Source organism: Lates calcarifer, linkage group LG10 (genome assembly GCF_001640805.2).
Source record: "Lates calcarifer isolate ASB-BC8 linkage group LG10, TLL_Latcal_v3, whole genome shotgun sequence".
Taxonomy (NCBI): domain Eukaryota; kingdom Metazoa; phylum Chordata; class Actinopteri; family Centropomidae; genus Lates; species Lates calcarifer.
Genome location: NC_066842.1, coordinates 1,418,134 through 1,488,925, shown reverse-complemented (window position 1 = coordinate 1,488,925; position 70,792 = coordinate 1,418,134). Strand labels below are relative to the sequence as shown.

Here is a 70,792-nt window from a genome sequence, read left to right as displayed (position 1 = left end):
TGTGTTCAGTTTGTTCCTGTGGTGCTGGTCCGGCCTCCAAACTCCCAGATCAGAGATTAAACGCTTATTTTGGATTATTTTTAAACTGAATGACAGAGGGAGGTTGATGGATTCAAACCCACAACATCAGAGTTTTACAATAAAACCACAAAGACATCAACACACAGTCTGAACCTCCTGTCGGATAATCACAGTTTGTTCAATCTGAACTCCATAAACACAACAAACCACACAACTGTCTGCACAGCAATAAATCTGCTTCTCCCAGAGCTAATCCTCAGTGTGTGTGTGTGTGTGTGTAAAGTAATCTGCCACCAGTGCAGGACAATGTAGTGGTTGTAGTGTTGGTGGTTTACAGCAGGCAGCAGGTGTGAAGGCCGACACCTCTCCTGTCAGTCGGCACATTTTGGGTTTATTAAGTGCTTTGTGTGTGTGTTTGTGTCTCCAGTCTCATATACAAGTATTTACAACTCCTGTCTTGCTATCATCTTGTTTTTATGTTTATTTACCTTTGAATAAACATTAAAACGAATGACTTCAAATATGTTTTTATGATGTCTTTTCTGTGGACAGCAGCAAAAGTGATAAAGTGACAAATAATCCAAATTAAAAATGAAGACATAAAGAAACAAACATTATCTAGACATAAAACTGATCAATGACGCAGTGATCTGTTTTTCCGTCATGTCTTCAGAGCATGTAGCAGCAGAAAAGAATTATTTTATCAACAAAAAGTTGCGTTTAATCTTTACTTCTAATAACTGTATCCTTTGTCAACTGTCTCATCTAAACTGTGACATTATGAGGTTGTGTAGTCCAGATGGACAACAACAACAACAAGAGTGTCTGAGTGGAGCTTCGAGTGTCTGTTGACAGCTGCAATGTCCAACACACAGAGACACACAGACAGTGTGAGTCTATGTGTGTGTTTGTGTATTGTGGGGGTTGTGACGGTGGCAGACCTCCCCGGGGCTTTGAATCAGTATCCCGTCATCTGTGTTAAAACCACAGACCTTTTATTTCAGACATTTAACCTAAAACTCAGTGACTTCTGGACGAGGGAACTCGCTTGCTAACTTTCTTATTCTTTCCCTGAGCCTGACTAAAACATTATGATACAGTAGCATCATCACATCATAAAACTGATTTATTCTCAGTGATTTTGAAGGAACAGGTGAATGTTGTCGTCCTGATGGTAGCAGCGTCAGATCAGGAAACATTTTTGTTTGTTGTTGTAGAGGACGGTATAATATAAAGGAGGTGTAGGAGTAGGATGGATAATCAGTGACAGCAGCAGTGTACGGTCCTCTGCTGGGCCTCCTGTGGTCCAGCATCACCTGGTGGAAGTTGACCGACCCCCTGCAGCGTCACTGTAATCTGTTACACCGAGGTCCAGCCCAGGTGATTACTGAGGTGTCTGAGGGTCGGTTCAAAGGCCAGAGCCAGGCCTTTCTTCCCCCCTGGACTAGCTGACCCCCTGGGGAGCAGCCAGCCCCTCCCGTCACTCATCCTGCCTCGAAGACCTGGACCTGAAACAGGAGAGGAGGAAGAACCAGGAGGGGGGTCAACTCTGAACCAGAGTCCACTGAAGAGAACAACTGATGATGGCTGATTAGTGAAGGTTTATGATTAGGTTTGGACGACCCAACATCAATATCACGATAAAGTATCACATTTACAAAAATAATAATAATTTTTAAAAAATCTTTTATTACTGTAGATCAGTGTCTGTTATCTTCTGTTACCTACTATCTTTTAGTTAGTTGGATGAACATTTGTTTAGATTCTGTTGGGAGCTGTAATTTAAGCTGATAACTTGATTTTAGGTAAGGTATTGCTCTCTTTAAATTTGACCCTCTGGAGTTACTGTAGCAGGTTGCTAAACTTTATTCATCACAAGTCGGTCCAGTTTTGTGTTCCTTCTAACTAAAGCCTTGTTAACATGACATCTGTTTTTGAATAAAATGGTACAAAACTGCATTTAGGACCTGAAAATGCAAACTTTAGAAAACAGGTTCCACAACACCATCTTTACCATCGCTGTGTAAACTGGCAATACAGTTCTTGCGAAAACTGTGACGACGATGCACGAATAGAAGAACAACGATGGTGGACTGTCAAACGGTGTTTGTGCAGCAGACTCATCAAGTCACATCGCCATCTACTGGCCTGGCTGCATACTGCTGCAATTTCAATTCGTTTTCGTAGATCTGTGTGAATGAATATCGTTTGTTCGAACATTGCTGTGTGATCTTTTTTAAAATGGAAAAACTTTTTTTCGTGTAAACAAGACCTAACTGTTAGGAGGAAATGGAAATGTAACCTTTTGATTTCATGTACATGGACGTGAACACAACTTGCAGTTCGTCAAATTGTCACGTGATTTAGGAATTTACTTTTTCGTGACAGTAAAATATCAACCGCTTCTGTTAATGAACATAGCGTTTAAGTCAAACAATAAGTTTCCAATTGAAACACATGGGTTTGTCGTGCTAACGGTCATGAAGAAAATGGCACATTTGTGACTGTGATTTAGTTTGCGTTACATTTCGTGACTATTTTGCAAATTACCGTGAGAGTTAAAAGACTTAATAGCCAATCAAGAAACTCTCAGGAACACACAGGCAACAAATCCAAAGGCTGTAAGGACGGTTGATAGACAGGTTAAAGGACCTGAACACAGGTAACTCAACCAAAGAACAGGAATAAAACTGGGAGATGGTTCAGGCAGGACAGCTAGGGACTAATGACAGACAAAGAACCAGAACCACAGTGGTCATCTGGGATAAATACTGACAGGACTAATGTGGAAGTGAGAACAGGTGTGTAGGTGAGTGGGGAGAAGGTCAGGTGATCAGTGATGGAGGGAAAGTCTGAGGGCCTCTGGTGGTCGGGTGGTGAACAGCAGGGACAGAAGCTGTCCTGATGGTTGAAGGTTAAAAGATCGACATTGATACAATTCATCCTCTGGGAAACATGAATATCTGTGAAAATGGTAATCCATGGTAATCCATCCAGTAGTTGTAGAGCTACTTCAAACCAACAGAACACACGTACAGTGACACTAACATGACAAAAAAATACATTAAAACATAATAAAATCTTTTATGATGTTTGTCCAGCAGCAAGTGTAAATGTGTTTATTACAATCCAGAGGAATAATTTTATTCAAAATATTTAATATTACAGCATAAAAACCAAACATCAGGTGATAATTACCTGAATTTGTTTGACTGATGTTGTATCAGCCACAAAACTCCAGTAAAAATTTGATTTTAATCTCATTAACACAACATGCAACTAGCTATCTCTAAAATTCTCATTTTAATACCAAGACAGTATTATAGGTGAATATCACAGGTGTTCTTGAGCTTTACAAAGGAACGTTCACAGTGAACCTGTCCCTCATGAAGCTCTAATTATAGACTCATTATAATCCACTTTAACATGCTTTATAGATCCTGTAGGATCTGCTACACTGAGCTCTTTAGCTCTTTACTGAAGTCAGAAATCATGTTGATGTGGAAAAAACCGAGCTGTTCTCTCTGTTTTATAAAATCTCTGAAAGACTTTAAAGTAACTCTGAGCTTTTAAAGAGAAACATCAGATTTCTGATGTTTAACATTAGATATTAAATCATAATAAAGGATTTTAATCCAGACTGACTCCATCTCTGCACCTCAGTCGTGTTTAATCTCTTATATAACTTTTATTGTTTTCAGGCTGCAGCTCTGAGCTCAGTGGCACCGGATGAACTCGAGCAGCTGACCGGGAAACAGTTGATGCGTGCGGGCTAAATTTATCCCGTGTTAAGGCTCAGGTCCGCCGGAGAAAAGACGCGTTTTCCTATCAGCAGCCCCGCGGTGTTTATCACCTGTAATCTACCTTCCGAGATCCGCGGTGTCCGGGGCGGTAACACATGGCTGAGCCCGCAGGGAAGAAGGATGAAGAGCAGCCTGCCGCTGTGCAGAGCGCACCGGAGCTCCGCGGGCAGCAGCCGGGCCAGACACAACCTGCCGGCCGCCGTGGAGGAGGCTCTGTGCGGGGTGAGCAGCCTGCTGTGGGACGGAACGTACAGACTGCAGGCTCTGGTAGGAGACAGAACAGAAACTAAACTAGGAAATACCACCAGTTTTAACTCATGTTGTAGTTTTACAGTGTCAAGAGGAATGTAGCTGAGTTAAATAAATAATGTTAAAAATGAAAATAATAATCATCTTTGGACTCTCAGGTTTCCCTCATGTATCTTAAAATATCTGTATTCACATCTGAAAACAATATCATTGTGGAAAACTTGTAACCCACACTTATTTTAACAGTTGTCGTAATAATGACAGAATTGTATATTTGTTGTTTGTTTTCATCTGTTAATAAATATGTGATCAGAAAGAGTTAAAATATTCTCCCATGATGCTCCCATGTGTAAAACACACAGTAACCGTCCTGACCTTTCTGACCTTCCCTCTTCCTGTATTTTCAGACTGAATATGTTTTTGTTTCCCTCAGGCCAGTGTGTTTGAGCGGGACGACATCGCTCTGCCTCGCGTCGCCTCTTTCTTCCACCAGGAGGCGCTGAAGCAGCAGGACGAGACCGAGGCCATGCTGAGCTACCTAGCTGAGAGGGGCGGCAACTACTGCGGCAAAGACGTACAGGTCATTTAGATTTTTTCTTTGTGTTTTTGTACTGTTGTTGTTGTTAGTTTATTTTTTAATTTGTTATTTTGAGGTATTTTTAATTTTACGATACTTAAAACTGCTCCCAGCGGAAACACAGCAGAGGAGCAGCTGCTGTATCTGATACAGTGCAGCCAAACAAACTATAATAAGTCTATAGTAATAATACAGCTGTGTGTGCAAACAATACAAATGCTGTTCTGTAAAGTCATATATTTTACATTTTTATCTTTTAAATTCTAGATGCAACAAAATTTCATCAAATTATGCACTGTCCTATTGAATGACAATAAAGATGTTTTGAGTTTTACAGCTCATCCACTCACAATGACCAGAGTGAGTGTTGTCCGGTTTTATCGATGCATTTCTGATGAAAAATCCTGGTTAGCAACAACAAATACTTTTAGTTCTCTGTAACTACTTTTGTTTTTCAGTTGAAAATCTTTTAGCGTGATGCAGCAGCAGAGGGAAGTGTTGTGTTAGCATTAGCGGTAACTTAATCCAGCTCTGATACAGAAGTAGGACAGTGAGCAGTCAACAGTGAAGCTGATATCAGACTCGACCTCTACCCATGAAAAACACTGCACTGGAAGTGACCACAAAATATAAATACTGTGAATAACTACCACAGAATCCAGTCCACATCCTGTATCAAGAATGGGATCTGATTTCACTAAAATGTGGAGTATTTTCACTTAAATGCAATTTGAAGAGAAAGTATTCAGACCCTTTACTTGAGTCAAAGTAATGACACAGTGTCACTATACAAAATAAAAGTCTTTATTGTGTCATTGTGTAGCAAAAGTACAAGTATATGGAGAACACGTTGTATTGCTGGACTGTTTTAGTTGGCTAATATGGAGCCAAGTTCTACAGCTTTCTTTAGGTTTGTGTGTTTTATGTGTAAAATCTTATAGCAAAGTCACCAGTAATTCCATCTGTCAGTTACATGTAGTACAGTAGTTAAGTGCAGTATTTGAGTACTCGTACACTCAGAGGTCAGTCAGAGGTCAGGGTCAAGAGCATCTGTTGCACAGAGACACTTCAGCAGCTTGGGGGGTTGGGAGTGTTGACCTCTGCCCCCACTGGTTGGATCCTCATGGCTCCTGTGGGGTGTTAGTGGTATGAGGAGGTGATTTGTGGATCCATTTTGAAACTAAATTTACGACTTTATCTGTGAGACGGAGAAGCTTCGGTCTGAAACAGCGTTCTCGTTTTACTTCCAACAGCAAACTCACGTTTCGTCCCAAAACGTCCCATCAGGAGGATTTATTCCTCCTCCTGCACGTCGCTATCCGTCATTTTGTCAGAGCAGGTGTCTCTATCTCTCGGTTTCTTTTTTTCCAATCTCATTTTGGAGTGAAGCTCTTCATTTGAGGGGGGCTGGGTTAAGATACCGAGAGGCCAGTGGAGGAGGGATGGAGGGCGGTTAAACCCCTGGAGACCTGCCTGTGGCTCTGGCCGTAAGCCGGTCAGGGTGTACATTTCCCCCCCTGAATTCCGGAAAATTGGCGAGATTAATGCTGTGGCAGAGGGACGGTGGTGCTGATGACGTTTCCAGATGGCCATCAGCTTCGGGCGGCAGTGGTACTGGCGCGTCATGGCCTGGCCTTCCGACCACCGGCCCCCGGGTTTATGACTCGTGTAAAATCGTTTCAGGGGCTGAGGCCCGGGGCCCAGTCATCAGCATTTTGGGACACCTTGTTATCCATCTCTCAAGAGCAGCGTACCTTTACGAGACAACACCTCAGCTTGATTCAATTTAGTCGAGGAAACGGAAATAAGGCCAATTCTGTACGTGTAAGTGGATCAAATTAGGTTGAATGTGAGCTATAAATGACGTTTGGCAACCTGCAATTTGACTTTTAAGTTGTAAATACAGCAGGTAACAGTTCATGAAGGCCTCAGAGTGGTTCAGAGGGACAAGGCCATACAAAACAAGAAGAGTCTTGTTGGTGTGTTGGTGTTTTGACGCTGGGGGCATTTTTTTTTGTGCAATTAATTCACAACTGTGGATGTAGCCTCAAACCCCACATGCTTCCACACCTTTACACACCTGGTCAGTCATTGTTTAAAGTGGACGTGATCCTGGTCAGATTATGTGATTCAGAGAGCGTCACTCCCATTTCTGCCACTAGAGGGTATCAGACAAGATCCCGCCCCTCATGCTGTTTATGTCTTTGGTTTCCAGAAGCCGGGCTGCGAGGCGGTCTGCGCTGTGTTACCGGCTCTGGAGCTGCTGCTGCTCCAGCTGAAGGAGGAGACCGGCGTCCTGGTGGAGCTGAGCCAGCTGGCCCGTGAGCAGGGAGACCCGCACACCGCCAGCGTTGTGAAGAGCCACTTCCTGGCGCCACGGGTGGACCGCCTCAAACTGCTCGGAGACCTGCTCACCAGCGCCCGCCGGGTGGGCTGCACCAACGACCAGACGGGGGGGTTTGGGGAGTACATCCTGAATGAGCTGCAGGAGGAACTCACCAGATGATCGATCTGCTTCAGGGAAAGGGAAGTCGCTGCTGGTGAATGATGCTCGTTTGGTTTTTCTCTGCAGGGATTAAAAATGTAATTTTCCTCTGTGAAAGATAAAAATCTGATGTTTGGGAAATCTGCTTGTTAGCTAACTTCCCCTGAGTCAAGATGGATATCAGTTTCATCTGTTTGTGTCCAGGACAGAATGTGTTTAGCTTAGCTTAGCATAAAGACTGATGGCAGGTGGAAACTGCTAGCCTAGCTCCATCAAAAGAGGAAAACTACACCTATCAACTCCAAAGCTGTCTTTTACATTCTGGACTGCTTCAACATCTTGTTAAAAATACATTTTAATACACTCCATGAATTACCATTAAAACACTGTCAAAACTAAAGCGATGCAGGAAAAGATAAACATTGCCTACGATGTGTTTAGCCTAGCGTAGCACAGAGGCTGAAAGCAGTGTGTATCGCATGTTAGCATTTGGTCTAGAAGAAACACTGTGCGCTTAGCATTAGCTTCATTCCCTTACTCAACAGCTGTCTCCAGAGGAGGAAAACAACAGCAATGTTTGGCCTCTAGTTCTATCACTTCTTTTCTTCTACTGAAGTTAGCATGCTAACCAGCTAGCCCCAGCTTGTCTCGTCACTTTCCGATAGCGACTCACTGTAGTATCCAGACTGCCCAGAAGTAGCGCTGCTCAGAGGATGTATTCTAGCGAACATCAGAGAGTAGCTTAGCACTTATTAACCAAAAGCAGGAAAAAATGCACCTTCAAGAAACTCCGGAGCTTTCTGTTTTACATGTACATGTCTTCGTTAGCTAACAAGCTAGGCACCAGTCTGTCTTATAGTCAGCTGTGTGACAGTAAATATCTGACAACAACTAAAGAGGACCTAACAAATAGCCCCAGCACTGCTGCTAATGTCTCACCTTTACATTTCTGCATCTGTTCAATGAGCAAGACACAACATAAAAACCAAAACTTTTTTAAAAAGTCTCCTGTAATGTGAATTTGTGTACATTTTTTTTCGTATGAAAATTAAATATTTTTCAGACTTTCCTTTGAGGAATTTTAATGTGTTTTTCTACAAAAACTTTTTAACCAACAAACATGTAAAAAGGGATTCAGTAGCAGCTTTAAGTAGCTTTCCTGGTTGTTTTTGATTCTCAGATTTATATAGACGCATTTAGGAAAAAACCTGTTAATGTTCAATAACCAGCCCTCAAACAAAAACACAGAAGTTTTTGTTTTACTAAGTTCTCAATAACTATGAACGTGTCCTAAACCTACATGAAGCCTGTAACAGAACTTTTGTTCACGAACTTGTGCGCTCCAACATATTAACATCATTTTATTATTTATTCACTGTGTATTCAGTATTTAATCATATATTCATGTTTTGTGATGTCGTCAATTTTTGGTTTGCTGGTGTTTGGTTTTTGTGATTCTCTAAAACATGTTTGGACATGTTGTGCACTATGTAATAAAGTTTGTAAATAAAGTTTTACAATAATCAGCATGTTTTTGTGTTTAAAAAATAACAAAATAAAGATTATTTGGTATTTTACAACATAATTTTTTAATGATTTTTTAAAGCATGAATGAATTAACAGCAAAAAAAAAACCCATTAACAACTTGTCTTTAGTTGTTGTCGGGGGTTTGGCCTCTTATTAAAAGAGCTGTCAATCATTTTTGGAGCGATAGTGATAATCCTTGGAGTAGAGGGTTTGAATATTTTTCTCAGACACTTAAAGCATCCAAAGTCTAACCATCTGTCACTCATGACTGGCAGAGGATGATGGGTAGTTAGTCCACAGCCTGCAAGACTCAGCTCAGGGCGAAGAGAAGACACAGGTTCAGGGTCCTGGTCCTGCAGGTTGTGAGAGGATCTGCTCTGCAGCGCCCTCCAGCTGCAGGAGCAGTGTGCTGCAGCTGGGCCTGAGACTGAGCTGCATGTTTAGTGAAAATCACTAATCTGCATTTAAATGTTTCTGGATGGAGTCGATGCAGCGATGACAGCTGAGAGGAGGAGGAGGAGGAGGAGGAGGTGAATCTCCTCTGACACAGAGAAAAACACTCTGTCTAAAAATAAACCCAATGACATTTAACTTGATTACTGAGTTCACACTTTCATGCAGTATTAACACTCTTTAAAAATGGTGTTTGGCTCTGGAAAGATGTGAAATGTGAGCAGTGAACGCAGCATCTCTGCTGAGTTTGGATGTGACGCGTCTCAGTGATAAAAATGAGCAGCTCCAGCACCGACACTAAAAACAGCCAGTGTTTTTAGTGTAGTCTGAGTTATTACTGATGTTGGCACCTAAATCACTCTAATCTCTAATTCTCTCTTTAACAGGATGAAAACTTTCTGTTCTCACTGTTTTCTACTTTTAATCAGATTTCTTTCCACACTATTTTCATTTTTACCATTAATGTAAATAAATGATGTCAGAGTGGCTTTTATTTCATCTGTCAATCAATCAGTCAATAAATACACATTTAATAAGTGCAGACTGCTGTAGAAACAGAATAAATGATCATTTAGTGAAACACAGCAGGACTAACATTAAATATGTCTTAAATATCTGAACATTAAACTTGGAAATGTTCTTATTTCTGCTCACAGCTACATCAGTGTTTAAACATAAATATGTTCATATACTGTTTATACACGCTAAAGAGGAAGATTAATTTATTTATTATTTATTCTATAGTTTTCTTTCATTTTATTAAGCTCTTTATTTTTTATGGAATCAGTTTTTTATGTTTATCAAAAGTAAACCCTTTAAATTAAAATTGATTTATTGTTTATTATTATTAAACAGATGCAACAGAAGTTTCACGTTAAAAAAAGACAAAATGTCATAAAAATATTATGAATTAATGAAAGTTTTAATAAATAGAAAATTCAACAACAAAAGAAACTAAAGTTGAATCAAAACAAACTGTTGTGTGTTGAACATGTGTCCTCCCCCTCTCTTTATTACCCCGCTGTTACTGCTCTGTTAGGGGGTAATTGTACACTAATTACCGTGAAGCTGTAAACCCCTCCCCCTGCCCGCTGATTGGTCAGACCTCAGTGGACAGCATGACCCTGACCCCGCCCCTCCAGTGGTGTCCCAGGTATAAGACGATCCAGGTCGACAGCTGAGGGGTCAGAACAGTTTGTGACAGGACTCTACATTCCCCCAGAAAACCCTGACCCTGATCCACAGTCCTCCTCCTCCTCCTCCTCCTCTTCTTCTTCTTGTTTTTGGCTGCTCTGTCTCCTCCACTGGATTTCTCTTCTTCTTTGGTTGTTTGGGGACTGAACCATGGAGTTGTCGGATATCTCTTTCCCCATCCCCGCGGCTGATGATTTCTACGATGACCCCTGCTTCAACACCAGCGACATGCACTTCTTCGAGGACCTGGACCCGCGGCTGGTCCATGTGGGCCTGCTGAAGCCGGACGACTCCTCCTCTTCGTCCTCGTCCTCCCCTTCCTCCTCCTCCTCCTCCCCGTCCTCCCTCCTGCACCTCCACCACCACCACGCCGAGGTGGAGGACGACGAGCACGTCCGCGCCCCCAGCGGGCACCACCAGGCGGGCCGCTGCCTGCTCTGGGCCTGCAAGGCCTGCAAGAGGAAGACCACCAACGCGGACCGGCGGAAGGCGGCCACGCTGCGGGAGCGGAGGCGGCTCAGCAAGGTCAACGACGCCTTCGAGACCCTGAAGCGGTGCACGACGGCCAACCCCAACCAGCGGCTGCCCAAGGTGGAGATCCTGCGCAACGCCATCAGCTACATCGAGTCCCTGCAGGCGCTGCTGCGCGGCGGGCAGGAGGACGGCTTCTACCCGGTGCTGGAGCACTACAGCGGGGACTCGGACGCCTCCAGCCCCCGCTCCAACTGCTCCGACGGCATGGTGAGTTCAGGGACCGACAGGTGTCACGGAGGGGGGAGAGGGGAGTCAGCGGGGAGGGGTGTGTTTGAGTGTCTCCAGGAGTTTCTCCAGCGAGAATCCTGGTTTGGTTTCTTTTGGTTTTTCATTTACTCTGTCAGGAGTCTTAAATTTCGATTTCACTATTTTCTCTTTTTCTCGTGGTGTAACTGGTTTTTATGTCCAAATGACTGCGAACATCATCTTTACGCACAGGAGCTGAAGGCCACTTTTCTAGAACTCTAGTTATCTGTGAAACGGAGGGAAAGATCATTTCGTTTCAGCGCATTTATTTAGAACAAATAACATTTTCTTTTAACTCCAGTTCAGTAAATTCTTGGCTGCAGTTTAAATAGTTTTTCACTGTTTAAATAAAAAATGAAGTTTAATTTAAACACACTGGCTTTGCTGCAGCTTTTCTTTAGGCCTGTTTCTTAGTTAAAGTTAAACATGTCCTCGCTTAAAATATGTTTAAAAACTTGATTTGTGGATTGAAACGGGACAAAGAAAGAAAACATTTGAGTTTAACAAAAAGTGTTGAAGGTTTAAAAAAAGGAAACTTCGTACAGTTTGTTTTATATTTTGTTTTATTGTTATTTGATTTGATAGTAATTTGTTAGTTACAACTAATTCAATAAAAAACGAAAACATTTTATTTTGAAAAAGATAAAATAATTATCATTCCTGTAAATGATGGTCAGCTGTGTTTCACCTTTATTTTAGAGATGATTTCAGTCTTTTCTGCACTTGTCATTTAATATCTTCTTTTTAAATTATTTCATTAGATAATGAAGTTATTTTCATCTCTAAACTAAATCATAAGATTATAAGTGTTTGGGTTCAAAAGTAACAAAATGTTTTTCTGCCTCGTTTTTAAAATCAAATTTTTAAATCAAAGTTTTTGTTTTTTTCTTCCCTCAGACGGATTTTAACGGGCCGACCTGTCAGTCAACCAGAAGAGGAAGTTACGACAGCAGCTCTTATTTCTCTCAGACTTCAAACGGTAAGAAAACTCTTCAATATTTAATAAGAACACTGAGCTAACAGGACGAGTAGAGGCCACTAATTAAACCAATAAAACACTTTATTCACAGGGAAAGACAAATAAAACCATCAGACTAATGAGACCAATAAAACAATAAAACTGACTTCTGTCTTTAAGTCAAAGGCTGCTATTATCATAAAGATTTCATTCAAAATATCATTTGTTTAATACAAGATGAACTCTTGAAAAACTTGTGTAAAAATATTAAAAAATAAATTTTTTATTAGAATTTGTTGAAAAAAAAAAAATTTTGTACCATTTTAATGCTTTTAATAGAAACATGAAGGTACCAGTAGAAACATGCATGTTTTTAAAAGCATCCATGTTGTTGATGAATTATTGTTCAAGAAAAGATTCAAATTAGGAAAAAAGTAGAACAAAATTTTAAAAAGTGAAGCAGATCTTTAATAAATATTAATTCATTTCTAAACTCAGGTGGTCTGAAGAGCGACCGGAGCTCGGTGGTCTCCAGTCTGGACTGTCTCTCCAGCATCGTGGAGCGGATCTCAACTGACAACAGCAGCCTGCTGCCGGCCGCTGATGGCCCCGGGTCCCCACCCACGGACCCTGCTGGTGAGACGGCAGCCCCCGGACCCGCCCAGGTCCCGTCTCCAACCGCCAGCCAGGACCCGAACCTGATCTACCAAGTCCTATAGACACCTCCCTCACACCTGGGGACTCTCACGTCAGACCCACATCACACACCGTCTGATCCTGATCCACACACTCGCGTTATTTAGGCTGAACTGAGTCTTCACAACCTGTTTGCATCAGCTGTAAAGTTTTTCTAACTTAGAGTTTTAAACATCCTTCCACACCTGCTTTTATTCCCTTTAGCTGGAAACATACGGAAGTTCACTCCTGCCAAAAAGAAAAAAAACAATTGAGTACAAAAAATTTACTGATGAACTTGTAAAATAGAGTTTGATATTTTTATAAATCACATTTCCATAGATTTTATAGTTACTGAGCATGCTCCATGTGCTGAAGAAGAGCATGGAGACATGGTCAAAAAAAAAGGGCCTCAAATTAACAAACAAGTTTATTTCTAAATCTTAATTCAGTTTTAAGAAAACAATAAGAACAAATGACATAAATTAAATCGCCTCAAGTTTCCGTGTGAATAAATAATGATTGTATTTAAAATAATAATTACTACAGAAAGAAACTGATTTATTTTTTGTGTATTTTTTCAAAATACGATAAACCAGAAACAGTCAGGAATTAGCCAAAGTCGTAATTTTAACCCTTTATATAAAGTGATTATTTTTCTGGCATGAATGATCTTCCATATTTCAGCATATCCAACCCCCTTTCCTGCTGTTAATAAACGTGGACTAGACTTTAGATCAAACCACTTGAAAATGCTGGAAAATGTAGTTTTTATAAACAGGTTTTTACTGACAAGTAGAAAAATCAGTTCAGTTCTTGCTGTATTTTTATTATGTTTGTTGTAAGTTATGAAAACTATTTTTAAAGAAGGCTCAGCTGAGTCTGTGTTTAGTCTATTTGATGAAGGACGGAGGCCAAAAAAATCCATCCATTTACATTCCTCCACGTCCAAGTCCTAAAAGCCCCAGCTGCTCAAGTCCCTCAGGACAAAAAACAACTGCAATAATCCTGATATATTGTAAGAAAAAAAATTACCATACAAAACATCTTTACTCAGGAGTATTGTGGTGTTTTTTTGTCCCACCAGGGTTGAAGTAGGTTCAGACCTTCCTTCCTGTCCAAGTCAAATTAAAATTTATTTCATTTGTCGTTTTCATTTCACTGCAGCGGAGGACCATTTTTCTGTTTCTGTACATATTATGTAAATAAGAGCTGATTTGTTCCAACTGAAAAGTATTAATTATGTATTTAATGTTTCTGTCAGTACGTGCTTTTGTTTGTTGTGAAAAAAATGTTAAACTTTATATTTATACATCTGAAAACTGAGTGAGTCTAATGACAAATAAATGAACCTGCTTATTTATACAAAAAATATGACTGATTCTTATTTATTTTTACAATTATTTCATTTATGATTAATTATGTGTTATGGATAAGTCAGCGTTTTTATTTTATATTCAAGATAATTTCAGGACATTTCTGCTGGGAAAATCTACAAAGATAATATTTAATAATATTTTACATGTTTACAAGTTTTGTTTTTCTGACTTGATCTTTTTTGCTTTTAGCTTCACAAATGAAGTCTGTGATTTGAGTTTTACATCATGAAAACATTTTAATTTATACTGAGTAGATTGAAGAGGTACATTTACATTTTAATAATGATAATAATAATAATAATTCAACCCATTCATTAAACTTTATTTGTGTAGAATTTATCATTGAGAATAATGTGATGCAGAAAATTCAGAATAGCAAAATAAGACAATAACAGAAAAGTTAGTAGTGAAAAAAGTTAATGTGTTGAAATGAGTAAAACCAGGAGAGGTACTGGGGTATTAAAAGGGGGAAACAATCCAAAAAATAAAAATAGAATAAATAGATATGCCAAGTATTAAAAACAGACTACAATGTATAAATAGACAAATCAAAGTCAGTCAAAAAACCAGACTGAGAAAAAGGTAGGTGTTGAGTTTGCTTTTAAAAATATACAAATAATTAGAATACAAATAATTTGCCTGAAACATTGTCAGTAAAACTTTGGACTTTATTAACATGGAGCTGAATTAACTCAACACCTGCTCAGACAATTTGACTCTTCAGACACAACACGACAGTGCTCGGCCTCATCACAAATAATGATGAGATGCATACAGGAGAGAGGTGCAACAGCCAGCAGCATGGTGTGATGACCACAATCTAACTCTGAACATCAGTAAAACTAAGGAAGTGATTGTGGACTTCCACAGGTCAGGGTTATCATCACACAGCACTCTATATCAACGGCGAGGCAGTGCAGAGAGCCAGTGTTAAATTTCTAGGCCTGAGAGTGACAGAGGACCTGAGCTGGGGCCACCAACACCGAGGCTCTGCTCAGGAACGCCCTACAACGCCTTTACTTCCTGAGGAAACTCAGGAGAGCCAACCTGCCCCAGAAACTCCTGGTTAGCTTCTACCACTGCGCCATAGAGAGTGTGCTGACCAACAGCCAGTCAGTGTGGTTCAGCAGCTGCTCCAAAGCAGAGCAGCACTCTCTGCAGAAAGTCATCAAGACAGCCGGGAAAATCATAGGGACACAGCCCCCCCTCCCTCCACAGTAAAACATTTACAATACATACGATTTCCCATAATTATCTTCCATATTGTGTATGCCATTTGTCTACCTCACCTCCACCCCAAGCTGCTGCTCCTGCACATATGTTATATTAATTATTGTGTACATTACTTATTGTGTTTATTATTTTTAATTACATTTAAGTATATTTCTACTTTTATTTCTCTTATTCATTCTTATTTTTTTTAAAAAAAGAAGAAGGAAAAAAGTGGACTTTACTGCACTGCGCTGCCTTGCTGTCTCGTTGTCAGGCACAATGTCCCATTGTTCTTTGCACAATGACAATGAAATTCTTGACCTGACTTTGTCTCACTCAGAGATCTACATCGCCATCGTGTGGTCGCTCTGAGGACCTGCAGGTATTTCTGCACTACATTTTTTACTTTTTACTCGTCTTTTTATTTTGCTTTAATCTCATTTTACATTACTGTAAAATTACCGTAACTTGAATTTTGAAAAGTTCAATAAATAAATATTGCCCTAAAATAAATTACTTATATAAATACATGATTGTAGCTGCATTTTAATTGTGCAAGTAAACTAAAGATTCTTTGAACCAGACAGTGTTGACTACACACTGAGTTGAGGTTGGAAACCACTGGTTTAACCTTTAACAGTGTGTTGTGTTGGAGCTTGTTATATTATTCAATGTTAAAATCTTCACCTTAAAAGTGACTAGTAACCAAAACTGTCAAACATGGAGGGTATAAAGTGCAACATATTGCCCCTGAAATGTAGTGGAGTGAAAGTACCATAAAATGGAAAGAGTCATTTGTACTTAAAGTAATAAGTACTTATGTAATTCCACCACTGGAAACTGAGACCTAACATAGTCTGAGGTCAAATAGTCTTTTTTACTCAGGAAGGTTCCAAACTGAATGAAAGGACCTTGAAGTATTTAAGTGGCAGCCATGATAAGAGCTGGTCCAACTCTCTAAATGTTAAGAAAGGAGCTTCAGGGTTTCAGTGCTGAAAACATTCTTTCTTTAGGAGCTGTGATTCTGTGTTGGACAGGAAACCTTATTGAATTGTAGCCTCTAGCACTGAGTTTGTCACTGTACATATCCTCCATGTTATGAATTTGGTTTTAAAAGCGTAGTTTAAATTCTCCTTCACATCTTTCCTTGACTTTGTGACGTCTTCCATCAAGGTCGAGGAAAAGTGGTTAGGAAAGGAGATTTTTTTGATTATTCCACTGCAGCTTTTCTAAAATGGAGTTTATTCATTTATTTTATTATTTACACCTGTGCTTTCTGTCGCACGCCAAAATGTCTGCTGGGAGAAAAGGTCCCACCACGATCCACTGAAGCTGTTGTGGAGATTCATGGTGGAGAAACTCCTCAGTCAGACACTTAATGTTGGTTTTTACTCCCAGTAGTCTTCCATGTTGCTAACTTAGTAAAGATCAACCAAAAAACATTTATTCTTGAGATAAAAACAGGTTGTACAAGGTGAAAGAGCCCCACACTGATTAGAACCTTCTTTCTAAAGTTCAAATGGTCTAAAATTAAAAAAATCTGACCCCCAGCTTCAATCATTATGACTACCAAACAGAGCAGCCAGCAACTCTGCTGGGTTTTATACACCTGCTTTCAGGTGCTCCTAATCAACAGCTACACCTGTCTCCTGTTTTCTCAATTGGGTGGTGAATCATCAGAGTGGGTAGACTTCGAAAGATTGTTTGATTCAAGTCTCTAAAAACACTTTGAATAAAGAATAATGAATATATCTCACACTCATTAACCAGTTCATGAGGCAGGTAGTTTTCCGACGCCTGTAACATGTTTTTGTATTAAACCTTTTAAGTGATGTTACTTGTCTTCTGGATGTAATTTTCAAAAACATTCGTGTTTTGCAACTAAAACGTTATTGCCAATATTTGTCCTTATTCAATCACTGCACCAAATCATTCAAAGGTTCAGTACATATAATAAAATGTACCTCACTCTTTAGAGTATTTGGATAAAATCAAGAGATTTTGAGACTTCGTGCTGATGAATCAGCCAATGGTTAAAATACCTACAACTGCTTATAACTACATCCTTAAACACCAAATTCAACGCTGCAGTTTGAAAACAGTGCTGAACAAAGAACTTTAAAATTACACGACTAAAAACACGTAACTTTATTGATTTCTGAATAACAACAGATCTACAGACATGGCTTGAAGAGTCACACTTTATTTACAAAAATACTGAGAACCAAACAGTCGAGGGTGAGGAAGCGTGATGGCGAATCAAGTTTTCAGTAGTTTTTTATTCCTATAGAACAGCAGCTAAAAGCTCCTGGTTGCATGTTTGAGGACGTGGGTTGTTAACTGCAGGGTAAACCTCAGCTTTGCTTGTTTCTTCTGAGCTACGACCTTCGCCACAGTGTGCGTTGCTTCATCAGGCGTGTGTCCGAGACGATCGCAGTTTGGTTTCTGAGCAGCGGCAGGGCAGGCCAGTCTACTTTCTGCGGCGGGCGGCGGCTCCCTTCTTGCTGCTGTAATACGAAAAACCAAAAAATGGGACACGTCTCAGAACTTTGGGTTGTTATCAAATGATTTGAGGGGCAACTGACAGCCATGCAGGTGGAAACTTTGCGTTAGCATGTCTGTTAGCATGTCGTCCAAAATCTTCTCAGAAAATATACTTCTTTAAAAAATGTGAAAAACAAACTAAGCTAAACAAATCTACGAGAGATAAACAAAGGTTTAGTTTGAAACTTGAGAATGTTTTACTTGGTGTAGTTTTATCGCAGACTTTGCTAACGAAATGCTAATTCACATGGAAACCAACCCAGACTATCGCTGATTCTGCCTCTTATCTCATCGGATGCTATCAGATGTTGGACAACTTGCAAAATGTCAGACAAGATACATTTCCAGCCTGCAACATCATGTCAGCTGTCGCTGTTGGCATGTTTAAGTCCTCATTCAGACAGATGGGAATCAGTGACAAACTCATGCAGCACTTACCTGTACAGGCTGAATCATTACGGAGTCCAACATATGTTAGTTTAATATGAATATCTTTACAGCTACTGTTGTAATGGCTCACGGTGAAGTAACCTGGTCAGTACAAAGAGGAGGACTCTGATCTCCACAATGAAAAAGGATGCCAGTTTAAATGTTGAACAGGATCCATCCTTTTTCAGAGAACACCAGGGAACGTTCCTCACATACTGACACTGAATGATATCAGTATGTTTACAGTTAAAATGAAAAGTATTGTGCAAAGGCAACAGTAAAACAGAAACACACAGAATGTATGAGATCTTAGAGAGACAAGACAGACAATGAAGTACGGAGCCAAACAGGAAGCAGAGAAAAATATTGGTTTGGAAATCTGTGGGCAAAGATTGCTAAAATCATTTGGTTACCATAAATAGACAAATCATCAGCTTACTTTTTTGAATAAATCAGCTGAACAATCTTTCAGGCTGAATAAAATAAAAACTGTCACCCTACTATTAGCTGTTAAAAAAGAGTTTGCTAAATAGCTAACATTATTATCTTCGTTAGCTAACAATTTTTTCTGCATTGGCTAGTTAGCATGACTTAGCTTACATGATTACCCTGCGGTTCTATTAGCTGTAGAAAAAAGTAGCTAACAAAGTTTTCCACGTTAGCTAAAAGTTTTCTCTGTTAGCTACAGTATTAGCCTGCAGCTTCATTAGGTGGCTACCAAGCCTGATAACCATTCTAAATGACACTAGCTTTTCTTCAAATTAAACAAAAAGTAAAATATTGAAGTTGCAACCTATTAGCATTTGACAATGTTTTAATGCCTAAAACTCTAACCTGCTGATATTCACAAATGGCTGGTGGTGTCACTTTCCTGATGACAAACTGCTGCTGTCGTGAATTTTCAGACAAATTTTCGGCTGGTCTTCTGCGGCGGTGTTGATTTCCAGACAGTTTGGCGGGGTTTTGAGACCAAACACTCAATGAACAATTAGTGTTAGTGAGGAGTTGGTTTGTTTATGGCTTGTTTGAATCAGCATAAATGAAAACTATTGTGAGATAAAGAGATGAAGGTCTCAGCTCAGCCTTAGAAACTCTTAAATATGGATTTCAAAATGTCAGATTTCTGCTGCTGGTTTGAAAGTAGACTACAACTGAAGAATGAAGCAGTTTTAACAACGGACTCTCTCTATAATGGAAAACACTGGTCAGTATCTGATTGATTTTAACAGATGATACATGGGCCTGATGTGTCTAACCCTATAAACCAACGGTTTCCTGCCATAAACTGACATCAACTGTCTTGAATGTTACAACAGTTATGTCTTACTGAAGGAAGAGGATTGTGACATTCACCCAGACAAGTTTGGAGTTAAACGGAGTCACGTTTTTGGGATTACTGGGTGTCAGTGAACGCAGCAGCGACAGTACTTACTGCTTCTGCAACTCATCAATGCGATTCCTGTACGTGAGCACCTGAAAAATGACACAGCAGCAGCTTTAACTTACACCAGGACACGTTTACCACCGAGGAAACCGAACTCCCTTTCTCTTCTTCAACGGGCTCCACGGGCTGAAAAGCTGCAAGCTGAGGCATCATGGGAAACCAGGACAGGGAGGCGTGCGTATGATCAGTGTATTATCTTTCACTTGATTTGAGTTAGAACTTCTTGTCCTGAATTTTTGCACCTGATTGTGATTTTCTGATCATTTTTACATTAAAACACCCGCCATAGTTTCCCACAAAGAAGTGTAGATACAGCAGTTCAGAGACATTCAGCTTTAGCTTGGCTCTGAAACCTCAACACAGTCTGTTACTTACCTGTCTGACACCTGACTGAGCTTCCCAGTCACCAAACACCACCTTTACATCCACTTTAAATCATTTATCTGCTTAAAAGTGAAGAGTTTGATCTTTACTTTTGGAAACAAACCCTTCGCTTCTCCCTCCGTTTTCTCTGTGGTGTGTCATCTCCTCTCTCGACCAGAGGAGGCGCTCTGGGACTCTCTGACCTTCCTTCATGCTAACATGCAGCGAGCCTGAAGCCAGTGAGCAGACGCCCTGCTCAGCTCTACTTACAATTTACTGAGCTCCTCCACTCTCTTACGCAGGGTTGTAACCTGGAGGAAACCAAAGAGCATATCAAGGGTTCAAATCCAGATGTGACGGGACGCTCAGCTGGACGGTCGTCTCGGGACGACGGCATCAAAAACCAATGACAAGGAACAAAACCAGTATAGTTTCCGTAGTTTACCCTGCACCATTTACTATGATGTAAAGTCAAATTTAATATCATTGAGATAAATAAATCAGAAGGTAAAAATCTGTTCAATCCAAAACAACAGATCAGAATAAAATGAAAATTCAGATGTATGAGAGTAGAGGAAGGACGTACGTACCCCGAGACAAACCTGTGGATTAACGTTTTAAATCGTTCTGCGTACTTTCTGTAAATATTTTTAATTTTATAAACTATAAATAGGTAATTTAAATAAAAAGGAACAAATTAAATTTAAGCAAACAACCAAACTAAAAAGCACATTCTTTTTTTAGTTTTAAATGTTTAAATAAAAAGGTTCATAAACCCGTCTGCAAAGATGGGAATGAAACCAGAAAATGCAAAATGAGGAATAAAAAATACACTTATTTTTAACATGAAATTATCTAACATGAAATTATCCAAATGTTTTCTGAAATATTAAATTAAATCTAACCAGTTAAAAATGCTGAATAAATTGCAAAAAATAAATTGTAAAATGCAAAATCTCATCCCAAGATGTGTTCCTCTAGGTTTGTGTTCTTGAACCTGTTGAACCTGTTAGTATGTAAATCAGGTTAACAGAATACAAACAGATTTGAGCAAGACTATGATTATTATTATTATTATTATCATTATCATTATTAATATTAATGTTCTCTCTGACCCACAGTCCTGTTTTAAAAATGGGAATTTCATGATGTATTTCAAACTACTGAATTCTGAATAAATGTATAAAAAAGCCTTTTAAACACAGTGGACGTTACGATGTGACGACGACGGGATCGAACTCTCACCTCGTACTTCTGCCTCTTCAGTCTCTCCATGTGGTCGAACTTCTCAGACTCCAGCTGGCACATCCATTCATGCAGCTCATTGATCTTATCCCTGCAGGAGGAACGACAGGAAAAATTCACAACAGACAAACAAACAAACAAACAAACAGCTGATGGTCTAAGAAAAGAAGAAGCTGATTTGTCCCACTATTCTTTTCAACCCTGACCAGTGATGGAGGAAGTATTCAGATACTATGCTGAAGTGAAAGTACTAATACCACACTGTAAAAATACTCTATTACAAGTACAAGTGCTGCATTGAAAAGGTAAAGCATGTATAATTAGAAAAACGTCTTTAGAATGTTAAGATTAAAAGCAGTTTTTTACTCTTGTACTTAGTAAAGGTGGAGATCGTTTGGATTATTTTACATAGCGCTGAAACTGTTGATTATTTTTGATCCATTGGTTATTATTTGGTTTCTAATAATCTACCATCATTACCCAGAATTACCTTTCTCAACCTGTCGAACCAATAATTCAAAACTATTGAAAATAAAGTTATTTAAATGAGAGTGAAATGTTTGAAAGGTGTGAAAATGACTTCAGTGATTCTGTGTGTGTATAAATGTAGACTGAACAATGAGAAGTGTTTGGGTGAAGGTCAGAGGTCAGAGGTCAGTGTGGGGTCGTACTTCAGCTTGTCCTCGTTCAGATGGTCGATGTTGAGTGCCTTGCGCCTGGCGGCCAGGATCTTCTTCTTCTTCTCTCTCTCAGTCTCCTTCTTTCCTCCTCTCTTCTGGTCGGCCTGTTCACCACAGACACAGTACACGTTAACAGCTGTCCGGAAAACACAGTACTACTACCACTACTACTACTACTACTACTGTTGTGACTGTGGATGATCTGTGAGAGTGTACTGACTCTCTGCAGGTGACTGCTGTAGTTGGAGCCCATGCTGGACAGAGCCGACTTCTTCTTGGCCTCCTCATCTGCCTTCTTCTTGGCGTCAGCCTCCTCCTTGATCCGCCTCTCCTCCTGGTTCACGAAGAAACACATCAGAGTGAGACCTCCGAGCCAGATCCACAGGAAACACAAAGTTTAACGAGTCATATTTTACTGGTTAAATAACTGATGATGAATAAACTGCGATGAAACCACGAACCTCACGTCTGGCCTGGCGCTCCTTTTCCTTCTCAGCACGGACCCTCTGCTGCTCGGCCCTCTCAGCGCGACGCTTCTCCTGCAGGACAGGAAGCAACAAACATGGCGTCGTGTTTTATCTGACAGAGTTACACAGTGAGGTGGAAAAGCAAATAGAACATTCAGGCTTTTTTAACCTCTTAAAAAACTGTGATTTAAGCTGCGAGCTACATGTGTGTGGTAACTCACAATTCTCTCCTTGAGGGCGATCAGCTCCTCCTCCTCCTTCTTCCTGCACTCAAAGTGAGCATCGATCAGGGCCTGCAGCTCGATCAGATCCTTGTTCTGACGCTTCTTCTGGATGTCCTGCAGGGGGCAGAGGAACAGAAACGACACTCAGCGGAGAGATTACCACACAAAACACAAAATCAGCAGAAATCCTTCACGTCAGGTCGACTTACATCAAAGTCCACTTTCTCACCGTCTGGGATCTTTGGAGCGGTGGGCCTACGGGAGAGCGTTTGGGTCTTAAATGCGCTGGCACATCTCTGATTATAATGCTGCTCTTTTTTTGTGAATTTCAACAGATTAAAACATCGACAGATAATCTGAGGTCAGATTACATGAGAAAGAAACTTACTTGAATTTTGGCTTCTCCTCTGCAGGTTAGGAAATGAAGAGGGGACAAGTACATTTCATTGGGTTAGAAACAAAGCAGATTATTCACATTCTCTCAGGCTTTACATGGATTAAAATGTATGGTTTTGGCTCTATGTGAAAGATTAGATTAAGATTATGAATCAGAAGTGTAGCCTTTATCAGTTTTTAAGTTAGGGTTAGAAAAGACAAGTAAATAAGAGCAAACACATGAAATCTTCACATATTAAAAAACAGAATCAACAGGATTATGAAGTTTTGTGAATCTGCAGTGACAACAGTTTTGTACTCTTATTATTTACCTTTCTTTCTTTCTTTCTTTTTCTATTTTGGCTTGACCCCAAAACAGTTTTACACAAGCAAAGACAAAATCATTTTCCCCACTTCTTTGTTTTGTTTTTAACCCAGATTCTGGCGGCTCCATGCCATGCAAATGACGAGTGGCATAGCAAGAGTGTAACGGTGGGGTCGCTGTGCAGTAAAGCACGTGTTAGCATCATATTCTTTCACCCTTTGTCTCCACTAGCAGCTTTAATTCATCTCAAAACTCACTTTTTAACATTTTAAAATGTGCGTTCTTTATCGGATACAAATTTGGATTTCAAACTCTCAGTGCCAATTGGGCAGCGCTCCTGGAATTCTTTGACAGACAGATAAAAATTTGGACAGAAATTTTGTGGACAGCAGACGTTTCCCCCGAGTACAGACGTCAGACCACACTGTGGTCCGTCCAAAACCAGAATGACAGATTTCAGATTCGTCAGAAGTTTTGTAAAAATCAACATACCTTCCTCTTCAACGGCCTCTGCATGCAGCAAGCATCGAAAACAAAAGCAGAATAGACAACAGCGTTAGCAGGCGCACAAACTGTACATCCATACAGCTAAACACATCCAGACTACGGAGACTATGGCTGCTGCAGCTTCAGCATCTCTAGCAACTCACTCAGAGATGAAGAGGAATTTTTAATCACCATAAATTCTCAAATAAGTCAATGAATAAATAAAGGCAGTAAAGTCAGGTAAAATGCAAGCATGAAAAGTTTTGCTGAAAACAAAACTGTTTTTGAGAATTTATGCTCACATAAAGTCTTGGTTTGGTTTGTTGAAGCCACAGTTTCACCTTTAACATTTAACCCTGCGTTCATGTGCCATTTGATGTTTCAGAAAGTCGAATGTGGAGAAAATAATAGTTCATTTAACATTAGATGTCAGCTTTACGTTGCCTCGGGCCGTGCATTACGTCAAATCGTCTTTTTTGAATTGTATTTTTTGACAAATTAGCACATGAATGCAACACTGACTTGGGGGACTCTCCCACCAGCATTTGAGCGTAAAGATGTGACAGTGATATCCATTAACTTAAATAAACATATATATATATATATTCATGCTGAGCAGTAAAAGAAGCAGCTGAAGATATAGTTTATATTTAATCTGATGTCAGATGATGAATGAAATAATAATGATAATGAAAACGCAACCATGTACACCAAATACAAGTACTTGGAGTACATGTGGCTCAATAGTATCAGTAGGGTTAGACTGATAAAAGAGGCCAATATTTGTATTTTCTTAGAATTAAAGCCCACAAATAACTTCCATGTTTGTAGTGGACAATCTCTACTTGTCCTCTGTGAATGCTAACCTTTTAGCATACAGCATAGGAGGCTAATTACTTGCTAATCATTAGCTAGCATTTTCTGTTTATTTGCAGGTCTCTATAGTTAAGAACAACTTGGCAATTTTTTTTTCTTTTCTTTGAATATGTTTTCTTTATATATAAAAATAATTAAGTTAGCTACGAAACTACAATATCAACGAGAGATATTTTTATTTAAAGCTTAAAATGATCTCAGCTTTGGATTTCTAAAAGGTTTAAATCTATACTTTAGGATACTAATAACTTCTGACTAATACCTGTATATGTGTGCTAATGTGTTAGCAGACACATTTACCTAATTAGTTCAGAGAGAGATTGTTTATTGAATGAGTGATTTTTCACAAAGTTATTATCAGAAAATGATTTGAAAATGGAAAGCTAACGGAACAGGAAGCTAAAGATACAGTAAGCTAATGGAGCAAGGAGCTAACAGAACAGAAGCTAATGAAGATGTGGGGCAGAACTTTGGCTCACAACATCAGTATAAAAATATCGGCCTTCAAATATTAGTCACACTGTAATTGTAAAATGCTTTGGGTAATATCATCTGAATGTTTGTTTTTATTTTCATAAATTTAATCACATCCAACTTGTGGCCTTATGAGTGCTGCATAAATGGACTGTCCTTGACTTTGTCCAGAGGTGAAAGGAAGGTAGCGTTAGCATTAGCAGACATGGTGAACATGTGTGCAGATCAGGATTAGTGGGGTCTGTCTGGCTGGCTCTAGCCATTGGGAGCGCACCTGTCGCCTGGGAAAGGATGATAGAATACCCCCTACCCCCCTCCATGCCACATACCTTCAGGCTCAGGCTCAGGCTCTGGTTCTGGTTCTGGCTCTGGCTCTGGTTCTACCACTGGTTCTGGCTCTGGCTCTGGCTCTGGTTCTGGCTCTGGCTCTGGCTCAGGGGCCGCCTCAGGGGCCACCTCTACTTCCTCTACTACCTCCTCTGCTACAGCTACACAACATGCAGCGAGTCACCAGGGGAGAGGAAGGGCGGTGAGAGGGTTAATGGAAGCGGGAAAAAAGGGAAAGAGGTGGAAGGTGAGGTGAGTAGATGAAAAAGTGGGGAAGATGTGAGACATGAGGAGGTTCATGGGGGGGGGCAGTTTGGGGGAACTGCCACCAGATGGTGCTAAAGCAGGTGAGACAGCAAGCAGTTAAAGGAGGGAAAATGTCAGTCATTGATGGTCAGTCATGATGGATGAAATGTGATTGATTCCTGGAAATACCTGCACTGCAACTCTGTGATCGAACACAAAAAGATACAGATTCTGTCCTGATGCCGTCTACAATTCTAACCCGTGTCGTTTCATATAATTTCAAAGAGCGTTAGTGTTAACCAAGCATGCCACAAAAAAGTATATGTGAAGGTAAGAACACACGTCTTCAAAAGTGACTGACAAATTAGTATCAGTGACATGAGACTTATCATCCGGAGTCTGAAGGCTGCGTCTTACCATCGTATTCTTCACGTCCATCCGAGAAAGAAAGGAGCAGAAGAACATTATCAAAAGATCCCGTTTGTACCCATTTTTGACAGAATATTAAAGCAAAACCTGGGTACACTGGGGATCCATGCTAAGCATACACAACACAGTCCTCCTGGGCTGACCACAGCGATCAGGCGGGACTTTGAAGTGGCTTTAAAACTTCAAGAAAGTCGCTGTTTGTTTCATCCGAAAGTGTGTTCAGCTCAGGAGGACTGCACAGTTGCAGATAGACATGCAAAGCTGCAGGACACATTGGCAATAGATCAGTGAAGACTTAGGTTTTATACGTTCAGATTTACATTGTATTCAACACTGTCCTGTTGCCAACGTTGTGCCTGCAACCATGCCACAGCGGGAGGAAAATAAATGTGCAGATTTGCTCATAAAAGAGAGGGCATTATTTGCACAACTTGAATCTGGAGGAGTCAAGCCAAACCTGCAAACATATGAATTTGTCCAGTGCAAAATAACTCTCTACAGGGGGATGGAAAGTCAGTTAGGCAAGAATCAGAAATAATACTGGGATTTAGCATGGAACTCCGGGCTGTACCTGGACCTAAATATTGGGGATTTAATGTTTTTGTAAGATGAACAAAAAATGATGCTACTTACCCTCGACCCCGCTGCAACACAGAAAGCAAAGAAATTCTGATTTAGCTTTAATAAAGCTATTCAAAATTAATCTTGAATTCATGCTTGACTTTGGAAACATGCTAGCAAGTGGACCTTAAATGTAAGCTTTCTTAAAAATATAATTTGAGAATTAAAATCTGAATGGACTTACACTTCCTCTGTGTCAGACATGGTGACAGTGGACTTTGCAACCTGGAAGCAAGAGAGAAGAGAGGAACTTCAAGTCAGTTCTGCAAGGATAAACTGAGCACCCTGCTGTATTAATAGCTCAGGATTAAGTTGCAGATGTCTTAAATATCTCCTGCCCCACCCTGACCAAACCCCACCTGCTTGCTTGCACATATTTTGCCCCCACGGTAAAAATGACACAAAAATATATATATTCTTTATGTAGACTCATTTCAAAACATTCAGTTCCTCAGTCTTTTTAGCTCCTCGTCATTGATTTTTTGTCTTTGAAACATTCCCAAAATTCACTAGATCCAAACATCTTCAGTTTATAATTAGCATGAAGACTTTGGACTGAAATCTGAGCCTCTGTCCTGAATCTGCTTCACTGATGATAAGTGAGAAGGGAGCCAAACATAGATTTATGCCAATGGTCTGTTTTCAACCGCTGAGAGAAGATTAATATTGGAAGACAAAAAAGAGAAAGCTCCATCGGAGTTGTGGTAAATGTCAACCTCCTGCCCTCTCACATCACTCCATCCATTTGGCTTCAGAAGTGTTAAAGTCAAATTCTGTCATGTCTAAAATCATTTTCAAGATACGATAACGTTGGAATTCAGTTGTGAAATTTCAGACTGGATGTAGTATCTGATCAAAATCCTGCAATGACAAACACACATGACCTGAATTTACTCATAGTTTAATCTACTGGTGATTAGATTTTGGATTAGTTGCCCATTAGCCTCATTAGCATGAGGCCACCATGAAGGCGTCCCGACATCACAGCTATTTCCAACAGACAGCTGCACAGGTCCCAGATCTGGTTTCAGTGGACCCGATGTTGAAGATTGGGTTCCTTCCCCTGGACCACTACCCATAATTCCACCTTCATTTCCTTATCTGGCTGTTTCGCTCTCACATGGTTCCTTCAATCATCTTCCTGAGGCTCCCTGCTGACCAAGGCCTCTTTGCTCAAGAATTAAAATAAACCCTGAGAGGCAGCCGTGAAGGCTAAAGGTCTAATGCATGGTTTCCTCATATAAATTTGCTCTTTGAGTCTAGTAAATTCCAACTTTGTTTTCAAAGTCTTTACACCATTATGTAATATTGGTGTTGGGGAAAAACAAAATCCAAATTTAGATGATTCCTTCACATCCAGTCTGGAGTTTTTTGGCTCCTGTTCAAGATGTTAAAGTGTTTATCCTCATGCTATGTGCACTTTAACGTACATGCATACCATATTCATTTACAGCCTCACTAATGAGACATCAACTAAAAGATCAAACCAATAAACAGAGAAAACCTGCATCCAAGGCAACCTTAATGTCAAGGCAAGTTTAAATATCGCAAAACAACATCAGGATTCATTGCTGCTGCTCTTATGATGTTACATAACTCATTAGTATCATCTTCTGTCTCCTGAAGCGGAAAGCTGCTTCAAAGGCTTTAAGCCATCTGTAAATCCCTCAGGTATGAACCTCCGTTGGGTCTCTGGACTCGGACCAAACGGGCACAAAAACAACAACAAAGTCCTGGAAGATAACAGCTGCTGACCCTGCAAGAACCTCTGAACCTTTTAAACCTTTAAATCTCAATTTTACGGTTTTTACGTGCTTACAACAACAACAAAAAAAATCAGATTTCTTTAGCTCATTCTAGGGTAACCAGAAAAGGTGTCAGTAAACATCAATGCAACACAAACTACACAAACTAGATTTTTTGCCACTAAGCTCTAACACAAAAACATCACACGCTTCAGACGGAGCCATTTCCTATGTGATCCACTATCTGTCTGTTATTCGACCACAACTGGACCCTGTGGCCCCTGACCTCGGCAACAGACTCTGCTAGTCGTGACAGTGATTTTAAAACATGTGGATTCAGCTGTCCTCAGTTTGGGTGACATTTGTGGGACATTGCACTTGAGCTTCCTATCCTCTCTACCACTCACACTCTCATTCTCTCTCCCCTCTTCCTTACCTCAGAAAAGCTGAAAGAAGCGAGCTCCCTGCTGGCCGAGACAGGCTGTAAGGTTCTGCAAACTTACCGCGCTGATTATGTCCTTCTGTTATAGTGACACTCGATCCGCTCAGCCTCCCCATTGGCCGAGGAGCCGGCCTGGAGGCGAGGTCGGGCCTGCCGTGGGGCAGGGTCCGTGACTTCGGTCCCCCCTCCTCCCACCGCTGGCACTCAATAAGGAGATGGAAGGGTCGAATGCTAAGGAGGGAGGCTCAAGTTTGGAGAAGGGGGCAGCCAAGACGCCCCCAGGTTGCTATTCTTGGGCAGCTGCATTAGGCAAGCAAATTTCATCTGAGAGCGAGAGGAGAGTTGGACGTCAGGGAGGAGAGGCAGGTGCTGTTTCTGAACCTCTAAACATAATGTACAACATGGTTTAAGGAGGACAAGAACCTGAATAAATCCAACATGTTGATCCATCTTTTGATTTGGGCCTCTGACTCCCTGGTTTGTAATAACTAACCAGATGAACAAAAGTAGTATCCCCAGTAATCAGTGAATATACCTCAGACAGATTTACACCATGCAGGTCCTATAAACATGCAAGAACAACATTAGACAACAACAACAACTGAGATATTACACAGTCCATCCTCTTCCCGTCAGTTTGTAGTTCCTCACTTTATGGAAAATTAAAGGATAAATGTGAACATTTTGTGCTGTATGTGACAGCTTGACTTTTCTCAAGATTTTCTGTAAACTTACTGAATTGTGTAATATGTGAAGTCTTGTACTTATTAATGTAAGGTTTCTTTTTGTGTGAATCTATCTCATTAAAATCCATCCACAGGATCAGTTTGATCTGTTACTAATGTCTCTCAGTTCAGTTCAACTCTAAGTCTAAACAAGCTGCAGCATGAATCATTCAGCTGTTTAATTTATAGGTTGGATCCGTGATGTGATCGTCAGTCTCAAACGTCTCTGGGATCCTGAATGATCTCCTGATTTCCTCCAGAGGGTGCTACAATGACAAAGTTAAGAACAGAGGTTCTATGACACACAAATGTGGGAGTGTCAAATGTTTTCATGTCACTGAAACACAAATAGACAAACCTCAGGCCAAAGACCTCCTGTTTGATTTGTTGTTGTTGAATTACAGTTGAACTGAAGTGTCTGCACTCTAATGCTTGATGAACACTAAAACACAAATCTTGTGTGAAATTCAGTAGAGTCAAATTAAACTCCACAAGGAAAACCCTGCAAATAAAAATATAGTCCTCTCATGGACCCCTGGACACCCTAGAAAAACCCCTAAGGCCCCCTCAAGGACCACTGGAACCCCAAGAGACAATATGAAGGACTAAAATCTTCGATTACACCATCTGAACCCCATGAATGCCCTCTAAAATACCTGGAACTCACTTAAGATCTCCTGAAAGCACCCCTGAATCACACAAAACCTCCCAAGAACCCCATAAGCCATCTAAAGGACTACTGGAACCCGTAGAAATACTTATGAAACCCCACCTAAGCACAAGAGATACTGTCAAGGGACTCATGAAGGAACAATAGCAACCCTCCAAAGATCCTTGTGACCACATAAAGAAGCCTAAAATCTTCTGAGACCCCACAAACTCCTTACAAGGGTCTTCCTCAAATGCTAGTGCCTCCTTTCTCAAGCACTGCATAAACTCCCTTAAGGATGCCCTGGAACTGTATCAAGAACTCCTTGAACCACAACCCAAAAGTTCCTGGAATCCCCTCAAAGGCATCTAGGCGTCTCATCTTTTTGTGAATGCCTGAACCCTACAACCTCCTGAAGAACCCATGGAACCCCCTCCCCCAAAAACTATAAGAAATGCCCAATGCATCCAAATCACACCAAACCTTTGTTTTGTTTGCTTCGGATGTTTACTTGTATGCCAGTTAAAAGTTACAGTAACTCCATTATGACATGAACATGGCATTACAAACTCCACTGAGGATCCCTATAAAACCCTCAAGAGCTGCAGCTTTGAGGGAATTCCTTTCAGTATGCGACTTCAGATGAACTTGTTGGACAGTCAAATTGGATTGGATGGGAACCAACAATCCAACATTCACACCCACTTCACTCAGTGATTGGTTGACTGAGAAAGGTTCCAGGGTTTATAGTTCTTTACTTCTTTGTTTCTGTCACAACATGTACTGACAACCAAGCTTGATTTCCAACATGGTAGAACAACACGTCAAATGACCTTTAGAGCAACCTAAAGAATACTTAAAACCTGCTAAAAGATCAATGACAGACCTCTAATCAATATCATGAGCCCCCATACCCCCACCAAACATCCCAAGAACTACCCCAGGATGTTTAGAACCTACTTGAAACCTGATTTGGTACCACCTTAATCCCATCAAGATTCCCTAAATTAGGATAATCTCTATGGAATTCAAATCATTTGAAATTAAACCCCTTCTCATTTTTCTGAGCACACGTGGAGCCCCCTGTTGGATCTTGGGTACATCTTTAAAGGACCCCTGGGTGGCCCTCGGCCCCGACTTTTAGAGCCCTGGGGTGGTGAAACATAAGGTCCCGTGGCCTGTCCGTGCTGCGTCTCAACCTCGCCTCGCTCTGCTGTCAGGGCGACGTTGCTGTCACTCTGAGCAGCTCACAGGGCTCAGGATTTATTTTTGGACTGCCATGGCGTCTGTTCCTTCCATTTGTAGGAAGAGGGGGGTCGAGTTGGGCTCAACATGAACCTGCCGCTCTGACACTCCGGGCTGGGACAAGCAGGCAGCAGCCGGCCGGCCGCCCCCAAAGCAGCAGTCGCACAGGTAAACACACCATAATTACACCTTTTATTCTCTAGACTTAGCACTGGGAAGCTGTTAGCGGTGTCAGGGAGGCAGCTGCTGTCGAATGCAGATCCCCCCCCACACCTCAGCAGCCAGAGGTCTGACGTGTGTTTGGAGAGCTCAGGGTGTTTTTTCATGTCCTCAGTGCAACATTAAAGCACCAGCAGGGCTGAGCTAAGTGTTAGCCTCGCAATGTTTCTACTCCCTGCGGCTTCAAAGCACACTCTGCCCTGTCATTTATCTGTCCTGGCTGCAATGAGGAATGAGTGACTGATGATCACATTTTAGCTCTGAGATGTAATCTTCCTCTTTGTGTGGAATAAAGTCATCCTTGTTAGGGTTTGGTACTTTACACTGAACTTGAATCAGTTGTTTCTCTCTTGTTGTCTCAAGGGGAACCTGCCTGGAGCGCTTTGAACATCTGCAACAAGATTTTACCTGGTAAGTTCATCCATTTTCTAGACTTGCTGTATTTATGTGTGAAGCCTCATATCTTCACTGGAGGTCAATGACTTTTTGGGGTGGATTCATTTACTTAAGGAGCCCATTGTGGAGCAGCTTGGTTTTTATTACACAGCTATTATTACCCTTTCCTCTTTTGAACTTGCATCCTGAAGGCGCTCCAAATACCAAACCTACCAGAGCCTTAAAAGGAGGACTGAACTCTCATGTGTCATGCAGGCAGCAGGTTTGGGGAGGGAGGTTTGAAGGGGGGTAGGGAGGGCTTTAAAACACAACCAGCTCTGGCCTACATTTCACTGAGGTGACACACATAGTAAACTGCGGATATTAAACAGTTGTTTTGTATAGACTGCATGATGTCAGATCATTTATTTGCAACACAAACCTTCTGGATAGTCTCATCGTGAAGTTATCCGACTCTTATTTCAAGTTCAAATTGATTACACAAATGTTATGTAATGCTTGTGCAGTGTTATTTTTAAAGAAGGAAGTTTTTTGGGTGGTTATATATATTAAAAAAACATTACAAAAAAACATTTAACAAAGTTTCTCCAACCTCATGCATCCATCCATTAATGTTAACTTTCTTGTCCTTTCATGTGATTGGGTATAGTCATTTCTGAGGCCCTATCCGGTTTCATCGGGCTGTGATGTCATGAGGTCAGATGCTCTGCGTTCACTTTCACCCTTCAGCAGATATATATACACATCTATATGTGTATATTTATATGGGAAGGGACATGAGCACTCTAGCTGTGGAAATAAAGCTCAGCCTGTAAACTGTAACCTCACAGATAAGAATGTACAAATTTCCTGATTGGGAAAAACAAATAACACAAGTATACCATAAAATTTAGAGTTTAGAGTCAAACACTTTGATCCAGGGTGATATATCTCACCAAATACTCACCAGATTTTGATTTGGACATTCATGGACCCAGAGGATGAACCTCAGTGATTTTAGTGGCTTGCTAACCTTTCTGCCAGCACTATCACCAGAGAGGAAAGCTCTCCCAGTGGAACAAGAACCGTCAAAACATAACCATCAGAATGGTGTGAAATTTTCTAATCATATTCCTGAACAGTTTCAACTTTAATGACCCCATGACCTTACATTTGTAGCTTCAGTACTGGTAAGGTCTGAGAATAGCTCAATCATCACAAATACTTGCAGAATTCACTTATATAGCCTAATGTCTTGAAATGTATAATATTCATATATTTTATACATTTTGTGTTCACTTCAGTGTCACTTGCTACTTTCTTCTTCATATCTTTTATTTATTTTATTCAAAAAGTTCTTTATCTCTTCTCTTGTAATCTCTCAGCCTGTATCTGTGCTGGTGAATTCTTATCTCACCTAATTGTATTAATTTGGACATGAATCAGAATTTAACCTCTGCTGTATATATGCTGTACCTGTTGAACTAAATGAGATAAATACCTCTGAGCCAACTTTAACTACAGCAGCCCTAAAGACACCTACAAGAATACACTTTATTCAACAGCAGCTGATGTGAAAACATAATCTCAGTTTTTATAAATTTGTCTTACAAAATACTCCTGTTAAGTGGAGTTTGTTTCTGATGTTCTGGAGGCGGCTGAAGCTGCAGAGGCTCCATCTGATCTCCATCACAGCACTCTGATTTATTGTTTTCGGGAAAGTGATGCAGCCTGTAAAAAGCCAGGAGTCTTAAAAAAGAGGAGGCAGGCGATTGGCCAGCCTCCTCTCAGCCTTCACACTAAAATTAGGCAGAGTAAAAGCTTCCAGGATCAGCTGTGAGGTGGTAACATCATCCAGGAAGAGTTTAGCTCAATGGTCTCGTTAGTTTTTCAGCATGCAGCGCTGATATGTGGCATTTATAAACAGCACTCATGCAAACAGGATGAGTCATCTCTTAAACCCACTTTACTGATTTTTATGTTTGTAGGATTAAAGTTTCCTTTGAAAATATCACAGACTAAATATTATAATTTGTTTTTACTTCATTCTTTTATTTCATTATTGTTTTATAAATTCCATGTGTTGAATTGCATATTTTTTAACATTCATATTTTATTTTATTTTTATTCTTATGATCTACAGTTTCATGTCTTTTGTAAAGCACTTTATTTTTATAGCATTTCAAGTTATTTTTGTTCAATTTCAGCATCATCAGGCTAAAGACAAAGCTGTTTGTGTATTAATTCCCAAAGATTTTGCAACTCAAACGACAACATGAAATTACGAGGGCAAAATGATGCTCTTGAAAAATCTTGTTTTCACTGCACGAACGTGAACTTTTTGAACCCTTTATATCCTGCAGAGTAAATAAAGACATAGACATTAAAGCTTTCTCAGCAGTAGAGCTAAAATATATGGTTTGTCAAGGTCATAGGGTCTTCAAAATCTAAAAGGTTCATCCTCTGGGGAGCAGGAATATAATTAGGAAATTTCATTGTAAGATTCTAATATTTTTTTGTGGTGGCACAACAAGAAACATCCAGGAATCATGAAAACAATTAGTAATCATCCTCTGGGGACCTTATATCTCCACTCATGGTTTTACAGGAAAAACAGTGGTTAAGTAAAAAAAAAAAAAATAGCACATTTGTATCCATGTACACAAAATTAATAGATTACATTTTGTGAGCTGCAGGTTGTTCAGGCATTGTTAGACCATTTAAGAATCTAAACCAAAATGAGATAAAATGGAGGGCACTGCTAAAGTAGAAAATTATCTTAATTTATTTGAGAAAAGGGGTTACAAACACGAGGTGAAAAATGTCTGCAGTGGTACAGAGACAAAGCTGAAGGATCCAGCGAACTAAAACATACACAGGTAATAGGGTTTAATTGTACAGATCGGGTGTCTACGTGATAAAGGCTGCTGTGACAGATACCGAATCCTCCATTTCTGGTAAATGGCTACATAGAGTGAACCATGATAAATTCTCATCAGTATGAACCAAAGCCGAACTGTTTCAGATTGTTCTTTAGCCAGAGCGTAAGTACAGAATAGATACCATAACACTGTGTGATCTTTTAATTCTACATGATTGGACAATGTAAACTTTTTCTAGTCAAGAGTCTTTCCCTACATGCCATTATAAATGGATCAATCATTGGCAATGAGTCACCTAAACACTGTACTGGAGAAAAAATAACAGTAGCTGTAAAGCTCACAGTCAGATATATATATGCAATAACAGAAACTGAAACAGAATATAAGAAAATACAAAAACAAAGAGGAACTTGAACAAATATAGACATTTGATGATCAAATCTTTTGGACTTGAGCTGCTGAGTTGGAAATTATGATTTTTGAAAATATACGTGAAATACTGAGACTAACTGTTGAAGAGCTGCTTCTATTAGACATCTTTATGGCCAGTGGATGTTTTTGTGATGTTTTTGTGTGGAAATCACCTGAAGAGATGACATCTGTTCAGTAATCACCATGACACAAACCTGTTTAAAAAAAAGACAAAAAGAAAACTTTAATGTGCAGATATTGTACAGTTGTTCAAAGTTTTAGGTTTTTTATAGGGTGATCAAACAGCAGAATTCATAAAGGTTTCATCAACTTTTTAGACCTTTTGAAGGGACCAATGAAATTGAATATTTGCTTTCTTAATATGATGAATTTCCTGTCCTAACGTGTCTTTACTTTAAACCAATAGAATTTCGGTAGTGGTTGGTATTTTTGATATTAGTACCTTCTCTAACAGTTTTGCGTTTTTCTCCACAGGGTGCTGAAGCGCTCATGGCTGTTGCTTATAGTGCTGTAACCCAACCGGGCCTGCTTTCCCAGCAGTATCCCCCGCCCCTGCTGCCTAAACCTGGAAAAGACAATGTTCGTCTTCAGAAGCTCCTCAAGAGAACCGCCAAGAAAAAGGCCTCCGCTCAAGCGTCACAGTCCGCAGCACCTTTCCGCTCCAGCCTTTCCCCTGTGAATGAAGCAAGCCCTGACCTTGAGCACAGTGACCACTCCACCCCTCCCCGCACTCCTGAGACACCATTCAACCTCTACAGCATCCAGCAGCCTCCACGGTTCACCGTCAGGCCGCTGTATCAACACGTGGCATCTCCTTACCCACACCGTGCAACCTATGGCAGAGCAACAAGGTTCTCGCCTCAGACAGTGGGAATCCCGTCATACTCCTACTCGCAGCATGTCACCACAGTTTCTACATATTCTTCATCAGCCTACCATACTGGAGTCTCACCAGCTCTGGGCCCAGTCGCCCAGCCAGCGGTACCTAAAATATCCATGCCAGCATCTTCTGTTTCTGAGACAGTACCAGCTACTGACGTGACAAAGCCAGCTTTTAGCACATCTGCTGAAACTCATGCTGGTCCAAGACCCACTGTAGCTGTAGCAACTCCACAGCCAAAAGCCACAAGTCTGGGTCCAACTCCGTATACAGCAGCAGGAGGTCAAGCTGTGATTCGACCTCTCACTGTGTTGACCCCGCTTGTCAAATCCAAAAGCCCTCGTCCAACATTCAAAGCGACTGAACCTTCAAGGTCACCCAAACCGATGTTTGATGTCCCTCAAATTAGGATGTACACTGCGAGCACATCGTACTACGAGACATCCAGGACCCCGCCGGTGTACGACACAGCTGAACTAACTGCTATTGGTGGCACAGTACCTCCAAATAAAATACCAGCAGAAACAAAACAAGATCTGACTCCAGTGTCTGAGGTCAGAAGAGGTATGACACAGACGGGTCAACCTCCTTTATTGGGCACAGATCCCCAAAGAAGAACACCAACTTCAGAAATTAAAAGAGGCACTACGCCAACAGCAGAGATCAGTAGAGTCGTAACTCCTACCTCTGAAATCAAAAGAACAACCCCAACATCTGAAATCAAAAGGGCTACTCCAACGGCTGAACTCAAAAGAGCTACTCCAACGCCTGAAATCAAAAGAGCTACTCCTACGGCTGAAATCAAAAGAGCTACTCCAACGCCTGAAATCAAAAGAGCTACTCCTACGGCTGAAATCAAAAGAGCTACTCCTACGGCTGAAATCAAAAGAGCTACTCCTACGGCTGAAATCAAAAGAACTACTCCTACGGTTGAAATCAAAAGAGCTACTCCAACATCTGAAATCAGAGTTAAAACACCAACTTATGAGTTCCAATCATCAAGAACTTCGGCAGGACGGCCTAAAACTCCAGCATACCATGTGACCCGGGCTCCAACACCTGTCTTTGAAATCTCAAGGCCCAATCCTCTCTTGTTTGCAGTGTCACCAATTACAGTAGAGCCAGAGAGGCCAAGAACATGCAAAACGTCTTCTGCTGTGAGCAATTCATCCACTTCCCAAAGTGTGATGACAACTGAGCCTAAGCCTGCTGAAACAATAACGAATGGGGACATTAGTTCAGACGTGACACCTGCAGCTAAACCAATCCAACAAAGTTTAACAAAGTCAAAATCAGAGCCTGCTTTGACAAGAGAAAAGACCCCAACTGCTCCAGCTGGATCTCAAAGACCTAAAACTCCTCCATCTGAGCCAGCAACACCAGCAGTGACTTCTTATGGCTATCAGAGGCCTAAGACTCCAACATATGAGGCATCTCGACTTATGTCCACATCACCTGGCTATAAAAGACCAAGGACACCTACTGGTGTATCACCTGTAGCCTTTCAGAGACCTAAAACTCCAAGTCAAGTGGCTCAAAAGTCAAAGTCTGGCTATCGTGGATTGACACCTTCTGAATATGCTGCTTACGGTGGAATCAAAACTTACACTCCAGCATTTGGTATCTCGGGTTCTAAGGCAGCAACTCAAGAGGAGGTTACAAAAGATGGTTCAGCGGAATCCCAAAGTAAAACACCAAGCCAAGAACCATCTGTGAAAGCACCTTCAACAGCTGAAGTGTCTAAGGTCAAAGAAACCCCAAAAGATGTAGATAAACCAAATCTGAGAGATGAGAAGGTTTCCTCCACCCCCTCAATCCCTATTATTGTTGTTTCACAAGCATCTGACGCCTCAGGAACAACGATAACACAAGAGACAAGTACCGTAACCAGTCAGGTTACAGTAAAACAAGAAAAAACAGTAATTCAAGAAACACCAAAGGCTAAACCTCCACCAGCAGAGGTGAAGACTCCTGAGAAACAGAAGGTGGAAACACCAATTCAGGAAGTCATCAAGCCAAAGACAAAAACTCCTGAAGCCAAACATCCTCTGCCCAAAGGTGGTGACCAAGATCCTCTGAAGGCAGTAAGGAAACTGTTAGGCAAGGATAAAGTTCAGACTGCCGAGCAGAAAGCTGGAACTGGGACAAAAGTTAAAGTCTCAGAGCAAAAAGAGCCAGCGAAGCCTGTAACTACCACCAGGACTCAAGCTGAAGGCTCAAAGCCAGCACCTGCTCTGCTTACTAAAGTACCTGCTGCTGAATCAGCAGAAAGTGAAGACAAAGGAAAAGATAAGAAAGCAGAAGCCGCAGTTAAACCTGCATCTGAGAAAAAGGAAGGCGACGAGTCCCTCCCAGCAGCTGAGCCCCTTCTTAAAGTCATACAAAAGCCGAAGGGAGTGAAATCAAAAGTGAGTGGTTGGTCCCGACTTAAAAAGCACATGGTAGTGGAGCAGGAGGAGCCCAAATTTCCAGAAGATGGCTCTCCGAAGGAGACCACTGGGCAGGACCAGAACGAGGTGAAAAAGGCTGATGAGAAGGCCGACGACAAGTCTGGCACTCAGGATGAGAACCAAACCAAAGACACTCCCAAGGCGACAAAGATGTGGGACGCTGTCCTCTTCCAAATGTTTTCCACTAAAGAGAACATCATGCACCAGATCGAGTTGAATAAAAGCGAGGAGGAGAAGAAGGAACAGGCGAAGGATGAGCTCAACGAGATACCGTCATTTGCGTACCGGCTGCCTGTGCTGCTTTTTAGCCCAAGGTTTGACGCTAAAAAGCTTAAAGAGGCGGCATCGAGGCCGGTGACAAAAATTTCTACTGTGTTTGAAATGGGTCTGATTGGGCGGAAAGGTAAAGAAGAGGAACAAAAAGACTTTAATAGAACAGCAAGGGGGTTCACTGCTACTTAAGCTACATCTAATGTGAAACGCCAAGTAGGAAATGTAAAGAAAAAAGTTAATGTTTAATGTACAGGTGCAGAAATCTTAGCAATAGAAATAATGTACAGGTCTGGAGTCTTATAGTCTTTGTGTTAAACGAATGATGTTTGTGGCAGTGTTGTAGAAAATTCGGCCTTAACTTTATACTTGACAAATGCTTTGTGTTGCATTCGTGTGACTGGTTGTCTGGATGTTAAATGTTTGTATTTGTGGATTAGCTGGGAAGAGAGAACGACATTTGTCTTAAAGTCATTCAGACATCACATCAGATTAAAGCCTTTATGTTTTAAGTAATTTCAGAGCTTCTCATTTGTTCTTCTCATCACATGCTCACAGTAAATATAGATTCTGGAGTACTTTATAGATAAGAATACCAACCAAAATATTTGGTTATAGAAAAGAAGATTTAGAAAGTTACTCATACTGAAAAGCCTTGCTTTTTTAGTTCTAGCAAAAATATCTGTATTTTTACAGATAGATAAAAAATATAAATGAAATTAAGACTTAATGATTTTAAGACAAATCATTTCTAACAGAGAAAACTTCTATTTCTCTTTAATGATCATTCAAATATCCAGTTTTATTCAAAATGGTGCTACTTGCCTCAGGGTAAGACCTCTTACTAGTTAAAGGATGTATACGTAGAGTGACAAGAAGTTTGAATTATTTATTTTAGGTTGTAGATGGGTATGTTTGATGACTGAACTTTCCTAAAGTCACAATGAAATTATATTTTAAGAGCGTCTAGATTCCTTTATTTGATTTTGACTGGGACATAATACAGGGACGGATCAGTTAAAGGAGATTATTGAAATGATGTATAACCCAAAGACATAATGCCTCTGACCACCGCTGGCATGGAGGCATAAAAACTGGAATTGTATTTATTGTTGAATTTATTGTTAAAATAGTAAAGAGTACAGTATATCAGTAGTCTAATGCGTTTTACACATTGAAAGTCCATCTCTTTTCAACTCCATCTCCTCTGTGAGTGGTTTAAATGTAATAATTCTTAGTCATCCATCTCATGAGCCTCTGATAACTTTATTTATATGATTCTTTTCCAAACAGAGTTACAAAGAGATTGATACTTTAACAAGAATAGTAAGCCTTAAAACCTTAAAATTATTAGCTTACAATAGGAATTTAAATATATAACACCAGAATTAAATGATAACAAGCAGAGAAAAAACAAAACAGGATAAAAACATAGTTAAGATTTAAGACTTGATAGTTTTTGTTGACAGTGACTACGTACTGGGCTCTAAGTGCAGCCAAAACACAAGTGACCTATGCTCAGTATTGCACCTGAATGCATCCTGATGGAGAACTTGTGGGGCTGCTGCTTTCGTAGTCCAAGTAGACACAATGTAGGGCAGACAAGAGTCCCAGATATTTGTGCCAGTTTAAAAATACTTAATTTCACTGTGACTTGAAGAAGCTGCTAAGCTAGAAGCCTGTGAAAGTAGTTAGAGAGAATGATCAGAGAGATACTGAAGGGTTTTAGATGACTGCAGGTGATTTATTTTTCTAGTTTTATTTCAAACATGCTAGGTGATATCAGAGGGGTTTTTTTCTAATGTTCTTTTTAACGATTTCTAATGTGTGTGCTGGAGTTATGGATTCATGTAGGTACAGTTTTTCAGAATGTAAACCTTAGTGGGTAGATTTCCTGTGATTCTTCTCTCTGAGGGGAATCAGAGCCTGTTGACACTTTCAAAATAAAACTTAAGCAAAATTTCCACCTGTCTGTATTTATTTCTTGTGAAGATATAATGTTGATAATTTGGTGTTATTTTTCCCATTTGATTGACTGCAACTTGATCGGAGCACTATGGAAAAGATTTTTCAATCATTCATGGTCTGTGTAACACTTATTAGTTTTAACTTCCATGTACAAAAATTAATAATGTCAGATGAATGTGAAATTAAGGTTTTTGATTCTTTCATATATTTATTTTTCAGTTTTCATCAGAAAATAAAGTGTCAGAGGGTCGACAGTGGACTAGTACAAAATCTTTATTAGAATTCATCTGGCACTCATCTGTCTTTGAAAACCCAATAAAACTTTCTAAGTTAGTTTTAAAAAATTAAACTGCACTTTGTAAAAGAAAAACATGACAAATCTTTACAGTAAAGTCATTTGTTTCCAGGCAGAGAATCAGACAGAGCTGATTCACCTGCAGCTCATCACTCATCAGCTGGTTGAAGGAACCTGTTGTCTGTTTTCTCTGAAACTATTCTGTTTTTCTTCTTAATCCTTTCAGTTCTCAGAGACACTTTGGGTCGTAATAGAGTGGTGTTAGCATGTTAGCATGTTAGCACTTCCTGTTCTCTCGTCCCAAAGTCAGTGTGTTTCTGGTTAAATGTCTGAAATAAGGACTGTGGTTTTAACAACACTAGTTACTGCTGTCGGTCGTCTTACCAGACTTTCCGTTAGTGAATTCTCCTCCATTCTCATCATCCACAGGAATTTTCTCATATTTTCCGTGACCAGTGACGACAAACTTGTACTTTTTACCAGCTGCTGAGCTCTGAGGAGAGAAAACACCTCAAAGGTCAGAGAGCGTATTCTCATCATCTATCTATTATATTCACATTTGATTTATCGTATAATAACACTCACCTTTCCTCTTTGTCCTGACTTCACCGACGAGTCTCCGATGATCTCCCACATGTTCTTTTTCTGCATCACGTCTCCAGGCTTCACATCCTGATGAATCAATCAGTCAATGATCAATATAAACAGATTGGTATTCTGAATATCAGGAGAAAAAACACAACCTTTAACCTTTAAAAAGTCTCAATGTTTTTCTCACTTTCAATCTTTTCACCATCAGAGCTTCTGTCTTAAATCATTTTACAAGTTAACAGAACAGGTAAGTTTAAAAATGTAATTTCTCTAACATAAATAATTCTGCAGTGGTTTCTAAATATTCTTCTGGTTGATTTGAAATGTTTAAACAGAAGTTTTCTCAGTATATTTATGAATCTTATATTTTCCAAACAAAAGAAATGAAGAGAAATCCTTCAGAATTCCAACAAGGCAAAGCAGTTTAAACAGCTTCTGTATCTTGTCCACTAGAGGGAAACCTCACATCACAAACTGACAGAGCTGCACCTGAACGCCTCACAGTCAGCTCAAGTTTCTCTACAGCTGCTCTGTTCAGTAAAACCTGTCACACAGAGTCGTCATCATCTCAGGAATCAGAGACGTTGTTTGTGTGAATCACTTCTCTTTGTCAAAGAGTCGGGGTTTAATAATTAAAAACAAGTAAATAAAATATTATTTCCGAGGTATTCGTAGATGGTTTTGGTGTTGGTATAAACTGCAGCACTTCCTGCGGAGCTCAGCTGCAAACTACACAGGAGCAAAAAATGAAAAGCAGCGTTAATAAACATGTTCAGGTTGTGTTTGTGACTTACTGCTGGTCTGCAGGGCGACTGACTGCCACCGTCTGAGGGGCCTTTTACCCACTGGGTGATCAGGTTGGCCACGCCCACCTTCAGACCATCTGTATCCTGATTCAGAAAACACAAACAAGAAAGTCTTTAAGGAGTCCAGCTTTATCATTTATAAGACCCTGTGTGTTGGACCAGAAAGTATCCAGGTCCCTGTATAATCTCTGACCTTGCAGGTCGCTCCCTTGGTGGGACTCCAGACCTCTCCAGCCTCAAACAGGTTCTTCTTGGCAGTGACAACCTCAGGTGAGCTGGGCAGGTCAGTCAGCGATGCCTTCACTGCCCGGGCCTCCTGAGAGTTCTGCACAATAATAAACCTGGATTAGTCCGCTGTATACTAATGAAATGCAGACATTAAAACACATTTTTTGTTCTGCTACAGTTATGATGTAGCATCCTTATAAGAAAAATTAGAAAAAACAAAAATGTATTGTATATTCTAGAAACAAGTGTTTGTATGAAGTCTGAAATGCTCCCAGTGGAAAAATCTATTTCGGTTTCCAGAAAAATTTGTTGGTACTTCAGCTCATTTAAGTAATTTCTCAGAACTCAATTTTATCTACTTCCTATAATATTTAGATTTTATTGTCTTTATTTATGGGTGTAATGATTCTCCCAATCCACAGTTCAGTTCATACTTCATGATACAAGACTGTGGATGTTTGTATCATGGTTGAGAATATTCTTTCTTCTTCACGTCTGTAATTTCTCTCCTTTATTACACTTTGTGTCAAACCAGTTTTTTTTAAGTGTTCCATAAATAAAAGTGTCTGGATTTAACCTCGGGTCATTCTCTGAGCTGTTAATCAGCCTGAGAACCGCCTGAGGTGCAGAGTGAGAACAGGGAACGGAAGGATGAAAATAAAGGGCTGTGAACGTCGGGGCATTCCCATCATATATCTGCCCCGACACATGCAAAAATAAAAACAGAGGTGAAGTCATCTGTGAAGTCATCGACCAGGTGCTGCAGAGATTTGTGTCTCCAGCACAAAAAGGGTCAGAGCTGCTTCTGCCCTTCAGCCGGGTCAAAACAATGAGGGTCCAAAAGTTCGAGTGAACATCAGCAGCTTCTGACTGAGCAGAAAACACTACAGGGTTTGGACACTTTAAAGGAACAGTCAGTCAGTCCTTTAACTATAAGACCAAAGCCAGCAGCCAGTTAGCTTAGCTTAGCATAAAGAGTGGAAACAGGAGGAAACAGCTAGCCTCCAGTCTTTGTCCCATATTTAGCATCAATCCTCTCATCTTACTCTCCACCAGAAAGCTAATATTTCCTAATTGGCAAAGTATTCCTATACAGGTTTAAAAAAACATCATCTTATTCCTGCTCCCAAGAGGCTGAACCAACCGTACACCCTCAGCTCCACTCAAGCCAAGACTCAACACTTTTATAGGGAATCTGTAATGAAGAAAGCAGCCTCTAGCAGCATTATAAACTGCTCAGAAGTGGCTGAGTTCTGGTCAAAACGATGTGATTGGACAGTGGAACAGGTGTGAATCAGGTGTGACGATAAGCCTGAACTCGTCCTGAACGCCTGTATTTGCTGCACTGAATGAGTCAGCCTGGTTGCCTGCAGACAGGTGTGTTTCTGATGAGTGAGTGAAACCAACCAGATGGGAGGAGGAGGAGGGAGAGGAGGAGGCAGGAAGGGGGGACACCATGATGAAAATATTAATCAGCTTCATCAACAGCCCCTCTGTGTTTGTCTCTGTGTTTGTCTCTGTCTGTGGGAGACGACTAAAGACCTTCAGTGATGACGGTTTTGGACAGGATGGACATTTGGTTCAGTCTGACAACATTATGATAGGATTCCTACAGAGACAGAGCTTTTTATTAAAGAGTCAGATCCTTTTAGTTTAACCAGAAACATCTCTATATATCTCTACCAGACTCCATAGAGAAAAACAGGAATTTTACTGAGCAGAACACAGGAGCTGCTGGAATACCACTGCCTCCATCTGTTAGTGTGTCTGTGTTACTGTGTGACTTTCAGTGGTGGAAGAAGTATTCAGATACTTATACTGAAGTAAAAGTACCACACAGTAACACAAACACACTAAGAGATCCAGGCAGTCTGGTCGTGATACTGAGACGTGTTTGTGGTTAAACAAAAAGGATTTAACTGCAACCCGGCATTAGCAGGTCACTTTGGTTCGGTGGCTCATTCAAGATGATGTGAGAACGACGGAGAGCTAACAAATGCAAAGACAAAAGGTGCCATCATGAAACCAAACAGAAACAATAATGTGTGTGTTTGTGTGTGAGCTGACCTCCACAGCGTGGGCGTACTGCTCCAGCCTGTCGTCGATCTTGGACGTCAGGACCAGAGGCTGTGTCTTCTTAAAGCTGTTACTGATTCAAACAAAACAACAACAAATGCAACTGGTTAAAACCAGAGATGGAATGAGATGATAAGTGTCTGACAACATTATGGATAGGATTCCTACAGATGGAGGCAGTGGTATTCCAGCAGCTCCTGTGTTCTGCTTAGTAAAATTCCTGTTTTAGTCAATGGAGTCTGGTAGTGAAATATAGAGATGTTTCTGGTTAAACTAAAAGGATCTGACTCTTTAATAAAAAGCTCTGTCTCTGTAGGAATCCTGTCAGAATGTTGTCAGACACTGAGAAGAACAATCTGATAATAACAAGCACTTTAGTGGACATCCATTGAAGTGGTCATTTACACCATTGGATTACATTGCAGCAGCTGGTCACAGTAACCAGTTTTTGATCAGTTTTGCACAGATTCCAAAGATTTTTGTCCTTATCAATCATCTACTCCCAAAAACATGGAGAATAAGGCCCAGGTTCAACGATACGAGTTACCCTTTAACATTTCAGGCAAATCCAGAATAACAACGTTTATCAAAGCTCAGTTACAGATAAAAAGAATTCAGTCTTTTCTTCCGTTTCTCTCTACCTCCCCTGTTTTACATGTTCACACTTCAATCAAAACCAGAACAGTTTCAAGTCAGACCAGCACATGTGGACTCCAGGAGTCCTGACTCAGATCTGGGTGAATAAACAAGGGTTTGTCAGAGATGTTTTCGTCTTAGTCTCTGCAGATCCAGGAGGGTTTCATTCTTTTAACCAGCTGTCCAAACTCCACCATCATCTTCCCCAAACACCAAACCCTCCTCTCCCTCACATTTCTTTAATTTTACAGCTCCAGATAGAAAAGTTATGCCGCTGGATGAGATCATTCCTTCACAGCGGGGGAGGAAACCTCATTCATCATCCCAATCGTTTGCTTGTCTGAGGCAACGCCACCCCACGACGCCCACTTATTTAAAGGAGGTTTACCCATAATGATGTCATGACTGATGGAGGGGAAGAGCAGCTGATCTCAGACGTTTGGATCGAGACATTTGAAATAGTTTTTATGAGCTGCTTACTTCGCTGCTGGAGGGTGTGACTCGGCCAGATTTGAGTTTTACCTATGACTGTAAAATTAGTGAAGACTCAGAGAAGTTGGACCCAGAAACAGTATTTTGGTTGGACGTCAGGCTTAACAGGCAGATGTTGGTGTTTGTGTCCACTCAGGTGGAAACGCTCGTGTTCCGCTGCCAACAATGTGCCATCAGGTTCAAGTGAAAGCCCCAGGAAACAGCACTAACACTGCTGGAGTCATCACGCCTCTTCTGAACATCACCCCCTGTTCCTCGTAAAATCATTTTAAAATAAAAAAAATCATCCACCCAGAGGCTTCGCTCCTGCCGAGAGCTCCTCAGAGCTGATAACTGCCTGCTGCAGACTGCCTGGAGCCGCCATACCTCACCAACCACCAGAGAAAACACAGCCGCCTGCATCTGGACGGAGTTAAGCAGCAGAGCCATTAATCACAACCCCAAGGAGGAGGGTGATGCACTGAGAGAAAGGTGGAGAGGTCAGCTCTGACCCTCTTCATCTGTTTACCTTCAGACCGTGGAGGGTTAACCAGAACAGAAACACTGGGCTGCAAGTGGAGGCTGAAAGTTTACTACTGCGGAAATGATTAGCTGATAATAAATCGCTTGACCACAAATGAATCAACTATAATTTGATCATTGCTTTGTCACATATCAACCTGCAGCAGCATTTAGACTTAATTTTCTCTGCTGAGAGAAGTTTTTAACAACTGGTCAGACCAGATTTTGGGGGAAATGTTTCGACCGATCAAGACATTGATCAGGATATTCACCTTTTCTTCAGCGAGCGGTTCAGGGACTCTGTCCTCTCTGTGATCTGAAAAAGAAGAAGAAGTCTGTGATAATTTTTCTGACGAACACAGGAAGTTTTCCTCTGTGTTTCTGCCTCGGTTCAGAAGTGTGTTAATTGCAGCTCGGCTCTGTGTTTTCAGCCGCAGACCGCCACAGCTCCGTCCAAGACAAACAGAGCTGGGTCTGCTGGCCTTCATCAAACTGTTCCGAGTCACTCTGAAGGCATGAGCAGAGGATGATGGGAACGTGCTTTTTAACCCAAATATCCATGAAGACCAGGAGATTGATTTGCAAATTTTTAAATTTGTAAAAGACTTGAATTTTAGTTTGTTTAAATGTTCAGGTCAATTGGAAAAAGAAAAACTGGCAACAGAAGGTGAAGAGTTGCAGAACACGCATGCAGTGTCATGCACATGGACATATTCCATCAACACCACTGATAAAACATCCAACTACAGAGCCCCTGAAGTCCTGGAAAATGTTTTTATTCCTTAATCTTGTGTGCAAGAGATAAGAATATATATTTCAGGGGCTTTGTACAAGATAATAACTTGTGCCCAAACACAGTAAGAAGTTGGAACATGACGCAGCCGTGTGTGGTGGATATTCACAAATCAAACTCATCATCAGTGAAATACACACTGGCTTTTCAAACACATGAACACACACATGCAACTTACAAAGCTGAGACTGAACCCATCAGCTGTGAAGATAACAGAGTTATTTGTCAGTGTGAACTTGTTTATTCAGCACAAGGCAATCTGTAAGCTGTGTTGGTTAATGGGACTTAATGGATCACTGAGTCGAAGGACAGTTCACCCAAAACAACAATAAAACCTTTACTTTCCAGAGTAGCTACAGCCTCCATGTCCAGATAGTCTCTGTGTGAAGTTATCAGCTGGAGCCGAACCAGCAACAACTTCCATTATGTTATTCCTCATCTTTCCCGTCACTTCATGGTGACTAATTCTTCCTGAGGAGCCAAAATTAGACCTCAGACCAATTCCAAAAAAATCCAACAACATCTGTGTTACAATCCAATGTTCTGCTGGGAAACCTTCTTTATGGATGTTACTTTGGCATGTACCACGCACCTCAACATTGTTGTAGACCAAGCCACGCCCCACCCCAAATGGCAGGGGCCTCCCCAAGCAGGACAAGGCTCCCACCACAAGCAAGCATCTGTGGGATGATCTGGATCAAGCCAGATCCATGGAGGCTGGGTGAGGCCCCTGCCATTGGGGAGTGCTGTTGACATGGGGGGATCTGCAACAACCTGTCAATGTAGACTAATTTGTTCCCTCAATCTTGTTCCATCAAGGTTAAGAACTACCACCAGCTTTTGAGGTTTACCACTGTAACATAAATAATTTGCCCGGTCTCCAGGTGTCGTTTACCTTGTGTGTGGGAACTTTGGGACTGAAAGGACTGAACATCTCGTCCCCATCGATGCTGGATGTGCTCAGGCTCTTCATCCTCTCTGCCGCCTCCATCCTCCTCCTCTCGATGTCTTCCTTCATCCGTCTCCTCTCCTCCTAGAGTCAGGTCAAAAACACTGATTAGCTGTTGATGAAAAACTATCTGGGTCTTTAGCTGTGAGATGCTCCACTTTCTTCCCCAGCTAGTTGTTGTAAAACCAAAACAATGAGCTGAAAGAGGCTAATAAAACAACCTCTTTCAAAAAATTCTTCTTTCACCAGTTTAACATCTGTTATATATAAATTAAAATAAACCTGTTTGATCTGCAGCTTCCCTGTTATAGTCGTTTAAATATCTCCTCCAGTTTTTCTCATATTAAGCTTTTATGATGTGTGGTCACCTCCTCTTTGGCCAGCCGCTGCTGCTCCTCCTCCTCTCTCCGACGCTCCTCTTCATCGCGGACTCTGCGCCTTTCCTCCCTCCTCCTCTTTAGCTCCTCCAGCTCCTGCTCGGCCTCGGCCTGTCGGTGTCTCAGCTGCTCCAGCTCCTGGCTCTCCTTCACCTGGAGGCTCCGTCGGATCTTCTCCAGACGCTGCTCCGTCTCCAAGATGGCCTCCGCCTCCTCTGGCTCCGTGGTTCTGCTGCGCAAACCAGGGAGGTATTAAGAAGTTCAACATCTGCCATGTTGACAAAGGCAAGTATTAATCAAAGGAAAAGATAACTAAATAAAACACCTGCTGGATCTTTTTGTCTTGTTGTGGACGTACGACGTGACCTCCATGTTGGTTGCATCTCCGTTGGCGTTGCTGTGTTTCGGCTCCTGGTGAAGGAAAACCTTTGATGTGTAGGAGACTTTAACTTCTTTTCTTTTCTCCACCTGCACATAAACAGAATTAATCTTAACATACAACAATGCAAACAACCAGAAACTGATATGAGTGTTTTATCAACACTCTGAAGACTGAACGTCAAATACTGATTGTAAAAAGCCCTCAGATGTCAAGAGCTGAGACCTCACCTAAATGTTGACCAGGAATTTGCTTATAAACACTTGTGTATTTACTTACTGAAGGACTTGACTCAAGACTTGTTTTGAATCGACTGGGACTTCACCTGTTTCAAATGCCTGAAGACTTGATTTGGACTGGTTTTTGATGTGAGATTCATCTTGAATAATAGAGATTTGAATTGGACCTGAGTCAAGGCCTGACTTGAGTGTTGTCCTCAATTATAATAATGTGACAGCAGACTTCTTGAATTACTTTACAAATGACATGAAACTTTACTTGGCTTAAAATGATTTTGAATATGACCTGGACTCGTGTCAAATGACTTAAGACTTGACTTGGATCTGTCTCAAATGATGGTATCTGTCTTGGACTTGCCTTCAATAAGCTGAAACTTTATTTGGACTTGTTTGGGATAACTTAAATATAACTTGGACTAATATGATTTAAACTTTTAGTACCTTTTCATGAGGAAGCCTTACCTCTGTTTTTGGTCTCTGAATCTCCTCCCTCCTCTTTGTCATCACCTCCTCCCTCTTCTTCTTCTCCTCCTCTTCCCTCTCTTTCTCCCTCCTTGCCTTCTCGGCTCGAATCGCCTCCTCCTCACGTTCCTTCCTCCTCGCCGCCTCCACCCTGGCCCTGTCTGTCTCCTCCTGCTCCTGTCTCTGGAGTCGGCTGGAGGATGTGGACGAGGCCTGGACGTCTTTACGGATGCAGCTTCCTTGTTTATCGTGTCCTCCTCTTCGTCCTCGTCCTCCTCGCCTCCCTGGCTGAGCTCCTGCAGGCGCTGCTGCCTCCGTCTCTCTCTGCGCTGAGTCCAGTCGCTGAAGCCTTCGTCCTCCTCCAGGGACGGAGAGCTCCTCGGCTTCAAGTCTGTGTCGTATCTGAGGAGGGACGAGACGGGAAAGGAGAGTCAGGATGGAATTTAACTGACAAGTACCTACTTTTTGCACCTGCATCCAGACCACGTTATAATCATCTAAACAGGTACATTTAAAGTAAGAAACTCTGTTCGATTGTTTGTGCAGAAGGCTTTAGTTTTTCCACACCTGAAACACATCAGACATCAGTCTGTTGGATGCAAACATGTCTCTTCTCTGAGTGCAGAAGATTAAACACAACAGTGTAATACGTTTCTGTAATCACGGAGCCATTAGCAGCAGAGTGCAGCTGATGAATGAATGATTACCGTCCAGTGCAGCTGAAATAACAATCAGTAAAAACAGGAAATGGAAACTGGCCAGAAACACACACAGTTACGTTTAGAAATTGACTGGGATCCTTTGATATGTTTATTTTGAAGAGTTTATTTTCTTTACCGTACTGGAGTTCTGTGAGACCTAAAACTGGGACCTGAACTTGGCCTGGACCTGCATCTTTACCACCCAACCCTGTTGAAACTGACTCCATTATTGGTGTATCTGTTTCATGATGTGACACCACTGTCGTTAAAGTTTGGTAAGGTTTAAGCACAAAGAGGACTTAGTTAGGAAGAGATCATCCATCCATCCATCTATCCATGCATCAATTTCCTTCTGCATATCCAGGTCAGGTTGTGGTGGCAGCAGGTTAAGCAGGGTATTTCAGACATCCCATCTCCTCAGCAATCTTTTCCAGCTTCTTCTGGGGGATCCTGAGGCATTTGCTGGCCAGATGGGTTATGTAATCCCTCCAGCAAGTTCTGGGTGTACTTCAGGGTCTCCTCCCTTCCAGATGTGTCCGCACAACCACTAAAGGAAGGCACTGAGGAGGCATCCTGATCAGATGCCTGATTCGAGCTTGGACCTCGGAAAATATTCCTGGTTAAGGTCAGGGAAGAGTCATGATCATGGTTAAAAAAAACCAATGTTGACTGTCGGCTGGAAACAGGAAACGAATGCTGGTCTCCTTTCTCAAGTAAGTCTGATGTTGTTGATCCATCCATCCTGGTCCATCTAACCCCCATTTCCTCCATGGCTCCCAACGGACAAGTCATAATTACTACCACTGCCATAGGGCTTCATAAACATCTGTAATTTTTGGGCATTTCCTGAAAAGTCTCATCCATTACTGACCATTAGTTAATGCAACTCATTGGTTACTCTCTTGTCCCTTTTGTATCACTGAAGCAACAAAAACATCAGATGTGTGGAGCAATGAGGAGAGAGGTCAGATTTCCACAGGGTTCTCCATCGCTGTGAGCTTAATTCTTATTATTATTATTATTATTAATTTCCTTCTGTAGATTTTCTGAATATTTGGTTAAATATTTGTCCTACATTTGGAAGGAAACCTGACTACAGAGAGAAAGAGAGAAACTTCTTCATAAATCAGACTAGATGACTGAATAAACCAGACAATGGTCCAACATTGACAATGAAATCTGACACCTTCTCAGTTCGGGTTCAGGCCATTTTGGACCTCCTGTTCATTTCCACTGACACTCTTCAGATGTTAAATCTGAAGCTCTGACTAGAAATCCCTGCAGTAACATCTAATTCACTGTTGTTAAACCTTTGAACCTTGAATCAAGTGTTAAATATTAACTGAGCATTAACTAAGTGTTGATTAACTGGACTTAACATCAGGCTATTAGCAGAGTGTCTCCGCTGTTCTTTCCTGCTGAGAAAAAGTAATCAAAGTGTGTTTTGTGTTTCCAGGAGCTGGCAGAAAGGAATTCACTCAGCATTCCCCACATGATTAAGATGCTCGGCAGGTCGGTGGAGTCCCCCCCGCTGCATGATGGGAGTCTCTGCCTGATCTCTCAGAAGCTAATCAGCCTTAATGAGTGGTTGAGTTTCTGTTTCTGTGTGTCAGTTGTTGAGCTGTAAAGTGGACACCTGGACAGATTCCTGATGGGAATCAGTCGATGAAGGTTCTGGCATGTTTTGATGATGAGATGCATCCGTCAGAAAACACCTCCACCTTCCTATTTTAATCCAATTTTCTATTGCAGATTTCAAGTTTTAGCAAGTGTTCATGTTTGTTTTCTACTTGTCAGTTTGTCAAGAAATCATTGCATGATCGTATGATTCTTTTTACGTTCACATTTTAAAAACCTTCTTGCTCAATCAACATCTGTACATACAAACTTGAATTACATCATCGCCGTGTCTTGAGCTGAAAACCTTTCAATTACAGACTACAGCAGAGGAGCAACGTCACGTCGAGTGATCGCAGCCCGGGACCAGCTGAGCCTGTGATGTGACGGAGGAGAAGGTGTTGGAGGTGTAAGCTATAATTAAGAGTCTGAAATTATAAGTTGGCTGAAACGCAGCAAGCTTTGACTTGGTGGTAGTTTTCCCCTGAGAGGCTTTGTAGTAAACATTCTTTGGATGTTGTGTAATGAGAAGACAGCTGCGTGTTTGACTTCACGTCAACAAGACGGGAGAAGTTGTTTTCAGCTTTTCCCAATGGAAACATTTGTTTTATGTGACCAGACATCCATGAAGGCCTGTAAACCAGTGAGGGGGGAGGAGGAGGAGGAGGGAAACCAATGCCGCTGCATGTCAAGCTTTGGGTTTCACAGCTGGGAAACATGACGACAAACTTTTTAACTTGCAGTTATCACCAAAAAAAGAAAATACAGTCACACAGTTAGCAGCTTGTACAGGAAGTCGTTGGACATGAGGCGAGTGAGTGAATAATGTTCTGCACTTAATAACTTCCTCAGTTCCCACGATTACATGGACGAGGAATTCATTCACGCTTTGCTGTTACATTTGCATCTTTTACCAAGACCAGATCAAGATTTTACAGGACGCAAAGAAGGATTAAAGTCTCTCGCCTCTGTCTGTTATTTAAGACTCATTAAATCTTCTCTAACCCACTGATTGTACAAACCAAACAGGCAACATGGAAATCATCATTTGTAGGATCCTAAAGATGTTAAAGGAATCGTTTGGACCAAGTTAAAAGCTTAAATTCTGACTGGGTTTCAGTTTTCTGCTCTGTCTGTACTCACATATTCTCCTCTGTTGGCGTCTCGTTGTCTGGTGACAACTCTTCAGGTGATGAGCCACTGTTTCGCCGGCGCAAAGCCTCTCGAGCTCTTCGACGACGCTCTCTCTCCACCTCCTCGGCATCTTCGATGCTCCTCTGAGCCGTCAGCCTGGGGAGGAGGGACGACAAAGTGTGGTTAATTAAGGGGATTCCAGGTCAGTACTAAAGTTCATTTTGGTGGTCAATGAGTTTTGAAAAAGTTCTAGAGGTCCTTTAGATTGTTCTAGGGGTTGTTTAGAAGGTTTAAGTGATCACTGAAGAGGTTCTGTGGATGATTTTCATCAACAAGAAGGTTCTAGTGGTCCTTTAAGGGGTTGTAGTAGTGAGTGAGGATTTTCTATAGATCCTCTGTTTCTAGGGGTCTTTTGGAGGTTCTAATGCAGATATTCTACATGTAGTTTTAGAAGTGTCAATGTGACTGTGACTTTGATTGGTTACTAGTATAGTGTGGATTAACTCTATTGATCTGATTGATATTGTTGTAGCTAGTGATAGAAATTTCTGTTCAAAATGTAAATGCAGCTGTTCTTCAGCCTGATGACACAACATTGGAGAGAAAAACCCAGAATTAGAAATACAAAAGAAAAAGAAAATCCCCTAAATTTCTTCACTTAGTCCCTTAAACACTGACACATTTACATGAGTACTTTTCCATTGTGATATTGCTCCACACAGATGACTCCTTTTGTCAATGCTGGTTAGGAAACAATAAATGAGAAACATTTGTCAAAGACGACACAGATTCCTGATTCACTGTCGTCTCTAAGGCCTCCTCCTTGCTTTCTGAATAATCAATGTGTTAAGTTGTGAAGAGGCTGAAGAAGAACATCTGCCTGAGCCTCGGAAGAGAAACGACAGCGTCTGTTTATCTGCAGGATAAACACACGTGCTCTTCACCTCATGTCGGCATGACTTCACTGTATTTATTACAAACACTGCTGATCTTTATTTATCCACAGATGACGAGCCAAACATGAACACGCCCTGATTAACACCAACACTGAGCTTTAATCACCTCAGTTGTAAATTGTGACATGGAACAAGTGTGTTTACACATTTTCTTTCTTTGTTTTATACCAGACCTTTGGGATGCAATGTAGTGATAGCAAAAACAGACTGTCTAATTTCACTCCGATCTAATCTGGAAACACTGCATCTAGGTTATCGATCACCATGGTTTTATGATAATTTTTTCATTTGTTTGCTCATGAACACGAGTCAAGTCAGGAAAATAGAAGAACATGCAACCATGGATGTGAACTACTATACAGGTTTGAAATTAGCACATAAATAGGATTTGCAGATGTAAGTCAGTTCTTTTTTAACCAGTTGATAACCAGCTCTGTGTTGTTGGTAATCCAGGATGACCAGTGTGAATGCTCAGTGAAGCCAGGTAACCTGAAGAGAAAGTTGAACTTCGTGGTACGGGCTGCTGGTCTGTGGTTTGTGTGGATGTTTATCCTGTTTGAGCCTCAGAGGGGGAGTCTGCAGGACTAACAGATCAATAAGCTCCATGTGGCTGCTCAGGAATCGAGTTACTAAACTCACATTTAGCTTCTGGGTCACTAATAGATCCCTGATGGCTCCCAGCCTCCATCTGTTCCCCCACTTTCTTTAACAGAGGGATCGATGTAGATGTGACCTCTGACCCTCAGCATCATCACAGATAAAGCTTTTATCTTTACACTTTTCTCAGGTCCAGTTTACATTCAGTTGAAAGCTGCCTCCTCCTTTGACTCCTCGTCCTTCCTGTGTTTTCATCAGAGATTTACATCAGCAGTTAGAACAAGAACAAACTGAGGCTCTTCTTTGTTCTCCGTTCTGGTTTGGTTTTGTACTTTGGGAGATTCAGGAACAAAAAACCTTCTCAGTAACGACGATGCATCATCTTTATTAGTTTGGTTTCAGCGTCATCTTGATTTATGATCATCTCCCTCACTGTCATTGTTTTCCATTACTGTAGTTTGTTTTTCAGCTTTTATTACATTAGGTTTTTCAAAGTAAGAACTTAATTTGAGAGTCCAAATATGACAAGCTGCTGTTAGCATTGAAACAAGCAACAATTTAAAGATGGAACTTTTTGAAGTCCAGGTTTAATTCCTGCAGCTGGTGAAGGAGGACTGTGACTCACAAGGGATGAGGATAACCACTGAAAATGCTATTTTTCAGGTGGTGCAGGCAGATAATGAGGAGAAAGCTGCAGAAAACACTACCTGCTTAGCAGCAAACAGCAGACACAGTTAGAGACCATCTGGTGAACATAGTGGAGCATTTAGAAGCTAAAGATCCAGATATTTCCTTCAGGAGGTGGTGGAGACCAAAAACTGAGCTAAAAGAGAGGAAATACTGGACTTAGATTCAACAGGTGGAGACAAACACTGATTTCATGCAGCTTGTTGTGGCTGAATCCCAATGGGAAACACACTGAAGTGTCTCTGTTGACACTTTCAAGCTGTGAAAAGTTTCTATTTAACATTACCACAGCATCTACACCACCTGCTACTGCTTGTGCTCCATTTAACAAACAGTACACTGACGCTGACAAATGGAGCGCAGCAATTTTCTAGACCTTTTGAAATCCCTAAAAATATCTTTCAGAGATTCAGAGGTCACGAAGCTGATAAAACTCTACACTCGTCAGCATCAGCTTCACTTCCTCCTCCTCCGTTTTGCTTCCTCTACTCTGTCCTTCCTGTTGGCAGGCAGGCGAGGACGAGCAGAGAGGAAATGAGTGAAGGGACAGAGGTGGAGAGGCCGGTGCACAGCTGGATGTGGGTCAGCCGGGTGTCTTCACCGATATGACCCAAAAAACTCTGATAGAGGCCGGGTAGAGAGAGAGAGCGGAGGGGAAACTTGTTTGTTTTAGAGATGTGGGGAGCAGCAGATAGGCAGCTGGCTTTCAAAATAAAAGCTTTTCCTGGCACTTGCTGGGAGTTAGACCTACAAATTCATGTTGGTTTGTACAAACTTTTAGTATGTATGGAAGCCCATTTACACCAAGAAAGTTTTTCATTATTTCAAGATACAAACTCTTTATATTGAGAGTCCATTTGCAGAAATGGACTTCCATATCTCATTATCATCCACAGGCTGTTTCAGAAACCTTTTAACTCCAATAACAAGACTATAGTGGCAAGGGAAATAAAAAAAATACTGTTTATGTTTATTGTTATTGGCAGCTTCAAACCAAAATTTTATATTTGACCTATGACTACCAATAAATACTTTGAGGACCAGTGTGAGCCGTGACCAGTGAGGCATAGGCGATGCTTAAAGACTGTCTCTGAACTTTATTCTGTGTCATTAGTAGCCTGGGTGTTGAAATCTGCTCAGAGCTGAACTCAGCCTCCTCTGCCCTCTCATCACGTCTCCGTTCTGTAATCAGCGCTGTGGGATTCAGTCATAACCTGGCACCGGCTCAAACATCTGATACTAAATGATTAATCCCCCACTCTGACTGATTTTAAAGTACCGGGATTACCGGCAGCTTTACTTCCTCCTCGTCCTGCGTTCTATCAAAACCCAAGTCATCTAATCATCGCGACAGGCCAGAAATCTTCCAACTTGCCCAAAACCCAGAGCTGATCTGGACTGTATCGTAACTGTAACTGTAACAACATGCACAGGAGTCGAGCAGGTTTTCTGTTGTCTGTCCTGAGTTTGTTGTTTTCTCTGCAAACTGACACCAGAGGCAAGACTGAGCATGCTACCTCCCCAAACGTTCCCTCACATAACAGCTGACAAAGTGTGCTTGAGCCCTGGAGGTCTGTTTGACTGACAGGAGCTTTTCATAAAGAAACACCTGATCCCTAAGCTGACAAATCAACATGAGGGAACAGACAAGTGCAGGTAGAAGTCAAAGAAACAGAGGTATGGTTCCTGTGGTTCTTTAAGTATTTTAAGATCTTTTGTTTTCTGAAGGAAGGAATTCACTTCACTTTGTATGTTTTATTACTGAAGCTATTGGTGCGTTCATGTGGTGTCAGAATAACTGGTGAAAATTAATTCCCAACTGTGAAATTTCATGTGAACAACCCCTCAAATCAGCACAACAGCTTGAAAAGTCTGTGAAAATCTTGGTACATGATGTGCAGAGTTGTTGTCATCATATACACAAAAACATGGTGGTAAATGTTTGGTTTGTTTGATTAATAATGCAAATTCCTGTGTTGCATATTGCATTTTTTTTGTTGTTGTAACCGTTAGCTGCTGCCCATGAACGTTAACCTAGATTAGTTAGAAAAGTTATTTATTAGCAGAAACCCTGAAAACAAGTCAGATAAATCAACATTTTGGTGGTTTCAGGGGATGTAGAGGTGCATTTCCACATTTCCACATTCTGACTTAAAAGCACACAAACACACCAAAGTCGGAAGAACGATTTCCCAATTCAGCAAATGGCGCCATCTGAGGAGGCGCCAGCATCTTAGATGGTTTTATATGATAATAAACTCAGTATCTCTGCTGTTTGGTCAAAACTAGAATTTTGATTTGGTTTTAGGAAATTCTTAAAAACTTTTTTACCATTTTTTGTCAATGACTAATCTGGAAAATCGAGAGAAGAATCAGCAGATTAATCAATAATGAAAGTAGCTGTTACTACTACATCCCGGCCAATCTCCATCTTCTCATCTGACACTGGAGAACATGACAAAGAAATGGATAAATGATATCCCAAAGAAAGGACTGTTTCTTTAAGTGACAAACAGTTCTCCGGTGTTTTGGAGACGCAGCTGGTTGCTAACAGATTTTGTGGCACAAAGACTTTATACTGTAAAAGAAAAAGAAACCATGACCCCACTGTGATCACCAAAATTAGAAGCAACCAACAGCAAAAACCAGAAACACGACGCACATATGTACCCACAAACCAGATGAAAGCTGCACCACCTGCCAACAGAGCCACTAAGACACAATCTGCCTGCACTTGTTTGGGCTTTGACATTATTGTCCAGTAACATTTCACCTGGAACCAGAGTGAAAGAGGGATCCTTCTCTGCGAGGAGGGGATAAAAAAACTGGTTGAAAGTATTAAACCCTCATCTGTTCTTTTGTAAGCACACATGCTGTCATCGGGCCGGATGACTCGGTTGAATGACACAATAATAACATGGTTTCCTTTCAGCCTGAAAGCTGGCCCAGGCTCTGCAGGACAGACGAGGACGGTGGGAAGACGTTTGCGAGATGAAGTCACCACTGTACTGAAACAAGTTGGGGCAACGGAGGGCACTGAATCACTCTGACACAACAACAAAAAGACGCCACTTCCAAGAAAAAAAAACAAAAAACACTGCAGTCACCAGACGAGTTGTAAGGAAGGAGCCGGGGGCTTCAGGACGAGTAGAGTCAAAACTGCTGCATGTCTTGGTTTTAATGTGTCTCACAGCTGCTGCAGCAGTTTTAAAATGGACAGAAGGTGTCCAGACCCAGACCTAGACCCAGATCTGGACCCTGATATTTATGTGCTGCTGGCAGAGTGAACAAATTTCTACCTTTGTTTGAGCAACTCTCTGGTCATACATTTTTCCCATAACTCTGATTTCCATTTTAATCAAGACATTGTTTAGTTTCCTGATCAGCGACAGCAAAAGAAACTCATCCTGATTTAGTTAAATAACCAATTAAATAACCAGAGAGAGGACAGAGCATCATATATTCCTAACAAGTCAGCCACAAGCTGCAGTCAGACACCAGTTGTCACAGCCAGAAGTCCAACAAACCCCCCTCCTCCTGAGACCAACAGCAGACATCACCGTGTTATGGCTGAATGTCTGGGTGTCCATGCCCCCCCATGCAGAGCACAAATGGTCCACTGAACCCTGCAGGTTTGTTGTTTGCACTGAGGATTTTTACTGGAGGAAAGGGAAGAAAAATCTGCAGCCTTTTTAAAACACATCAGAATGAAGAAAAACTTCATCTCACAGGACAAAAAAAACAATTCAGAGACTCTGGTTCAAACCTACGCAAAGTCCAAAAAATGCAGCAAGGGCATCTTTCTCTAATACCAAAGAAAATAAACTTGGCATCTGATGCTCTATTTTGTCTTTAAAGTGGCCAAAAATTACAAGCAGCAGAAAAAACAAGGGAGCTGAGGTGAAGAGGTGAAGAGGTCAATGCCCTGAAAGTTTTCCTGAGACCAGAGAAGCTGGGAAACTATTCACCAAAGAAAACTTATACATGTCAGGGCGGATATTTCTGATTTAGTTCCCACATCAGTAATTCATGCCCCCATATTACTTCATTTGTTCCTAGAAATAACAAAATCACACAGATTATGTAATTTGCCCTGACCCATCCCTCATGTAAACGTGAAGAACTCCAGAGTACCTGTATTTCTTACAGCATCATCAGTCCACTACCACTAGTACTTAATGTGCAGATGGGTAAAAGGCAGCCACTCCTCCTACACGGGACCCCCAGAGTCTCTGTGGTCATTTTGTCTTTATTACTGCTTTTCCACCAACGTGGACCAGGTTCTGTTCGGGTTTATGCACCTAAATTTGAACCATTTGGATCATTCCAATTGGTTTTGAACCAGAAAAGTTTGTTCGAATCAAAGAATTCTATGTTTTCCTTGACATGAAGGGCTTTACAAATACCGCACGATGCAAATAAGCAATGCAAAAGTGGAAAATACTCACCCGCCAATATACAATATAGAAGCTAGCGCCTCTGTCCCAGAGCAGTCTGTGACAGTCTGTGACTTTTTTGGTTGACTTTATTTACGGTGCTAAAGCTCAGACAAACTGACCTTTCCTGCTATGTAATATTTGCGTTCTGTGTAAAAGTACTCATGACAAAAACAGTTCAAAAGTTTGAATTAATCACACAAAAAAACACCCCCAGTGTGTGAAGACTTTAAGTGTGTTCCTGATGACCTCCTGGACCACTGGGCCTGTGCCAGGTAGGCCCATTCAGCAACAGCAACAAATCTTCAAAACCAACTGAGGAATTCTAGTCCACTCCAAATTCCAGTTATTAAGATCATTTCTCTAACATGTTGCCGATTTTTCCATGTGTAGGTGGATTTCTGCTCTCTCCCTGCTGTACATTCACAACCATGTCGACATTGTACCTAATCTTATCTTTCGGCGTCTACGACCTCCAGGATGTTCAGAAACTTTACTCCACCACCACCACCACCAGTGTCTGGACTCCAGGGGATCCTCTCCTCCTCTTGTCTTCATATTGGCCTACACTTAATGAAAATGCTTCACATCAGTCAACTCTAATCCTCCAGTTGTGTCCTTATTGAACTGATCTTCTCCTTTAGTTGTAGTTTGTCTGATGACGAACTCTAGAAGGCGTTTCAGCATGTCTGCATGTTTAGGACAGTTTCAGCATCACGTCATCCAACTGAAGTCCATCACTGAGGTAGGTCAAAGAGATAAAAACCTGTCATCTGCTCGAACAGATACGACCCCTGGAGACAGGAAACCCTGCTGTTTACTTTCCCTCTGGTCTTTTAATGCAGACCTACAGAGGGAGGGGGGAGTTCAGCAACCCCCCTTCCCGTCACTCACCACTCTATACCCCCACCAAAAACATTCCCCAGTGTCTTATCTGCCTGTATCATAAACAGTGAGGAAACCCACCCATGTGTGTGGGGATTCAGGGGTCAGAGGTCACAGCGGGTGTGTTTGTTTTGAAGCAGGTATGCCTCCTGGGTGACGTCACCACTGGCAGGGGGTGATGGGTATGGAGGGTGGGGAGGTAACGGGGGAGGTGTGTTTGTCTCTCAGAAAAAGCTGATTAAAAACAGATCGGCCTGGCTGCGTGCCAGCCCTGAACGCCACATGATCTGATAACGTTTTGGGCTGGAGTCTGCTTCATGTTGTATTCAGGTTACAGCACATTCAACATCAGTTACAGACAACAACACTGGTCAGGTGATGCAACCACGACCAAAAATATTTTCAAAACTAAGGCAGGTGGTGTGAGAAAAGTAAATTAGCCATTTAACCTGAGCAACCCTTCGCTATGAACAACATCCGATCTGTAACCTACACACTGAAATTGTGAAGCTTTGATGAAGATTTAGATTGTGTAATCAGATGGTCTTTCACTGTTTTTTGTGGCATTTTCTTTATGGTGAATTAGCCATTTTAACAGCAGTTATCTTACGATGGTGCTGCTGCGTCAAGGACTCAGACAAACCAGACCACAGCCAGACCCTTCTGCAGTACAGGTCTGACCATGTAAGGTTACCACGTAGAGTATAACAACAACAAAGACATAAAAAATCAAATGCTCCTGTTCCACTACCCTGCACACTACATGAACCAAACTCCAGTTTGACTAAAAATCCTCTACGACAACTAAAGGTTTGGGAACATCTAACAATACGTCGCTGTGTGTCGACCAAGCACTGTTGATAAAAGTCATGTGGTATGATCAACAGTTCCAGAACTTCTTCTAAATGGACCTTGAAGTCGCTTGAAACCACTGAAATACTTGAAGAAAACAACAAAGAAAACAAAATGAAACTGAACAACTGATTATTTAAATGATCCTTCTATCGGCCGATCACTTTCTTGATTCTTGTTTTGTTTTATAAAATTCAGAAAATACTGAAAATGCTCAAAATATGTTGACGTCTTCAAATGTCTTATTTTGTCTGACCAACAGTCCAGAACCCAAACAGATTCATGCTGTCAAGAAAACTTCAAATCATCACATCTGAGAAGCTGGAACTCATCAGACATTTCAAATAATAACAGAAGAGACTGAACTTCGTCAGAGTTAAACACCTAAGAATGCAGAATGAATCACACTGCCTGACAGAGAGGGTGATGGATGTAAACCAGTTCAGCGTTGATGCCATGATGTCAGCTCCTCCAGACCGATGCCATCTGCTGAGTGGACTGAATCAGAGTGAGACGCTGTAATCTACTTCATAAACACACTGTGACTCAGAGGTTTTACACTGAGGTCACTGATTATGACACTTCCACACTCACTGAGACGCCCTGACTGGACTGACAGGGCAGTAACTCAAACACAGTAACAAATCCATGAATCAGCTTCTATAGACAAACTCCTGAGTCAGAGCAAAGTCAACACATACGACAGGGACAACTTTTAGTTTTACATTTAACTTTTAAGCACAAAGACTTAAAGCTATGTTTTGTCGTACACAAGTTTAATGACAGTACAGTTGAAGAGAATTTAATTAAAGTGATTTTAACTTAGTAACTGTGACAGAAACCATGAACAGGACTTGATAAATATGAGCCAGAAAAGGCCAGGACACATTGATCTCTCTTCGTCTATGTAAACAAAATCTGAATTATCAGTGAAGCCGTTGATTGCTGCTGGACCACCTAGACTAAACTTTATTTTAAAGTCTAGTTTCTAGAGCCTCGAAGTTTAAGAGACATGAGGATGGTCAGACCAGAATCAGAGTAATGATGTCAGATCCAAACTGTGGTGGATCTGAACAGATCCAACTAAAACAACCAAATGTCGTGGTCGAACCTTATTTTTATTCCTGATGTCTGCAGACTCTGCTTATTATTGATTTCACCAGGATCAGACTGCAAGATGACTCATGACAGAAAGACTAATACATCAATATACAAACCCTGCCTTTAAAAATCCTACCAAAGTAAAAGCACAGAAGTGTCATCAGTCAAATGTAAAGTGTCAAAAATAAAAGTGCTGCATTTATATATATAACATCTATATATTATATATATATCATCATCAGTAGCTGGAGCTGGTTTTAACTACATCAGATACAGTTAGATAGTTTAGTCCAGTGGTTCCCAACCTAGGGTCAGGCCCCTCCAAAGACACCGGATAAATCTAAAGGGTCATGAGGTGATTTATGGGAGAGAGTGTAAAGTAGTAGAAAATGGGAAAGTGAGAAAATTTACTTTTACACCACCGGACATCACACAAGTTGTGAAAAGCAGGTTGAGATTGGCCGCGGTCCAACATGTCACGTCTCTATATCACAGCAATCCGATCTTACACAAAAAGCCAAAAGCCCTACTGCCACAGTCTGAGCATGAACACAGCAGCAGAAGGAACTGTTATCTCCTTTGAGGAGCGACACTTCAGCCTGACACAGGATCAAAAAAAATAACACCACATCTTCCCCACAAGACAGGCCGCCACCCGTAAAAACAAAAGGTCGACTCTGGTGACCTTTCATCTCTGTCACAGGTCAGCGACACCCCTTCCCCTCTCAGTGAAATGGAGAAACCTCGGGGTCGTCCGAAACCTCTGAGTTAGTCTGGACTGAAAAAAGTCTGACATTTCTTGTGACATTAATTAAACACTCTGAGAAAAACTGGTTTAATATTGTTTCTTTGTTCTGATTAATTCACGTAAAAGGAGGTGATTAAAAAGCAAGAACCAAATCCCCCCGACAGCCCTGCGTGACCCAAAACTCTCCCAGTAATCCCACTGTACCCATTTAACAAAAAACATGAAAACAATCCTCTTTATCCTCCAAATTTCAGGGTAAAACTCACAGTGTAACCTTCATCTCTGCACAGCCTGAATCAGTGTGTGGTGTTGTGTTTAAACATTAACCTGCAGCAGCTTCTCTCTTTGTGCAGCAGCAGAAACAAACAGAAACACATCGACCACGTACCTCATCAGGTTCTGTAAACCCTGTTTGCTGGAGTTTCTCCTCAGCAGTGCGTTGGACATGTCGGCCTCTTTTTTTCTTCTTCTACGTCTAATTCTTCTTCTTCTGTTAAGAAACAAACACAGATCACTCAGGACAGTTTTCTCCTCTTCTTCTTCTCTCAGTTTAAGCCTCCACCTCGACTCGTTCTCTTCCTGCAGCTGTAACGAAGCCTGACGCTCAGTGTGTGTTTCGCTGTGGATCACACACAGTTTCCTCCCCTGCAATGCTTGTTGGGAATGTCAGCGGAGCTGAGAGTGACTCGCTCCTCTGTCTCTGGGAGGCTGGGTTTTTAGTCATTACACTCCCCCCTCCTCTCCTGCCCCCTCCCTCTGTCCTACATGTGGTTTTCATTGAAGAGCTCAGAGCGGCGGGGCCCAACATCTCTCTCTACTCTCTCTTTTTTTTTCTCTTTCTTTCTTCGCTGCCTCTCTCCGTTATGCTGGGTCATGTGGTCTTCCCTGAGGGGGGAATGAAAGATGATAGCCCCCTTTCCCTCCTAACCCCTCCCTCAAACATGAAAAAAAATCCACTCCTGAACTGTCTCCGTCCTCTCCCCAACATTTCAATCTGCCTCTGATCGTCAAAGCAGCAGATTAGCAGAAAACATCAGGAGGAAAACAAAGGGAATGTGTTTATTATCTCTAACTCAGGCTGCATCCATCATTGAAACTCATCACTGTTGCTATGGTTACGCCTGGAGTCCACGCTACGCCATAGAGACTTTTGGAAACGCTGCTGGACCTGTTTTAGTTTGAAAACTCCCGGGCTGCGTTTTAGGTAAACCTTTGTTGTGGTTTGGACTTTGGTTCACACAACGGCAGCGTTTTAGGGGCCCTGAAAACGCGAACTTTTGAAGCCAGGTTCCTTTGTGTAATCTTTGGAAAAGGCCAGCCTTACCATCACTGTGGAAACTGGCAATACGCAGTTCTTGCGAAAACTGTGACAACACTGCCCCACCTATGCAGAGTGCTAAATACTCGCCCGCGAATAAACAGGAGCTGAAGCTCCACTACGGGCAGCTGCAGAAATATTTTAGGATGTCGGAGAGACAGTTTTTGAGGTCCTGCTTGCACCACATCTGAGGAGGAACAACTACTGGGATCTAATTTTTTGTGTAACTTTTGCGTTCTGTGAGAAAGTACTCAAAACAAAATTCAACAATTCAAAATAATGACTGATGTGTGAATTGATCGCTTTTTTTTTTTTTTAACACAAAGGAAAAACTTTTCAGTTTTTAGCAAAACTGTTGTTGTGTAAACAGAAACAGAGCGGAGACTTTTGGAAAAAGTGACACTGAGGTTTGCTTCCTGACACAGACCAACAGTCTTTACTAAAGGAAAAGTATAAATATCACAGTGTTAAAAAGTAACATAACATCAGATGTAGAATGTTTTCAAGTATCTAAAGTTTACAGAACAATCTCATATCTGTGCGTCAAGAACCCGTCTAGCCTAGCTTAGCATAAAGACTGGAGGCAGGGGGAAACTGTAGTCTGGCTCAGTCCAAAGCTGAAAAAACAGAGACAGAGACTCCCAAGAAAAACAGCATCTATTCTGTGGTCTGTGTTATCATAGAACAGTCTGCAGAGGTTAGCATTATCATGATCATTATCGAGTATCTGACTATGTTGTTTTCCTTTTGATGGGTCTTTTCTCTTTCTAGAAGTTGCTGTCCAAATGTTTCAACAACTTTAATCATAGTTTCAGATAATTTGCAATAGAAAATGTGAATTAATTCTCTTTTCCATCCACTACTGCAAATATTAGAAGTTGTTGGACGCCATTAAAATAGAAGAGAAGGAGATGAGTTACACAGTTTGACTCTTACTGATGTAAAAATGCAGAAAAACAGCAACGTGAAGCTTTATTTCTGACTACTCTCCAGCTCTAAACACCACCTGTATGATTTCCAGCTCGGCTGAATTCGTCGCAGGCTGTTTGCTGATCGTTCGCAGGTCATGAAACCTTTTCTTTGCCCTTCACACTTCGACAAACAAACTGTGCGTCTTTGTCTTCGCCCACCCCCTTCTCCAAAAAAAACCCTCACGCTCACACATTCAACACGCCGCCGTTACTACGGTAACACACTCAAGTAAGTCTTTGCTTGGTGGCACATCAGACAAAGGGGCACTCTGGGAAGTGAATTCATAGCGTGGACACTCCCCGCCCCACCCTCCCCTCATGTTCGAGCTCATAAAACAGAGCTGCTGTCTCCAACAAACACAGCCTGACCTGAACACAACCTTGACAATCAGACGCTCTTAAACAAACAGATCTAAAAGGTGAAAGGCTGGACAACAGCAGTGATGGTTTCTCCTAAAAAAACTGATCTGACATCAGGTGATCTGACGAGGGGAAACAAAGCCCACCTGCTCTGCTGCCAGGTGGAAAACCTGAAGCACAACAGAGAAGAGCCACCCTCGCCTTCCGTCAACTGCCAATAAAAAGAGGCATGAGTACATATTCACAAGTTAATGTCACATTTCACAGACACAAGCTGCTGTGGTAAAAATATACTTGGTGCTTGCGATAGACACCGGTGGACACTTCTGTGTGAACTGGCCATCAAGGCTACAATATCAGCCTGTGACGGTTTATCCAACTGTTTCTGTTAAGGAGCCCAGCTCAGTCTGGATTACAGCAGAGTTTACTGGAAGAAGATGAGGCGTTCACTGCCCTGTCCTGAGTGTTTCCCAACATGACGCGGTGGGTTTCCACTTCAGTTTCAATCAGGAGACATGTTCTCTCTGCTCGAGTATTGGTGTTGGACCGCAGAGTGATGAGGTCTTGTGGTCAAAGCTGCAGATTAACTCTGTCTGTGGTGGAGAAACAGTTTTAATCTCCTCCACTTCTTGGCTGAGGAAACAGCTGGACGTCTGGCAGAGCTCTCGTGGTTAAAGCTGCTCGTCTCAATGATTTACACTGCTGAGGACGTCCAACCACGACTCTGACATTTCTTCGCTGTAAAACACTTTCCTACATTAATGCAGAAGTAAGTTTCAGCTGTTCAGAGCAGTAACTGCAGGAGGATATAACCAATTATGATTCATACTAAAGCTCACTTTAATTACACAAATGAAAAAGCTCAAGTTAATGACAGCAGGGACGATAATTCCTGTGTGGTCGTCTGCATTTCTTTGGTCTTCAGTCGTCTGCTGATTCACACCATTCCCTGGTTCCTGATCACACAGCTGCTCATGGTGGTCGATCGTAAAAAATCTTCATTCACTTAAAAAGTGGTTTAAAACATTTCTGTGGATGTTTTCATACTTTTCTGAAAAACTCTCTTGGGGGGAAAAAAACAGCTGTTTTGTGGAGAAAAAGGTCGTAATATTTAAGAATAAAATTAAAAAATTAAAATTAAAACTCCATATTTCAAGATGAAGATGTAAAAACCAAAATGTTGTATGTTAAAACTGAGCAGGGATGTCGTATTTTTGTAGTCCAACTCGTAAATTAGCATCGTCCCAGTTCTCTTGACAAAAAGCTAACTATACTAGCTATTTCCACTGGTTACAGAAATTAAACTGCGACCATAAAAGGTTTGATCTTGAAATTTTACTTTCCCTTGGTGGAAAAAACAAAGCTGATATTTTGACAATAAAGTCGTAATATTGTAAAACAAAGATGTTAGCATCACCCTGGTTCTCTTGACAAAAAACTGGATTTTTTTGTTGGTTTTTGAATTATCACAGTAAATAAACTCTGTGCATAACTCTCTACACATTTTGTTCAGAAAGATAATCCTCTCAAATTTACATAAACACATATTTTATGTTATTTAATCATCTTGAAATTTTCAATGTTTCTTCATGTTAAATTAACTTTTTCTCAGGAAACTCTTACTTTATTCTCATTATAGTGACTTAAAATTACAATTTCTAACATTTCAGATTATACTAATTCCTTCAGTGATATTGGACAGTACGTAAAGTTGAACATTTTACAAACTAAATCATAAATTAGAGAATCAAATGTTTTAGATTTAATGATATGCTTATTTTTCAGTTTCCTCTTTCCTTTCTCAGTTCAGTTTCTTTCTTTCTAAAGTCACTGTTCCACCTCAGTAGCTCAGTTTCTGCCCTGGACTCAGCCTCCGTCGTCCATCACAGAGGCAAACAGTGGTGTTTTATCTCCACCTTCACTGCTGCAGAACAAACACCTCCATCCATCAGCAGAGGAACAACACTCTCAGTCTGTTGGTTCACTCTCAGCTCAAAGCAAACAGCCTGAGCTGCTGCTGGAGGTTATCTGCTGATGCCAGGGATCAGTGGAAAACCACCATCAGTCTGCTGCTGTTTAACATTTAACAGGTGACGTGTTTCTGATCTACTGTAGGATCAGAGGCACATATCACAGCTGTATTTACAGAGTTTAACCCACTGCTTGTTCACACAGAGTCTTTCTAGATTTTACACGATGAAATCCAGATCACAGAAATATTCTGTAAGAGGATCATGAGTTGCTCTCTAAAACTGACTCATTAAACAGGACCTATAATGCTAATTTCCAGCTCTATGTTTTTATTCTGGGACACCACAAGAGTAGCTTTGAAGGATTCAAAGGTTAAATGCACAGATTCACAGCTAGACGCAATATGTGAATGACCAGTAGGGGCAGTATGGGGATGTGACAGGGTAGATGCAACAAGCTAATAGACAGAGTTTGAAATCACTGGCATCCAGGAACTTACACACCCTGTAAGATGGTGTCGCTGTCGCTTTTTCTGACCCCACGAGGACTACAAATTTAGTACGAAACTGATCCGATCTGCAGCAGAACGTCTCTGTTTAGTAAATATTATGCCCTTTACCTGTTTTTCATGAGACACAGGGAACTCAGACTTAAATCACAGCTGTAATTACTTTTCAGGACAAACTATTGTTAGATTAAACCAGTGTTCACAAAGTTCTGGTTAATAACTTCTTACAAAAATCGGTCTGTAGAGACAGTTCATCTCTAAATCTCTCTGATTCTTTAGTTTAAATAAGTGTCTGAGACCCAGACTTTACTGCAAGAAATATTATCATTACTGACATGAATCAGGGCCAGAACTAAAACAATAAAGTCCATGTAGTCAAAAATGTCACTTTTTCTTCGAGTATAATCCAGAAGGAGTAATCCTAGAGGCTCAGGTTTTCCAGGTTAAAAAGTCTCTGTTTTGCGTCTTTGGTTAAATCAGGATTAAAGCTCCAGGTCCTCTGGAACAAAAGAGCAAGCTCATTCCTGTAAATCTCCCCCCTCCTCCCTCACTCCTCAGCGGAGGAGAGGTCAGACTGGGGAGTTGCTGTTGATCCATTAGAGCTGCGGCGATCCTCCCCTGCCAGCTCAGGGAGTGCTGACCTGCGACCCAGAATGTGTTCCTGCCTCGCCTCCATCTGATGCCAGAGCTGCTCTCATCACCTCCCACTCAGAGCACCTCCTCTCAGGGCCTCAACAGCCAGAGATCTCCTCACCTGACACCGAAAGCTAAACAGCACAGAGTCCCTCTCTGACGGATGAATTTACACTCAGTCACAAGTTCATTGAAAATAAATCAACCAGTCAGCTTTGGATCTGATATGACAGACATACAGAGTGTGAAGCTTTGAACCTTTTTTTGATTTAATGACTACGAGTTTATCTAGCTGGGTTTACAGATTTTCCAAACATACATTCTAACTACTCACAGCAAAGCTGAGTCGAATATTTCTGGATGATGTTAGTATCCAAAAAAAACAATGAGATCTTTTCATTGTGTTTTGGATTATTCTAGAAAATAAACCACTGTTCTGATGTTTGAAGCCTAAATCCAACCTCCAGAAGTAAGAAGCTAATGTTAGGCTATAAACCAACTACACCACGGTCACATGACGTCAACGTCTCCACCACTAAGCTTCCAACTGGTCATTTCATTTAGCTCTGAGCTCTTCTACCAAAAGCCTTTCTTCTTAGAAAGTTAGTGAGAGTTTGAAAGAGCGTGAGTAGAAACACAACGAGGCTGTAAAGGTGGACTGGTGAGTAGATGGGTTTTCATGTTAACGTCCCCGACAACCTCTGTAGTCTCATTTAGACACTCGTTAGCAACCGCCTTTTTTAAGACACGTAAAAGCTTCCTCAAATGTTTCAAACGTGGGAAGCTGACGAAGGGAAAGTTGATCTGAAGACAAAGATGTGAGGCTGTAGATGACAGGGTGAATATCTGCTGCCGTGTACTGTAAACACTGTTTTATGCTGCTGATCCCCTTGAGGGCTTTTTATTTGAGAACATGATCCCGTTGTTTTTTCTGCCTGTGGTGGTAAATAAAGACGAGTTTCCATGCCAGCACAGATCTGCTGACACCCGGCTCATTACAGAACCTTTCTCACTAACTCTAGTTTTTCTTTTTCTCGCGGTTTGTCTCTGCAGTCTTTACATTTTAAAAACACAAGCTTTGTGTTCGGAGGTGTTGGTTGGTTTAATGACCTGGAAGGTGAGTTACTAACCTGGAGTGTGTCTGCAGAGGAACCTCCTCATCCTGGAGTCTCTGAACATTATAATCAGCTCGATGGGCAGCGGCTCCCTGCAGTCCAGGACATGAGGCGATGTTCTGATGGTTGGTTATGGTGATGTTTGGATTTTCAGTGCAGAGTTCAGCAGTTGGAGACCAAAGTCACCTGAATCCAGACCGAACAAAACAGGACTATTGAACACAGGT

General features: G+C 41.2%; 5 protein-coding genes across 10 annotated transcripts; 3 read left to right on the top strand and 2 right to left on the bottom strand.

The window, feature by feature from the left end:
* The first annotated feature begins 3,766 nt into the window (after positions 1–3,766).
* Positions 3,767–9,259, top strand: zgc:172145 (Ferritin light chain, oocyte isoform-like). Of its 2 annotated transcripts, XM_018704591.2 has the most exons (3): positions 3,767–4,091; positions 4,507–4,653; positions 6,866–9,259. In XM_018704591.2, exons 1-3 carry the CDS (start codon positions 3,945–3,947, stop codon positions 7,154–7,156), a joined length of 585 nt encoding a protein of 194 aa, XP_018560107.1. In that variant the 5' UTR covers positions 3,767–3,944; the 3' UTR covers positions 7,157–9,259. The 2 variants fall into 2 exon arrangements, with proteins under 2 accessions (XP_018560107.1, XP_050929528.1); XM_051073571.1 differs by lacking the exons at positions 3,767–4,091; positions 4,507–4,653 and adding an exon at positions 5,674–6,474.
* Positions 9,260–10,088: 829 nt separating this feature from the next.
* myod1 (myogenic differentiation 1) lies at positions 10,089–14,095 on the top strand. The gene is made up of 3 exons (XM_018704601.2): positions 10,089–11,051; positions 11,988–12,069; positions 12,547–14,095. The coding sequence occupies exons 1-3, from the start codon at positions 10,461–10,463 to the stop codon at positions 12,765–12,767; spliced, it is 894 nt and encodes a 297-aa protein (XP_018560117.1). The 5' UTR covers positions 10,089–10,460; the 3' UTR covers positions 12,768–14,095.
* A 3,402-nt stretch (positions 14,096–17,497) lies between these two features.
* Positions 17,498–31,610, bottom strand: tnnt3a (troponin T type 3a (skeletal, fast)). Of its 5 annotated transcripts, XM_051073124.1 has the most exons (13): positions 29,051–29,212; positions 27,054–27,094; positions 26,882–26,892; positions 23,099–23,117; positions 22,920–22,965; positions 22,708–22,824; positions 22,481–22,558; positions 22,240–22,353; positions 22,011–22,123; positions 21,340–21,430; positions 20,365–20,405; positions 19,720–19,760; positions 17,498–17,821 (listed from the first exon to the last, which is right to left on the bottom strand). In XM_051073124.1, the coding sequence occupies exons 2-13, from the start codon at positions 27,071–27,073 to the stop codon at positions 17,613–17,615; spliced, it is 900 nt and encodes a 299-aa protein (XP_050929081.1). In that variant the 5' UTR covers positions 27,074–27,094; positions 29,051–29,212; the 3' UTR covers positions 17,498–17,612. The 5 variants fall into 5 exon arrangements, with proteins under 5 accessions (XP_050929081.1, XP_018560185.1, XP_050929080.1 ...); XM_018704669.2 differs by lacking the exon at positions 19,720–19,760 and having other exon boundaries at positions 29,051–29,210; XM_051073123.1 differs by lacking the exons at positions 26,882–26,892; positions 27,054–27,094; positions 29,051–29,212 and adding an exon at positions 31,556–31,610.
* A 118-nt stretch (positions 31,611–31,728) lies between these two features.
* On the top strand, positions 31,729–39,699 carry prr33 (proline rich 33). The gene is made up of 3 exons (XM_018704691.2): positions 31,729–31,843; positions 32,258–32,305; positions 36,058–39,699. The coding sequence occupies exon 3, from the start codon at positions 36,073–36,075 to the stop codon at positions 39,373–39,375; it is 3,303 nt and encodes a 1,100-aa protein (XP_018560207.1). The 5' UTR covers positions 31,729–31,843; positions 32,258–32,305; positions 36,058–36,072; the 3' UTR covers positions 39,376–39,699.
* lsp1a (lymphocyte specific protein 1 a) lies at positions 35,032–64,434 on the bottom strand. Its single transcript, XM_018704702.2, is given in 14 exon segments — positions 35,032–35,777; positions 41,831–41,939; positions 42,032–42,118; positions 42,832–42,927; positions 43,037–43,168; positions 45,139–45,220; positions 47,049–47,092; positions 48,465–48,602; positions 48,887–49,127; positions 49,221–49,363; positions 49,976–50,203; positions 50,206–50,377; positions 53,437–53,583; positions 64,078–64,434. Coding segments are annotated over 14 exon segments (1,701 nt in total). The 5' UTR covers positions 64,137–64,434; the 3' UTR covers positions 35,032–35,754.
* Between the last annotated feature and the right edge of the window lie 6,358 nt (positions 64,435–70,792).

Bases quoted from the DNA above. Each gene is read 5' to 3' on its own strand.
- tnnt3a (XM_051073123.1), bottom strand. From the start codon at position 31,595: ATGTTTCACCACCCCAGGGCTCTAAAAGTCGGGGCCGAGG. The intron at 22,559-22,707 runs GTGAGTTACCAC...CCTGTCCTGCAG, and splicing joins TCGCCCTCAAGGAGAGAATT to GAGAAGCGTCGCGCTGAGAG. The intron at 22,354-22,480 runs GTTCGTGGTTTC...TTCGTGAACCAG, and splicing joins AGCGCCAGGCCAGACGTGAG to GAGGAGAGGCGGATCAAGGA.
- zgc:172145 (XM_018704591.2), top strand. From the start codon at position 3,945: ATGAAGAGCAGCCTGCCGCTGTGCAGAGCGCACCGGAGCTCCGCGGGC. The intron at 4,092-4,506 runs GTAGGAGACAGA...TGTTTCCCTCAG, and splicing joins CGTACAGACTGCAGGCTCTG to GCCAGTGTGTTTGAGCGGGA. The intron at 4,654-6,865 runs GTCATTTAGATT...TTTGGTTTCCAG, and splicing joins ACTGCGGCAAAGACGTACAG to AAGCCGGGCTGCGAGGCGGT.
- myod1 (XM_018704601.2), top strand. From the start codon at position 10,461: ATGGAGTTGTCGGATATCTCTTTCCCCATCCCCGCGGCTGATGATTTC. The intron at 11,052-11,987 runs GTGAGTTCAGGG...TTCTTCCCTCAG, and splicing joins CCAACTGCTCCGACGGCATG to ACGGATTTTAACGGGCCGAC. The intron at 12,070-12,546 runs GTAAGAAAACTC...TTCTAAACTCAG, and splicing joins TTTCTCTCAGACTTCAAACG to GTGGTCTGAAGAGCGACCGG.
- prr33 (XM_018704691.2), top strand. From the start codon at position 36,073: ATGGCTGTTGCTTATAGTGCTGTAACCCAACCGGGCCTGCTTTCCCAG.